Here is a 72089-nt window from a genome sequence, read left to right as displayed (position 1 = left end):
CAAGAAGTAGAAGATCCACACTAGTCTCAAGATTACCAATAGTAACCACACACGAACGATAAACATGATTTACTACAACAAAGTGTCCCACCGGTGTAGATACACATACAGAAGCACTCAGAGAATCACAAGGCACAATCAAATATGAAGCAAAATAGGAGGTCACATAAGAATAAGTAGATCCTGGATCAAATAGAACTGAAGCATCTCTATGGTAAACTGGAATAATACCTGTGATCACACCATCAAATGTCTCGGCCTAAGGTCTAGTTGAAAAAGCATAAAATCGGGGCTGGGCCCCACCACTCTGAACTCCGTCTCTAGGACGGCGTCTAATGGCTTGACCTCCACCTCTAATGGTCTGACCTCTACCTCTAGCTGCCTGACCCTTACCTCTAGCTGGCTGAGCAGGCGGTGGATGGCACGAGAATCCTGCCGAGATCTGTTACTCGCCAACCAAGGGCAATACCTCCTGATGTGACCAATATTCCCACACTCATAACACCCATCTTGATGCCGTGGCTGCTGAAGCTGAAGATGACCCAAATGGGCCGGATAACCGATGTAGTAACTCTGGAGTGGTGGTGCACTGATAGGAGCTGAATGTGCACTGAATGTTGGCTGCCCATAGTAAGGCATAATAGGACCGTGACTCCCTGAAGCACCGTGAGATGCATGAAGTGTTGAATGAAACGGTCTGGGAGGATGACCCCTACCAAATTTACCCCTGCCTCCAGATGAGGCACCACTGAAACCACCAAACTGATGAGGCCTCTTATCAGTCCTCTTTCCTCTCTCCTGTGCAAGAACTATCCCGATCCTCCTCACGACATTAGCAACCACCTGAAAAGAAATCTCACTTCCGGTGTCCTTGGCCATCTGAAGCCTGATAGGGTGAGTGAGTCCCTCAATAAACCTCCTCACTCTCCCTCCCTCAGTAGATAGTAAAAGGAGAGCATGATGGGCCAAATTCACAAAACGGGACTCATACTGAGTAACAGTCATACTGCCCTGCTGTAGACGCTCAAATTGCTTGCGGAATTTCTCTCTTAGTGTGATAGGAAGGAACTTCTCTAGAAATAGCTGAGAGAACTACTCCCAAGTAAGTGCAGGCGATCCAACTGGTCTGGTCAATGTATAATCTCTCCACCATCTCTTGGCGGAACCCATCATCTGAAATACAACAAAATCAACCCCATTGGTCTCAACTATACCCATGTCCCGCAGCAGCTCGTGGCAGCGTTCAAGATAATCCTGTGGGTCCTCAGAAGGTGTACCACTGAAGTGAACTAGAAAGAGCTTACTAAACTTATCCAATCTCAATAAGGCCTCAAAATACATGGCGGGGCTATCACCGTTCTGTGCCCCAACAACTGGATGAACTACCCCAATTGGCAAGGTTGCTGGAGCCTGATTCTGGGGAGCCATCTACTACGGAGCGGGAGTAGTGGGAGTTTGTGCTCCTCCCCCAGCCTGTGAGACGGCTGGTGCCACTTGAAATGTACCATTCTGGGCCACGCCCTCCATAAGACTTACCAAACGGACTAGAGCATCCTAAAGTATGGGAGTGGCTATGAATCTTTCCAGGACCTGAACTGGACCAACTGGTAGTTTTTGAACTGGAACCTCCTCCTGAAGGTCCACCTGAGGTTATACAAGGTGCAGCTGCTCGAGCTCTGGACTGAGCTCTACCTCGACCTCTGCCTCGGCCTCTAGCATGACCTCGGCCTCGACCTCTACCCCCGGCTATAGAGGTATTACGTGTTCTCACCATCTGCGAGAGAATAAGTGTAGAATGGTTCAATCATCGATAATAGAATAAAATCGCATGACAGAATAAGAAAAAAGTAATATTGTTCCTAAACTTCATAGCCTTTGAGAGATAAGTACAGACGTCTCTGTACTGATCCTTCAGACTCTACTAAGCTTGTTCATGACTCGTGAGACCTATGTAACCTAGTGCTCTGATACCAATTGTCACGACCCGAAATTCCCACCTTCGTACCGTGATGGCGCCTAACATTTCACTTGCTAGGAAAGCCAATATTAGAATAATATTATCCATTTTTAAAATAATTTTTAAATTTATTAATAACAAAGAACAAATGCGAAAGTAAAGTCTAAAAGTAGTGAATAATCCATAAAAATAACGGTGTCTAAATACCATCCCAGAATTGGTGTCACAAGTGCATGAACTTCTAGAATAATACAAATAAAGGTCTGAATAAAATAAAGCTGTCTAGAAATAAACGCACAGCTAAAGTAAAATAGACAGGGACTTCAGAATTGCGGACGCCATGCAGTTATACCTCAAGTCTCCTCCGAGTAGCTGGAATCCGAGCAAATCTATGGCACGCCACAAAGTGTAGTATCAGTATACGCGACCCCATGTAATGGTAAGTGCTGATCCTACCTTCGACAAAGTAGTGACGAGGCTAAGGCGGGTCACTTACATTACTTGTACGCAATATTAATAACAACAACAATAATAGAAATAAATCAGATAACTCATTTATAATAATTGAAGCCAACTCAACAGTCATAACCAAATATCATTTCCATCAATTTCTGTTGCAGCGTACATCCCGCTCTCATAATATATTCATATTTAATTCTGTTGCGGCGTGCAACCCGTTGCTCCAATATATTCATTTTAATCAAGTATATTGCGGCGTGCAACCCGAGCCTCCAATATATTCATTTGTGTGTATATATATATATATGTTGACTTTTGAATAAGTATGTTGCAGCGTGCAACCCGATCCTCCAATATATTCATTTGCCAATTCTTATAAAAGAAATTACCCCAATGAATGCAACAATTAATATAAAGTTTTTCGGACAACAAGGAAACAATAATAAAGATTTAGTTATGAAATAAACAATGACAAATAGCAATTTATTAAGGAACTCAGGGAGAAAATAGGCAGTTTAATGTTAAATATGTTAAATGTCAAGTATCAATTAATACACATAATTCAAGTAGCATGTAACAATTATTGTAGGAATTCAAAAATTAATATTTGTCAAAGAATAGGAAAGAAACAATTATTATAACAATTAATTCATGATTAAAACAATTTATGATTTTACAAGTAATTATGCAAACAATTAATTCGACGACGTATAGACACTCATCACCTCACCTGTACATCGTTCACATGCATTTCACATAACAAATAGTTTAAGGGTTCTATTCCCTGAAGTCAAGGTTAACCATGACACTTACCTCACTTTGCAAATTCCAATAAATTATTCGACCACAGCTTTTCCCTTTGAATTTGTCTCCAAAAGTATCAAATCTATTCACAAATAATTTGATATATTCAATACGAATCATAGGAATTTATTTCATATGAATTTAGTAATTTTCCGGGTAAAAATCCAAAATGTATTTTAATATTCGACAGTGGGACCCACATTTCAAATACTTGAAAAACTCACAAAATCTGAACACCCGTTCCGCTACCAGTTCAACTATACAAAATACTATCCAATTCTGATGTTAAATGGACCTTCAAATCTTAAATTTTTTTTTTTGGAAGATTTTATAAAAATCTGATTTTTCTCCTAAAATTTTACGGATTCATGATATAAATGAGTATGGAATAATAAAATATAATCAATATAGGATAGGGAACACTTACCCCTATGTTTTCCCATGAAAATCGCCCAAGAATCACCTTACCCGAGCTCAATAATTGGAAATGGTTGAAAATTGGTCGAAACCCCATTTCCAAAACTTAAGTTTTGTTTTTCATATTTTTATTCATCGCGATCGTGGAAATTCGTTCGCGATCGCATAGAACAAAATTTGCCCAGGTTTGTTTAACACTACATGATCGCGTATAAGTCCATGCGATCGCAGAGAACAATTTCTCAGCCTTACGTGATCGCGTACCGGTTTACGCGACCGCGTAGCACAATTTTGATGCTTCAGCTTCTGCCTCATTCCTTCTTCACGATCGCAGCTTTGTGCTCACGTTTGCAGTGCACTGGGAGCTAGCCTTTTGCGTTCGCATGCCTATATTCGAGAACGCGAAGATTAAAACTCACTGCTCAAAAAGTCTCTCTTCGCGATCGCAGGAATGGCTTCGCGATCCCTATGCACAATGCACGAGAGGACAACAGAAGGTCAAAAACCAGATTTTCTAAGTTCAAAATTATCCCGTAGCCTATCAAAAACTCACCCGAGCCCTCGGGGCTCCAAATAAAATATGCACACAAGTCTTAAAACATTATATGAACTTGTTCGCGCAATCAAATCATTAAAATTAGACCTAGAACTACGAATCAGACACCAAATCAAAGAAAATATTTCAAGAAACCTTAAAACTTGTATTTTTACAACCAGACATCTGAATCACGTCAAATCAACTCTGATTCTCAACGAATTCGGCAGACAAGTCATAAATATTATAGTGGACCTATACTGGATTCCGGAACTAAAATACGGACCCGGTGTCAATAAATCCAGCATCAGTAACTTCTTAAATATTATTAAGCATTCATCTTTGAATTTGTCTCCTAAAGCGTCAAATCTATTCACAAACAATTCGATATATTCAATACGAATCACAAGAATTAATTTCAAATGAATTTACTAATTTTTTGAGTAAAAATCCAAAATTTATTTTAATATTCGACAGCGGGACCCACATTTCAAATACCGAAAAAACTCACGAAATCCTAAAACTAGATTTTAAGTTCAAAATCATCCCGTAGTCTATCCGAAACTCACCCGAGACCTCGGGACTCCAAATCAAACGTGCACACAAGTCCTAAAACATCATACGAACTTGCTCGCGCGATCAAATCGTCAAAATTACACCTAGAACTACGAATCGGACACCAAATCAAAGGAAATTTTTCAAGAAACTTTAAAACTTGTATTTTTACAACCGGGCGTCCGAATCACGTTAAATCAACTCTAATTCTCAACAAATTCGGCAGACAAGTCATAAATATTATAGTGGACCTATACCGGATTCCGGAACCAAAATTCGGCCCCGGTGTCAATAAATCCAACATCAGTAACTTCTTAAAAATTATTAAGCTTTCATCTTTTAATTTTACATCAAAATTCCATATCTCGGGCTAGGGACCTCGAAATTCGATTCCAGGTATACGCCCAAGTCCCAAATCATGATACGGACCTACCGGAACTGTCAAAACACTGATTCGAGTCCCTTTGCTCAAATGTTGGCCAAGGTCAACTCAATTGAGTTTTAAAGCTCTATTTCACATTTTAATCCATTTTTTATACGAAAACTTTCCGAAAAATTATACGGACTGCGCACGCAAGTCGAGGAATAATAAATAATACTTTTTGTGGTCTTAAAATACATAATTAATTATTAAATTTAAAGATAACATCTTGGGTCATCACAACTGCCTCATCTATGTTATATTGTAGTTACGTGACTTGTCGGGGTGCTTGGTTTCGGGGTAGGGAAAGTTTCATAGTTAAATGTGACATAGGTCGTTTGGAAATGGACTGTTCCAAAAGCTCTGAATGGTGATTTTAGACTTAGGAGCGCGATATGATGTAGATTTGGAGGCTTGTAGGTCATTTCGGCGTGATTTAGCGAAGTTAGGAAAATTAATATTCGGAAGGTTTGGAAAGTTTGACCGAAAGTTTACTTTGATGATAGCGGGGTCCGATCTCGATTCCGGATGTTGGAATAGGTTTGTAATGTCGTTTATGACTTGTGTGCAAAATGTGAAGTCAATCGGAGTTGTTTTGGAATGAATCGGCATTAGTTTTGGAATTCAGAAGTTCATAAGTTCCTAGGCTTGAATCGATGCACAATTTGTGATTCTAGTGTTGTTTGATGTGATTTGATGCTTCGAGCGTGTTCGTATGATGTTTTAGGACTTGTTGGTTTGCTTGGTTGAGGTCTTGGGGGCCTCGGGTGTAATTCAGATCACGTTCAGCGCATTTCGGAACATTGAAGATTGTTGGATCTGGTGCTTCTGGTTTCCATATACGCGATAGCAAGTGCAAAAATGTGACCGCGAAGATTAATGTGGCACTAGAGGGAGTTTGATCTATACGATCGCGAGGTGGTGTATGCGATCGAAGAAGGTTGGTTTAAAGTGAATCGCGAAGGCATGTAGGAGGTCGCGTTAGCGAAGAAGGAATGACGAGGGTGGGGCTGAGGCAGTTTAATCTACGCGATCGCGTGGCCTACGATGCGATCACGAAGTTGAGGCAACTTGTTAATTACGCTCGCGGTTGCTTTCACGTGATCGCGGAGAGTAAATTTCAGCTGGGCAGAATTGTGTTACGCGATCGCGAAGGGATTTTCGTGATCGCGATGTGTAAATCATTGGGCAATAGACTTAAGTTTTAAAATCGAGGGTTTATTTAATATTTCACACCTTGGACTTAGAAAGCTCGGTTTGAGGTGAAATATCAAGGAATTTTCAGAAGAGAACATTGGGGTAAGAATTTCTAACTCGATTTTAGTTAAATTACTCGAATCTATCATTATTTTTATCATGTAATTAGGGATTGGAGTTGGAAATCTTGGGAAAAGTGGTAGAACTTCTTAGACTAAGTTTTTTAGTTTTGAATGGCGAAATGGGGTCGGATTTGAATAATTCTTGTATGGTTGGACTCGATATCAAATGAGTGTTCGGATTTTGTAATTTTGGTCGGGTTCCAAGATGCGGGCCTAGGTTTGACTTTTGGGTTGAATTTTTAATTCTTCGCAATGATCGTAATTTTTATTATTTTAATTAGTTTCCTATAGTTGCTAGATTCAAGTCGTTCGCAGTTGGATAACCGAGGGAAAGGCCTTCTAGTTAATTGATTTAGCGTGGTTTGAGGTAAGTGGATTGCCTAACCTTGTGTGGGGGAATTACCCCTTAGCATTTGGTGTTGTGATAATTGTGCTATCTGAAAGCCGCGTATGCAATGTGACGAGTGTGTACACGGGCTAAATGTGGAAATTGCCAATTTTTAGCTTTGTAGATTCCTTTCTAGCTTTAATTGAGATACTTTAACATGTCATAGTCATTATATTTGGTCTAATTTCACATGTCTACTTGTCCTGTCTTTCAGTTGCTAATTTCTCTACATGTTTAGTTAATGTTCTTGTTTCCTTATTCCAAATTCATTATTTAACTGTTGAATTCTTACTTGAAATTGCTATTTCTTGGAATATCTTATTGTTGAAATTGGTATTAAGTTGCAAAGGTCGTGATTCCTATTGAGGCAAAGTGTTAAATTGTGAAATATAATTATATTGAGTTATTCTTTGAGTTATTATTGTGTAGACTTTGGGTACATTGTGGTTGAGCCGTGGGCTCCTTATTGTGAAAAACTGTTATTGTTTGGTTTCTCTGGTAACCTATGATATTGGGCACTTGAGGTGCGATTTTTGATACGTTGTCATATTTATACGCATGCGGTTCTACTAAGCTTTCTCGTGAATCATGAGACCTAGGCAACCTGGTGCTCTGATACCAACTGTCACGACCTAAAATTTCCCACCAACGGGACCGTGATGGCGCCTAACATTTCACTTGCTAGGCAAGCCAACGTTAGAGAATCATTAACCAATTCCTTATTTCCATTCAGTAATTAACAATAATTAACTAAGATGAAATATAATAAGTGCAGAATATCATAAATCTGTATTAACTACTACCACCCGGATCTAAAGTCACATTTCACAAGCATTCTAGAATTTGATATAAGTAATAGTCAGAAAGAAATACAACTGTCTGAATGAAAGAAACAGTGGAACAGAAAAGATAGACGGGGAATTCAAGGTCTATGAACGCCGACAGATCTACCTTGAGTCTCCAGATAGCGGACCAATAGCAGAATCTCGATCAACCCGAGCCGGTATCAAAATCTGCACAGAAAGTGCAGAGTGCAGCATCAATACAACCGACCCCATGTACTGATAAGTGTCGAGCCTAACCTCGATGAAGTAGTGATAAGGATAAGGCAAGGTACCTACAAATCAACCTGTACAATTTAACAGTGTTTAGGCAAACAATTGAAATGAAGAACTAAACAAGAAATGTCGGGAGGGGAATATACTGAGGGGAATACAAGATAAAGAACTACAACAAAGTGATCATCGAAGCAGTCAATATACCATGAATCAACAGGAATAGTGAGTACAGAAAGAAAAACTTCACGGCATCACCCTTCATTCTTTTACTCTCAATCTGTCCAAAAAATAAATAGAAACAGCACGACATCACCCTTCGTGCATTAACTCTCAAATCACCCAAGACATCACCCTTCGTGCATTAATACTCACAATATAGCACGGCATCACCCTTCGTGCATTAACACTCACAATATGGCACGGCATCACCCTTCGTGTATTAACACTCACAATATGGCACGGCATCACCCTTCGTGCATTAACACTCTCCCTTACCATAATACAATGCATAAATATCAACATGGAGATAGAATAACAAATACAAACCTTACCTCAACATTTGGTTCCATAACATCAATCTCAACTTTGAAATAAAAACTCAATTATCACCAGGAAATCCGTAAACATGATAAGAACGATAAATTGAACAACACTAGTATAACATATCGCAATTAGGCATAAGAATGAGACAATATAAGAAAAATTGAGAAACATGAAAAACAGGTAAATTTGGCTGCGCATAAGTACTCATCACCTCACATATACGCCGCTCACATGAATTTCACTTAGCAAGTAATCTAGGGTTCCTAATTCTCTCAAGTCAGGGTTAGACACAACACTTACCTCGCTCCGAAGGCCACTTAATTCAATCACAACCTTTCCTTTGGAAATCACCTCCAAACCACTCATATCTATTCAAAATGACTCAATAATATCAAATATTGCTAAAGGAATAAATTATATTGCATAAATTAAATTTCCTAAATTTCCCTCCAAAAAGTCAAAAATGGACCCCGGGCCTACTTGGTCAAAACCCGAGGTTCGAACCAAAATCCATATACCCATTCACCCCCGAGCCCGAACATATAATTGGTTTGGGAATCCGACCTCAAATTGAGGTCTAAATCCCCAAATTTTCGAAATCCCTAGTTTCTACCTAAAACCCCTAATTCTACCATGAAAACCTTGCATTTTAGGTGGAAATCTTGTAAGATATAGTTAAAGATTGAAAGAGACCAGTTTAGAATCACTTACCTATGATTTGGGGAAGAGATGGGCTTTGAAAAATCGCCTCTTGTGTTTTAGGTCTTGAAAATTTGGGAAATGAATGAAAATTCCCGCCCAAAAGTCATTTTGTTCAGCTGCAGACGTCACATTTGCGACCAGAGCTTCGTAAATGCGAAGCTCGTAATTGCGAAGAGGCTATCGCAATTGTGAAGCCTTCACAATCCTTCTGCCCTTCGCAAATGCGAGGAAAGTATCGCAACTGCGATCACTGACCTCGCAAATGCGGACAAAAGATCACATTTGCGATCCATACCCCTCCTAGACTCCTTTCGCAAATGCGAAGAAAAGTTCGCAATTGCGAATACAGGCTGGCCCAGCTTCTCTTCGCATTTGCGATGAGAAGTTCGCAAATGCAACCTCAACAATGATCGCAAATGCCAACCCTGACCTCACATTTGCGAGGTCTGAGGCCTGCAACACAGCTGAAGCACACCAGCTATTTTTCTAAGTCCAAATCACTCTGTAGCCTATCCAAAACTTAACCGAGCCCTCGGGGCTCCAAACCCAACATGCACGCAAGTCTAAAAATATCATACAAACTTGCTCGCGCGATCAAATTGCCAAAATAATACCTAGAACTACGAATTTAGTACCAAATCAAATTAAATTCTCAAGAACACTCTAAAATTTCTATTTTCTCAACTGGACGTCCGAATCACGTCAAATCAACTCTGTTTCTCACCAAATTTCACAGACAAGTCTTAAATATCATAATGAACCTGTACAAGGCTATGGAACCAAAATACGGACCCGATACTAACAATGCCTAATATCTATCAATTCTTAAAAACAAATAATTTCCAGACTTTTAATTTTTATCAAAAACTTCATAACTCAAGCTAGGAACCTCCGAATTCAATTCCGAGCATACGCCTAGGTCCCATAATTTGATACGGACCTACCGGGACCATCAAAATATAGATCCGGGTCCGTTTACCAAAAATGTTCACCGAAGTCAACTAAAATCATCTTTTAAGCCAAAAATTCTTATTTTCATTATTTTTCAACATAAAAGCTTTCCGGAAACCTGCCTGGACTGCGCACGCAAATCGAGGAGGGTAAAAATGAGATTTTTAAGGCTTAAGAGCGCAAATTCGAGTTCTAAAATATAAGATGACCTTTTGGGTCATCACAAACTACTAGAAGTCATGGGGTGTGATAAGGTGGGCTAAAACGCGGGATGCTATTTCGGGAAAAATGATTTTTAAAACTAAATGTAAAGGCTCCCGCAATGATATAAGAAAAGTTTGTGATTTATTTTTGTGATTTGAGACTACGAGGTGGTACCTCGGTAGTGACTCTTTTTTACATTTCCCCATTCTTTTGTACTTGTCTTTGATCGTTGTTTCCTTAACATACTATTAATTTTCCTTATCCATATTGAACTAATTGTTTAGTTATGTGTAGCAAATCTTGTTGTATTATTCGTTGTTTCAATTTCATTACTGTCTTTATTACACTGTCTACATTTGTTCAGTCTTTTATTATTTCTAGTAGGGTCCTGACGAGACCTCGTCACTACTCTATCGAGGTTTGACTTGGCACTTACTGGGTACCGCTGTAGTGTACTCATGATACTATTCTGCATATCTTTTTGTGTAGATTCAGGTACTTCTTACCAGCCCAGGCAATTAGATGGGAGTCTAATACGGAGACTTCAAAGTATACATGCTGGCGTCCGTAGGCCTTGGAGTCCCCCTCTCTCTAGATCTCTTATTTCATTATCCTTCATATCTAGACATAATGTATGGGATTATCCAATATTCATACTTAGATCTTGCGAATTGTATTACGTCAGGTCTCGAGATTTGTGTTTGATGAGTTGTAACGTTGTTTTTATATAGCTGTTGCATATGAGACTTATATCTATTATTATTTCAATTATTCCGCATGTTGTTGGGCTTACATAGTCTTAAAGACTAAGTGATGTCACGATGTCCTATTGAAGGAAATTAGGGTCGTGACAAGTTGATATCAGAGCTCTAGGTTCATAGGTGTTATGAGTCACAAGCAGGTTTAGTAGAGTCTCACGGATTAGTACAGAGATGTCTGTACTTATCTTCGGGAGGATATGGAACTGTTAGGAAAAGATTCACTTCTTTGATTCCGTATCGTGCGAAATTGTTGACTTCAGGATTCTAAATTTCTGTCTTTCTATTCTCTCACAGATGGTGATGACACATATAGCTGGATCGGATGACCAGACACTCGCACCCCCTATTAGAGCCACGAGAGGCTAGGGCCTGGGTAGAGGCCAAGGACATCCACGTGGTGCAGCCCGAGCTTCTACAGAGTAACCACCAGTAGCTCCAGTTGGAGAGCAGGCACCTGTGATGTCTGTTACTACCGCAGCATTTCTGGAGACCCTCACTCAGTTTCTGAGCATGTTTGCACTCTGGCTCAAGAACGGTTAATCCTGCTTGCTCCTGCCACATCTCAGGCTGGGAAAGATGAACAGACTCCTGCCGCCCATACCCTAGAGCAGGGGGTCCGGGTTGACCAGGTCCCAGAGGTCATACCAGTACAACCGATTGTCTAGTTCAACCCGAGGTTAGGGTAGCATCTTCTGAGGGGGAGCAGCTCAGGATCGAGAGGTACAAGAAGTACCACCCTCTTACTTTTAGCAATTTAGCGTCAGAGGATGCCCAGTGTTTTGTTGAGGAGTGCCACCGTATCCTCCGTACCATTGTGGAGCCTAGTGGGGTTGCTTTCACTACATTCCATCTTAAGGGATCGACTTATCAATGGTGGCAAGCATATGTGTTGGGTAGTCCGGCTGAGGCGACTAGACTCACCTGAGATCAGTTCTCAGATATGTTCTTGAGGGAGTTTGTTCCCTAGAGTCTCAGGGATGCATGGCGCGTATTATTTGAGCAATTGCGCCAGGGTTCTATGATCGTATAGGAGTATGAAGTCCGGTTCAGTGACTTGTCCAGGCATGCACCAGCCTTGGTTGCTACTGTTAGAGAGTGAGTTTGTCAATTTATCGAGAGGTTCAACCCTGGTATCAGATTTAGCATGGTGCGAGATCTAGATATGGAGATCGCATGCCACCAGGTAGTAGAGATTGCTAGGATAATAGAGGGTATGAGGATTCGGGATAGAAAGGAGAGGGAGGCCAAGAGGCCTCGAGATTCTGACACATATAATGGTTCCCATGCCCTAGTTGCTGCCCATCATGGCATGGGCTATGTGAGCCACCCTATTAATTCAGCACTTCCAGCTTCCATCGGTATTCCGGCTACTCTTAGGCCCTAGGTTCCCCATTATGCAAATCTAATGTCTAGTGCACCTCCTGCACGGGGTGCTTTCAGCGGTCAGTCCAGCCGATCAGGCTCGAGCCAATCACAACAGCCACGTCCTTCCGAGAGCTTTTTTTTTTATTGTGGTGAAACTCGTCATATGGTGAGGGATTGCCCCAGACTCAGTAGGGGTGCACCTCCATACACTACTCAGGCTCCGCGTAATCCACCGGGGCCTCAGGCCATGGTTACCGCACTAGTTGCCACTCCACCTGCACAACTAGCTAGAGGTGGAGGTCGGGCAGGTAGAGGTTGCCATAGAAGGGGAGGCAAGCCACATATTATCCTCTTCCTGCTAGGACGGAGGGAGTCGTATCCGACTCAGTTATCACATGTATTATTCGGTTTGTCATAGATATACATGGATATTATTATTGCTCATTATGGTAGATTTTGATGTTATTTTGGGCATGGACTGGTTGTCGCCCTATCATGCTATACTTGACCGTCACGCCAAGACTGTGACACTGGCTATGCCAGGTTTAACATGGTTAGAGTGGAGAGGTACTTCAGAATATATTCCTAGTAGGTTTATCTCATTTCTAAAAGTGTAGCGGATGCTTGAGAAGGGATGTGATGCGTATCTAGCATATGTGAGAGATGTCATTATTGATAGTCCTATCGTTGAGTCAGTTTTGGTAGTGAGGATCTATCCGAATGTACTCTCGGAGGATCTTCCAGGCACGCCGCCCTATAGGGATATCGATTTTGGTATTAATTTATTACCGGGCACTCAACCCATTTCTATTCCACCATATCATATGGTCTCACTAGAGTTATTGCAGGAGTTTGTAACTAAAGGAGTAGTTGCAGGAGTTTCTTAATAAGGATTTCATTCAGCCCAGTGTATCACCTTGGGGTGCTCCAGTCTTGTTTGTAAAGAAAAATAATGGTTCTATGCGCATGTGCATCGATTGTCGTTAGTTGAACAAGGTTACAGTAAAGAACATGTATCCATTACCACACATTGATGACCTATTTAATCAGTTACACGGTGCCAGAATGTTCTTCGAGATTGACTTGTGTTCAAGCTATCATCCATTGAACATTCAGGAGCCAGATATCCCGAAGAGTGCCTTTAGGACTTGGTATGGTCATTACGAGTTCCCTGTGATGTCTTTTGGCCTGACCAACGCCCAGCAGCATTCATGCACTTGATGAGAAGTGTTATCCGGCCATATCTTGACTCATTCGTCATTGTGTTTATTGACGATATTCTTCTGTACTCCCGGAGATGGGAGGATCATGAGCAACCCCAGAGGACTATGCTTCAAACCTTGAGAAAAAAGAAGCTGTATGCAAAATTTTCAAAGTGTGAATTCTGGCTTGATCCAGTGGCATTTTGGGTCATGTAGTGTCGAGTGAGGGGATCAAGGTAGATCCAAAGAAGATTGAAGCAGTGCAGAGTTGGCCTAAACCATCTTCAGCTATTGAGATCCATAGTTTTCTTGATTTGACAAGGTATTATTGTTGATTCGTAGAGGGTTTCTCATCTATTGTTGCACCTATGACAAGAATGATCCAGAAGGGTGCTCCGTTCAGGTGGACCGATGAGAGTGAGGAGAGCTTTCAAAAGCTCAAGACAACTTTGACTACAACCCCTATGTTGGTGTTGCCTTCGGGGTCTTATACTATGCACTGTGATGCATCGCGTATTGGTCTCGGCACGATATTGATGTAGAACGGTAGGGTGATTACCTGCGTCTAGATAGATGAAGGTGTATGAGAAGAACTATCATGTCCATGACCTTGAATTAGGAGCTATTGTTCATGCCTTAAAGATCTGGGGGCACTATTTGTACAGTGTCCCTTGTGAGGTCTATACCGACCACCGGAGTCTCCAACATCTGTTCAAACAGAAGAATCTTAACTTGTGGCAGCGGAGGTGGTTAGAGTTGATTAAAAACTATGATTTCACCATTCTATATCATCCAGTAAAGGCTAATGTGGTGGACGATGCCTGGAGTCGCAAGGCGGAGAGCTTGGGTAGTTTAGCATATCTACCGGTAGCAGAGAGGATATTAGCCTTGGATGTTCATGCATTGTCGAACAAGTTTTTTAGATTGGATGTTTCAGAGTCGAGCCGAGTTTTGGCTCGTGTGGTTTCTTGGTCTTCGCGTATCAGAGAGCGTCAATATAACGGCCCCCATCTGGTTGCCCTCAAGGACATGGTTCAGCACGGGGATGCCAAGGAGGTCACTATTAGGAATAATGGTGTATCGCGGATGCAGAGCAGGTTATGTGTGCCCAATGTGGATAGTTTGCGTAAGTTGATTCTCTAAGAGGCTCACAGTTGGCGGTACTCCATTCATCCGGGTGCCGCAAAGATGTATCAGGACTTGAGGTAGCACTATTGGTGGAAGAGAATGAAGAAGGACTAAGTAGAATATGTAGCTCGGTGCCTAAACTGTCAGCAAGTGAAGTATGAGCATCAGCGGCCAGGTGGATTGTTTTAGAGGTTAGAGATTCCAGAGTGGAAATATGAGCGAATTACTTTGGATTTTGTTGTTGGGCTCTCACAGACTCAGAGGAAGTTCGATAAAATATGGGTAATTGTGGATAGATTGACCAAGTAAGATCATTTCATTCCAGTGGTGACTACTTATTCTTCAGAACAGCTGGCTCAGGCCTATATTCGCGAGATTGTCAGGCTTCATAGTATGCCGGTATCTATCATCTCTGACCGGGGTACGCAGTTTACATCGCATTTCTGGAGAGCCGTACAACACGAGTTAGGCACGCGAGTGAAGTTGAGTACAACATTGCACCCTCAGACGGACAGACAGTCTGAGCGCACTATTCAGATATTGGAGGATATGCTTCGTGTGTGTGTGATGGAGTTTGGGGGTTCTTGGAATCAGTTCTTGCCACATGCGGAGTTTGCCTGCAACAACAGCTACCAGTCAAGCATTCAGATGGCTCTGTATGAGGCCTTTTATGGTAGATAGTGTCGGTCTTCGGTGGGTTGGTCTGATCCGGGTGAGGCTAGGCTATTGGGTACAAACTTGATTTAGGATGCTTTGGAAAAAGTTAAATTGATTCAGGATCGACTTCGTACAACCCAATCTAGACAAAAGAGTTATGCAGATCGGAAGATTCGCGATGTTGCTTTCATGGTTAGGGAGCGAGTCTTGCTCCAGGTTTCGCCCATGAAGGGTGTTATGAGGTTTTGGAAGAAGGGCAAGTTGAGCCCTAGGTATATCGTACCTTTTGAGATTCCTGAGAGGGTTGTAGAGGTGGCCTACATGCTTGCACTACCATCTAGTCTAGTTGTAGTTCATCCAGTATTCCATATTTCTATGCTCCGGAAGTATCACGAACCATTTCATGTGTTGGATTTAAGCTCAGTCCAATTGGACAAGGATCTGCCTTATGTTGAGGAGCCGGTGGCCATTTTGGATAGGCATGTTCGAAAGTGGAGGTCGAAGAACATTGCTTCAGTGAAGGTTCAGTGGAGAGGTCAACAATTCGAGGAGGCGACGTGGGAGACTGAGCATGATATGTGTAGGCGTTATTCTCATCTTTTCACCACTTCAGGTATGTCTCTATACTCATTCGAGGATGATTGTTTGTTTTAAGAGGAGGACGATGTAACGACCCGGCCGGTCATTTTGAGTTTATTATCCCCGATCCCCTATTTATTGTCTCCTCTGTGTTATATTGTAGTTACATGACTTATTGGCGTGCTTGATTTTGGTGTTGGGAATGTTTCGGAGTTAAATTGGACACATAGTCCCTAAGTTGGAGGTTTAAGTTGTTAGAGTTGACCGTAGTTTGACTTTGGAGGATTCAAATCCGGAATGGAGTTTTGACGGTTCCAATAGCTCTGTATGTTGATTTTAGACTTATGAGCGCGATCAGATGTGGATTTGGAGGCCTATAGTCATTTCGGCGTGATTTGGCGAAGTTGGGAAAATTAAGGTTTGGGAAGTTTGACCGAAAGTTAACTTTATTGATATCGGGGTCGGATCCCGATTTCGGAAGTTGAAATAAGTCTGTAATGTCATTTATGACTTGTGTGCAAAATTAGAAGTCAATCGGAGTTGCTTTGGTATGAATCGACATTAGTTTTGGAATTCGGAAGTTCATAAGTTCCTAGGCTTGAATCGATGCGCGATTTGTGATTCTAATGTTGTTTGATGCGATTTGACTCTTCGAATATGTTCGTATGATTTTTTAGGACTTGTTGGTATGCTTGGTAGAGGTCCCAAGGGTAGTATTTGAATAATTCTTGTATGGTTGGACTCGATATCGAATGAGCGTTTGGATTTTATAATTTTGGTCGGGTTGGGAGACGTAGGCTCGGGTTTGACTTTTTGGTTGACTTTTTAATTCTTCGCGAAGATCATAATTTTCATTGTTTGAATTAGTTTCCTGTAGTTATATTTATAGAATGAAATTGTTTTGGCTAGATTCGAGCCGTTTAGAGTTGGATAATCGAGGGAAATGACTTCTAGTTGATTGATTTAGTGTGGTTTGAAGTAAATGGCTTGCCTAACCTTGTGTGGGAGAATTAACCCTTCGTATTTGGTGTTGTTGTGACAATTGTGATATGTGAAAGCCATGTATGCAAGGTGACGAGTGTATACATAGGCTAAATGTGAAAATTGCCGATTTTTAGCTGTGTAGATTCCTTTCATGCTTTAATTGAGATACTTTAACATGTCATAGTCATCATATTTGGTCTAATTTCACATGTCTACTTATCTTATCTCTTACTTGCTAATTTCTCTACATGTTTAGTTGAAACGCTTGTTTCCTTATTCCGTATTCATTATTTAACTGTTGAATTCTTACTTAAAATTGCTATTTCTTGGAATATCTTGTTGTTGAAATTGGTATTGAGTTGCAAAAGGCGTGATTCCTATTGAGGCAAAGTGTTAAGTTGTGACATATCACTCTATTGAGTTATTCTTTCGGTTATTATTGTGGAGACTTTGTGTACATTGTGGTTGAGTCGTGGACTTCGTATTGTGAAATACTGTTATTGTTTGGTTTCTCGCAATTTGTGATATTGGGCACTTGAGGTGCGATTTGTGATACGTTGTGATATTGATACGCATGCGTTGATATGAGGTCTGGGTGTTGAAACGCATGAGGTGAGATAATTTTGGCTTGATACGCGTGGCTAGTAGGGGAACTACTAGAAGCCATGCAGTGTGATAAGGTGGGCTAAAACGCGGGATGCTATTTCGAGACAAAATGATTTTCAAAACTAAATGTAAAGGCTCCCGCGGTGATATATTGAAAGATTGTGATTTATTTTTGTGATTTGATACTATGAGACGGTACCTCGGTAGTGACTCTTGTTTACATTTCCCCATTCTTTTGTACTTGTCTTTGATCGTTGTTTCCTTAACATACTATTAATTTTCCTTCTCCGTGTTGCACTATTTGCTTAGTTCTGTGTAGCTAATCTTGTTGTATTATTCGTTGTTTCAATTTCATTACTGTCTTTATTACACTGTCTACATTTGTTATGTCTTTTATTATTTCCAGTAGGGTCCTAACGTGACCTCGTCCCTACTCTATCGAGGTTTGGCTTGGCACTTACTGGGTACCGTTGCGGTATACTAATGCTACTATTCTGCACATCTTTTTGTACAGATTCAGGTACTTCTTACCATCCCAGGCATTAGATGGGATTCAAATGCGGAGACTTCAAGGTATACATGCCGGCGTCCGCAGGCCTTGGAGTCCCCCTCTCTCTAGATCTCTTATTTCATTATCCTTCATATCTAGACATAATGTATAGGATTATCCAATATTCATACTTAGAGCTTGTGACTTGTATTACGTCAGGTCTCGAGAATTGTGTATGCTGAGTTGTAATGTTGTTTTTATATAGCTGTTGAGTTTGAGACTTATATCTATTGTTATTTCAATTATTCCGCATGTTGTTGGGCTTACCTAGTCTTAGAAACTAGGTGTCGTCACGATGTCCTATGGAGTGAAATTAGGGTCATGGAAGGGTTGGGGGGGGGGGAGAGGAGCAAGGAAACATGGGGACTTGGGGGAAGGGGTGAGGAGAGTAGCATAAAAACATCTACTCTCTAACCAAACACTAAAAAATAATTTCCGAAAAACGTTTTTCACTCACCAATTAAACAAAGAAAAATAAGTAATAAAACCAATTATTTTCATGAAAACATTTTCTAGGAAAATATTTTCCATGGAAAACATTTTCCTTCATACCAAACACACCCTCTGTGTTGCAAGGTGTTATTTTGTTTTAATAAAATGGCAGCCCGATGCACTAAGCTCCAACTATGAGTAGGGTCAAGGGAAGGGCCGGACCATATGGATCTATTGTACACAGTCTTACTCTGCATTTATACAAGAGGTTATTTTCACGGCTATAACCCATGACCGCCTGGTCACATGACGACAACTTTCCCAGCTACGCCAAGGCTCCTCTTCACGTTACTCTTTTTAGATTTCTAAATTTCTCATTTGTGCCATGTTCTGTATCATGTCATGTGTATGTGTGATGTTGGAAATATTTTTATATGATTCGATATTCATTTGCTCGCATATTTACTGCTTTTTAGTTATATTTAATATTGAATACGCTCATATTAGCTTGATTATTGAGTTTTATACTTTTTGGGTGTGTTTACCCATAAAATCGGATAACCATTAAATTTGTAAGTAGTTTTAAGAATATGTAATTTCACTTGGCACAAACTGAGAAATATAAGAATTAATGTTAGAAATTAACTGTAAAATAAAACAAACCAATGTAACGCGCAACTTCGGCCCTCGAGCTAGGTGGCCCTCGAACGATCTGAGTATATTATTGAAAAGTAAGAACTGAATAACTGAATAAAAGAGCTTAAGAGAGAAAACGTAATATATTGCTTTGTTATGAGTATCCTTCCAAAATGATTGGATTCGTCTTTATATAGTATAGGATTTCTACATATGGTACAATTCTAAATACAGAAGGAAATCTTCTGATTGGCTAATCAATCGATGTTGACTCGATATATGCCGAGCTCTCCGCCACGATCCTCGCCCGGTCACGGATTATTTGACTTTCTGTTATTCGACCTAGTAGGCTTCCTTCGATCTCGCTAGATCCCTATCCTTCTCGGTCTCGACCTTAGCTGGTCTCGATCTCGATCGGTCCCTGAATCACGAGCTAGGCAATATTTATTTATGTAACGATCCAATATAACTTAGGATTGAATCTTAGTCTGCCACCCCGGTCTTGATTAACCCAACAAAATCGGGCAAGCACGATTTTGATCGAATACAGATAGTCCCCTCATTGTTTGGAGAGTAATAACAAAGAAATGATTTGAGCCTTCGATCATGACATAATCATCGTGACATAAGCACTAGAAGTGACAGAAACATCTCGTTGGTATAGTTTCCCAGGTATTTAATGCGCGTCAATCGACGGTCGGCCACTACTAGTTTTGAACCGTCGTTGTGAAAACGATAAATAGCCTGTTTCTTCATCACTCTAAACTTTTATTTACGAAACTTTTCCATTCATATCTTTATAGTTTTTTGCCTTCTCCAAAGCTCCCTATTTCCAGGTTTTCAAATTCCGTTGCTTGTTCTTCTTCAAACACCAAATACTTCAATCTCCATTCTCCTTCATTCACAAAAACTAAATGGCAAAAACGTCTAAAACCGTTTAGCAGAAAGAGGTTGCTTCCTCATCTCGGCCGGACGGACAGAAACTAGTAGTGGAGCCACGCATTGTGGAACTTATTCTCGGGGTGTATGTTATTGATTCCGATTTTAAAGTCAAGAAAACCTCATCGATTGCTGGTCGATGCGCGCCGGTATTGAGATAAATATGTTCGATACCTAAAAGCCTTCTTGATCTGGTGAATAAAGATTGCAATTGGGAAAATAAAGAAGTTGTGATACCGGCACCGGAGGAAGCGATCACTACCCATGTGGAAGGGTACCTGAGTGTTTACACTTATCCTTTTACGTTGGATCACCTCAATCCGGTCATCGTCGATTATTTCAAGAAATAATAGGTGACCCTCGGCCAAATTCACCCTTCTTTTCTGGAGGTTCGTGATACTGCTCCGTTTCTTTGTGAGAAAAATCGACGGGCTTCCCTTCACCCTCGACCACCTCATAAGATTATATAGCCCTCTACCAAGGTGGGCTGATAAAGCTTCAACGCCGGGCCACCAAGGCGTTCACATCGAGTATAGATTAAGACAAAGATCGGGGCTGGATGGGCCGGTTTGTTTGGGTGAAGACCTCGGACCTAATCCCAGCTGAGAGTATGCCATTTCCTGAGAAATAGAATATGAAACGTAAGTATGATCCCATTTTTAGTTTTTGTCATTTTTACTTCTTCATCTTTTCTTATTAGTGTTTTTCTCGACACAGTCGTTGCTTGGATGCCAGGTGCAGTTTCCCACCTCGAGAACTGTGTCGGGTGCCTGATCTCGACGTCAACGTACGCCGAGCGCGTGTGGCGCGATTTGTCAAAGGGTCGGTAGGAGGCGCGTACTCATGGTAAGCCTTCTTCTTGGCTTGCCGTTAAAGATTCTTTTCAAACATGGGTTTACTTACTTTCTCCTTTTGTAGGTCTTAGAAAGGATGCGGCTTTGAGACCCCCGTATGGTAATGAAGAAGCCTTGCCGCCTATCCCAAAACCGGTGAAGGTGATTAAGAGAAAAAGGGCCTTGGACTCCGAGGGTCAAAAACCCAAGAAAAGAAAATCCCATAAACCCAAGGGGACCATAATCCCACTGACTATGGAGTCGGTCAAAAGACTAAAGGATGAAGAAGAAGAAGAACAAGAAGGTGATTCTGGGCAGGTGGCTCATGCTCGAGCTAGCACCGATACTCAGAAGACTTCGGAACTGGTGGAAGTCGATACTGCTCCATCTAGGTTCGATGAGGTCGAAGGGGGGACTTCGGCCCAATTTCCCGAACCGAAGATACTTTACCTCGGGGTGAAGAGACCATTGAAGAGGCGGTGGATGCCGATGCAGAAACTAGGCTTGAGGTTCGTCGAGAGGGAGGCGGTGCCCTAAACAACGTACTTGGGGTAATAGAGATCGGGGATTCCCCCTCGTTTCCTTCATTTTCCCAGTCGATGATACATGACGCTCAGGTCGTGGAGATTTGTCACAGGGAGGGGGCCCACGAGGAGGAAGATCCTTTCGGTGGTTATTTTGCCGGGGTAGAAGATGTCACCGGTCTAAGTGACTTGGAGGCCCCGAATAAGAGCTATGGCGAGGAGTGACTTAGAGGCCCCGAATAAGTTCATTTTCTCTTTGTTAATTTTTATACTTGTATTTTTCTTTCCTTGTATAATTCTTTCTTTCTATTTTTGTAGGTCTCCGTGCTTCATCACGAGGTGTTTCTCCGATCCCGAGGGGAGTTGAGCCGGTACGAAGCTGAAATCCGAGGGCTTTCTGAGGAGAGAGATGCCTTCAAGCTTCTCAGCGAGCAGAGAGAAGGAGACGCAAAAGGACTTCGAGATGAGCTAGAAGTATCTCGGAGAGAACAAACCGATTTGTCTGAGCAGGTAAAAAGAATCTTTGAAGCTAATGACACTAACTCGGGCATGATGGCTAATAGTTCGATACCACAGGTCCAGCAAAAGCTCGATGTCATCAGGCAACTTCGTGTTGAAGTGGACACCTTTAAAGTGGAAGCTGAGGAAAGAAAAATGAACATGGACCGCCTTGCCTCAGAAAAGGAGGTTGCCCGAACTCAAGTGGCCTCGGCCGAGAACCAACTCTAAAGCTTGAAAGAGAAGCAAGCCAATAAAATTGAGGAATTCCAGTCTCGATTACGCTTAGCAACTTCTGATTGAGAGAGGTTGGTTATAGAACTTGCAGCGGCCAAATCGGAGGTTGCCGAGGGTGCTCAAGCTCTAGCAAACTAGGTTGCCGAGCATGCTAAATGCCAGTCTCGGAGGGAGACTCTCGAGGATATCCATGCTCGTAAAACCCAAGAAAATACCGAGATCGAGAATGCTAAGGAGCTTGAAGCCGAAGACAGAATGTTGGCCTTTCCTGATGATGATGATACCAGGAGTATGAGCGGATCTGAAAGCGAAGGAGGCCTCGAGGGCGGAGATACTGCTCCCGGAGATGACTAAGTCCTTTAGTATTATTTTGTATTTCTTTTAAGACTGTTTCAGTCTTTTGTAGAGAAATTTGATCGAGCCATGTTGCCTTTGTAAATGATTTTTGACGTATATATATATAAAAACTTTCTTCCTTTCTGCCTTATAAAATTATGAAGTTGTATTCTAAGGTCCGAGGTTTAGACAATTTGATTGAAATAGAACAAGTATAGCCCTTAGACTTTACAATCGAGTGAGTGCTTTCTCGAACTCGAAGTAATGTGACCCTTAGGTTTTTTTTATTTGTGCGAGGATGGTCTCTCAAACTCAAAGGAAAAACAACCTTTAGGCTTTTGTATTAGGCCGATATAGCCTTTGTAAAAATATTGTTTGTCGGTTTCTCCCTTTTTCTACTTGAAAATATTTTTTATCATTTGTATTTGCAAAACTTGTAATGCCTTATCATGCAATAAGGAACTGTTTGGGAGTTCGAATAATTTTGTACTCATTAGAGTTTTCGAGGCTTGATATTATCGAAGCCTTTTATGATTTTGCCAGGGGTAGCCCTTTTAACTGGTTTGTGAGGGAATTTGAAGGTCTATTCTGTTAAGGAATTCGGACGTCTCCGAACCGTGTTAATTCGGCCATAGCCTTTTTAGTTCGGGATTTTCCCCTTGGGCTTATTTTTCCATTTTACTTCGAGCTTGTCCGAAGTGTCTGTCCCCGAGTGGAGTGGCCTTGGCCTATAATAATCGAGGGTTGCTTAAAAGGTCTTATGATCTCGGAGTTTTAATGATTCAATCTCATTTATTTTTTGGACGGCAGTCCCCGAGCTTGGGGGTAATTATCCGAACTCTGGTCATGGTCGGCCCTTAAGCATGTTTACATAATAGATCGAGAGTATGAAATTGTAAAGTAGAAATTTTTTTCTAAGGCATGAGATATCGGAAAAGAAATATAATTCTCTTTATAAATGATTATATATGTGTATATGTTCTGTGTCAAGGCTCGAGCAACTATTGAATTGTTCGAAGTTATCACGATCAATGGTTGCCTCATTAAACACCTCGTCGGAAAACCCATTTTGGACAAAACCGTTCTAAGGGAAAAAGAGTGCAACGTGTGCTTTTAGACCTAAAGGCTTCGTGTCGAAGAATCCATCATTGTTTCTGGTCGAACACCTGCAAGGGTTAGCTTAAAATATAAATGAAAATTAAAGGGGTCGTACCTTAGCAGTAGTATCATTTTAGGTGCGATACATTCGAATTGCTCGGTAGTTGTTTGCCATTCATCGTGCCGAGCTCGTAAGATCCTTTTCCGATAATTTTGAGATCCTTGTATGGTCTTTCCCATTTCGGACCCAGTTTCCCTTTATTCAGATTACAGATGTTGAGGGTAACTTTTCTTAGCACCAAGTCCACGATGTTAAAATGTCAAAGATTGACTCTTCGATTGTAGTACCTTTCGATCTGCTATTTTTGACCGGCCAATAGGACGAGAGCGGCTTCGCGTATTTCGTCCAATAATTCTAGGCTTGTATTCATGGTCTCGTTATTTGACTCCTCTGTTGCATATCAAAACCTGATGCTAGGTTCTCCGACATCGATCGGGATCAGAGCATCAGCACCATAAACTAACGAGAATGGTGTTGCTCCGATGCTGGATTTCGATGTTGTGCGGTATGCCCATAGAACCTCGGGTAGTATTTCTGTCCATTTTCCTTTGGCGTCAGTCAATCTTTTCTTAAGATTTTGTATGATGGTTTTGTTGGTCGATTCGGCTTGTCCATTCTCGTTGGGATGATAAGGTGTTGATAGGATCCATTTGATCTTGTGATCCTCAAGAAATTTAGTTACTTTGCTACCGATGAATTATTTTCCATTATCACATACAATTTTGGAGGGAATCTCGAATCAACATATGATGTGGTCCCAAATGAATTCTATGACTTCCTTTTCTCTGACTTTCTCGAAAGCTTGTGCTTCAACCCATTTAGAGAAATAATTAGTCATAAACAAAATAAATTGAACTTTACATAGGGCTGACGGGGGAGGGCCAACGATGTCCATTCCCTATTTCATGAAGGGCCATGGGGACAGGATTGAGTGGAGTAGTTCCCTGGGCTGATGAATCATGAGTGCATGCCTTTAGTATTTGTCGCATTTTCGAACGAACTCCCTTGTATCCTTCCCCATATCATTCCAATACTACCCAACTCTGATTACTTTATGGACCAGTGATTCAGCACTGGAATGATTTCCAACAGTGCCCTCATGAACTTCCCGTAAGATGTAGTTGGTATCTCCCGGTCCCAAACATATTGCCAACGGTCCATCGAATGTCTTTCTAAACAGTGTTCCGTCTTTGGACAAAGTGAATCGCGCTGCCTTTGTACGCAGAGATCTCGACTCTTTTGGATTTGATGGAATCTTCCCATTCTTTAAGTACTCTATGTACATGTTTCTCTAATCCCAGGTTAAACTTGTGGAGTTTATCTCGGTGTGACCTTCTTCGATTACTGATTTCATGAGTTGTACGACAGTCCCCGAGTTTAGTTCATCGTCTTCGACTAATGAACCTAAGTCTGCAAAAGCGTCGGCCTCACTGTTCTGTTCTCGAGGTATATGTTGCAAGGTCCATTCCCTAAACCGATGTAGAGTCACCTGAAATATATCCAAGTACCTTTGCATTTAGTCTTCTCGGACTTCAAAAGTTTCGTTCACTTGGTTTACCCCGAGGAGGGAATCACACTTAGCCTCTATGACCTCCGCCCCCAAGCTTCTAGCTAGTTCGAGACCTGCAATCATGGCCTCATGTTTAGCCTCATTTTTAGTCAATTTTGTAGTTCTGATGGACTATCTAACTACATTACATGTGGGTGATTTTAGTACGATGCCTAATCCGGACCACTTCGGGTTCGAAGCACCGTCCGTAAAGAGGGTCCAGACTCCCGAAGATGTACCCGATTTTATCAGTAGTTCTTTTTCAACCTCGGGTATGAGGGCCGGCGTAAAGTCAGCCACGAAGTCTGCCAAGATTTGAGACTTGATGGTGTTTCGGGGTCGATACTCAATATCGTACCCACGGATTTCTACGGCCCGTTTGGCCAATCGACCTGACAGCTAGGGTTTGTGCAAAATATTTCGAAGAGGATAAGTTTTTACAACACATATTGGATGACATTAGAAATATGGTTTTAGTTTCCTAGAGGCTCTTATTAAAGCAATCGCTAATTTTTCTAAGTGTGGATATCTAGTTTCGGCCACACCTAAGGTCCGACTAACATAATAGGCAAGGAATTGAGTACCTTCTTCTTCTCGGACCAGGACTCTGCTTACCGCTATCTCCGAGACTGCCAAGTATAGGTAAAGTTGTTCATCCACTTTCGGGGTGTGAAGCAGCGGCCGGCTTGATAAATACCACTTTAGTTCCTCCAAGGCCTGCTGGCATTCCGGAGTCCATGAAAAATTGCTCGTCTTCTTAAGCAGCGAGAAGAATCGGTGGCTCCTATTTGAGGATCATGAAATGAATCGTCCTAGGGCGGCTATCTGCCCCGTTAGCCTCTGCACGGCCTTTACATTATCCACTACTGTGATATCCTCAATAGCTTTGATTTTATCGGGGTTGATCTCGATTCCCCGATTGGACACCATAAAACCAAAAAACTTGCCCGAGTCAACCATGATGCACACTTTTCGGGGTTGAGCTTCATATTGTACTTTCTTAGTATATCGAAAGTATCAAAAGTCTCCTGCAAATGCCTTAAATGGCCCTCTGCTCGCAGGGACTTAACTAACATATCATCAATATAAACTTCCATTGATTTTCCTATTTGTTCTTTGAACATTCGGTTTACTAGGCGTTGATAAGTTGCACCATCATTTTTTAGACCGAATGGCATTACATTATATCACTAGGTATCGTACTTAGTGATAAACGAGGTCTTTTGCTGATCCTCCGGGTTCATCTGTATCTGGTTGTGCGTGGAGTAGGCATCGAGAAAACTGAGAGTCTCGTGGCCGGCCGTGGCATCGATCATACGATCAATATTAGGCAAAGGAAAAGAATCCTTGGGGCATGCTTTATTCAAGTCTTTATAATCTATACACATTCTAAGTTTGTTTCCCTTCTTAGGGAATACCACTACGTTTGCTAACCATTCAGGATACTTTACTTCCCGAATGGATCCTATTTTGAAAAGTTTGGTTACCTCGTCCTTGATGAAGCCATGTTTGACCTCGGACTGGGGCCTTTTGTTTGCTTCACCGGGCAGAATTTAGGATCCAGGCTCAGTTTGTGAGGGGTAATTTCTGGTGGGATCCCTGTCATATCGAGGTGGGACCAAGAAAAGCAATCCATGTTAGTTTTAAGGAAATGAATAAGTTTTTTCTTGAGCTCTGGGTTAGCCCCGTGCCCTGGTATACCTTTTGTTCGGGCTGATGCTGGCTCAATGTGACTTGTTCTAGCTCTTCGACCGTCGATTTGGTGGCGTCAGAGTCATCGGGAATTATGAAGGATCGAGGGATACAGTAGTTGTCATCCTCGTCGATCCCTTGATTCTGTAATTGGGTCGAGGCCGATGTCTGTGGTTGCTATTTTGCCTCCTGCTTTCCCTTCGAATCTGATCCCTTCATTGAAGAGAGCGCCGATACCGGTATCACTTCATCGACTGCAAACATCTCCTTGGCAGCGGGTTGTTCTCCGTACACTATTTTGACTCCCTTCATAGTCGGGAACTTCAGAACCTGGTGAAGGGTCGAGTGTACTGTCCTCATGTTATGGATCCATGACCTTCTGAGCAGGGCGTTGTACCTCATGTCACCCTCGATCACATGGAACTTTGTTTCTTGGATGGTCCCGGCCACATTTACTGGCAAAGTAATTTCACCTTTGGTGGTTTCTCTTGCCATGTTGAAGCCGTTATGTACTCGGGCTGCGGGCACAATTTGATCTTGTAGGTCGTGCTGTTTTATGACCCTCAATTGAATAATATTGGCCGAGCTACCTGGATCAATCAAAACACGTTTAACTTGAATTTTATTCATAAGGACAGATATTACCAGTGCATCGTTGTGAGATTGTAAGATCCCCTCCGCATCCTCGTCATTGAAAGATAGGGTTCCTTCCAGTACGTAGTCTCGAGTCTCTTTTTCCCTCATGCTCGACACCTTAGTGCGTTTGAATACGGGCCTCTGAGAAGTATCGACCCCTCCAACAATCATGTGGATCACGTGCTGCGACTCTTCTTTCTTATTATGTCTATTTGAATCTCTGTTCTTTAAATGGTTTTTAGCGCGATCGCTTAAGAATTCTCGAAGATGCCCTTCGTTGAATAAACGGGCTACCTCCTCCCTCATCTGTTTGCAATCTAATGTTTTACGATCATGGGTGCCATGATATTTGCACATTTGATTAGGATTTCTCTAGGCTAGATCAGTCTATAGAAGTCGTGGCCACCTGGTGTCTTTGATGCGCCCAATGGCCGATACAATAGCTGATGCATCAATGTTGAAGTTCTATTCTGATAGTCGTGGTGCTTCTTTGGGTTCGACATTTCTCTCGAAACTTCTTTTACTCATGAGCCGTCGAGAGCCCTGTCCTCGATCATTTCTTCTATCAATTCGACCGAGGTTGCGTCTAGGCCCGTTGTTTCTCCGATCTCCAACGTGTGGCTGATATTGATCTTTGTTTGACCGTGGTTCCCGGTCAATATCCTTTTTAACTCTGTCGATGGTCCTGTTTGGATATAGGGACCCGGAAGGAGTCCCCAACTGGTCATCTGCGACCCTAATCTTTGATTGGTACCGATTATTTATGTCGGCCCAGGTTACAGCTAGATATTCGATCAAGTTCTGCTTCAACTGTTGCGAGGCTACCGAATTTCGTATGTTTAGGCCTTGAGTGAAATCCTGAACAGCCCAATCATCGGCGACTAGCGGAAGATCCATGCGCTCCATTTGGAACCAAGATACGAACTCTCTGAGCATCTCGTTGTCTTTCTGTTTTACTTTGAAAAGGTCTGATTTTCTAGTCTCGACCTTTATCGCTCCGGCGTGTGCTTTGACGAAGGAATCCGCGAGCATGGAAAAAGAATCAATGTAGTTAGGTGGCAATTTATGGTACCATATCATCGCCCACTTTGATAAAGTTTCTCCGAATTTCTTCAGCAGTACAGACTCAATCTCATCGTCCTATAGATCGTTCCCCTTTATTGCGCATGTGTAAGAAGTGACATGCTCGTTGGGGTCGGTAGTTCCATTATACTTGGGAATTTTTGGCATGTGGAATTTCTTTGGAATAGTCTTAGGAGTCGCGCTCCGGAGGAAGGGCTTTTGTACGAACTTATGTGAATCCAAACACTTCAAAATCGGTGGTGCCCCCGGAATTTGATCAACTCGGGAGTTATATGTTCCATTTTTTTGTCATTCGCTTCAATCTTCTTCTCCCCCGATTCAATTCGCTTTGTCAGCTCCTCAAACATTTTCAAGATAGAGGGGTCGGTCCCTGACTAATTCATATTTGACCTCCCCGGCACTGGTTCGGCCCTGTGAACAAATTCCTGTGATGGCTCGGGTTCGACCCTACTTGGTACGTGATTCTGATTTTGAAGTTGTGATATTGCAACTTGTTGAGCCTGCAGCATTTCAAATATTATTCGAAGGCGGATTCCACCTTCTTTGTCACCCTATGCGTTCTGACTGGCTGATCGAACGTCTCTGCGGATGCTATTTTTGGGGTCGATGCCCAGATTTGCATTTAGGGCAATATGGGAACTGACGTCATCCTGGAGAAGGTTCAACTCCTTCTGTTTCATCAAGTACCTCAAGCTCTTATGATCCGTAAAGATCTGGCACTTCCCCCCATACAAGTAATGTCACCATATCTGAAAAGCGAAGATAATGGTTACAAGCTCTAGGAAAGAAAGTGGTCGTGAGGTTACAAAGGTTGTGACTGAGTCTTGGTTGATTAGTTTGCCTTTTCTTGGTCTGGATGGGGTCTGCAACTGGTACTCCCTCAAGATCAACTGGAAGCACTTCATTTCCTGGGGCGGCTACATTGTCATTTTCTCCGTGAGAACCTAGACCATTGTCGATGTGTGTGTGTGTACTGCTTGAGAGTTTGACATGCTGATCCTGGAATCAAAAACGCTTACAAGAACAAGTGTAAAACAGTGTGTGTTATGAAAATTAGCACCAGACAATCACTATTATCCTTGGCCCCACGGTGGACGCTAAACTGTTTACCCTTAAAATCGGATAACAATTAAATTTGTAAGTAATTTTAAGGATATATGATTTCACTTGGCACAAACTGAGAAATATAAGAATTGAAGTTAGATATTAACTGTGAAATGAAACAAACCAATGTAACACGCCACTTCGGCCCTCGATCTAGGTCGCCCTCGAACCAACTGAGTATATTATTAAAAAGTAAGAACTGAACAACTAAATAAAAGAGTTTAAGAGAGAAAAAATAATATATTGCTTTGTATGAGTGTCCTTCAAAAATAATTGGAACCCTCTTTATATAGTAGAAGAGTTTTACATATGGTACAATTCTAAATATAGAAGGAAATCTTTCGATTGGCTAATCAACCTGTCTTGACTCGATATATGCCGAGATCTCCGCCACGATCCTCGTCCGATCACGGATTCCTCGGCTTTCTATTATTCGACCTAGCAGGCTTCCTTCGATTTTGCTAGATCCCTATCCTTCTCGGTCTCGACCTTAGCTTGTCTCGATCTCGATCGGTCCCTGAATCACGCGCTAGGCAATATTTACTCATGTAACGATCCAATATAACTTGAGATTGAACCTCGGTCTGCCACCCCGATCTTGATTAACCGTACAAAATCGGGCAAGCACAATTTTGACTATATACAAGGTATTAATATATAATGTAGGTACATTGAAGATGAATTTGAGAGTTAAAAAGGCGAATCTGGAGAAGCAATATTTATATTAAGCATTCAAAGAAGTTCATTGTGTTCTACTTATTGGAATTGAAAATATCTTCTTTTAATGGATTAACGACTACATGAAACAAAATAAAGAAAGAAAGATAAAAGCACTACCTGGGAGAGGATGCAAAGTAACGTGGGAAGAAGTGAAAAGCAAATGAACGAGTTGAAAAGTTAGGCAAGGAATGAATTGAAGCAGCGAAACAGAATTTGAAGGCAAACGTTACTGGGTGCGGGGGGTTTTCCTACTTCGTTCGGGACAAGATTATTTCGGCCCTATACAGTCCCAACTCATATAAAAAGGGTCCTAAATGTATTTTGGAGGAAAAATGAGTTTTAGCACAGAGTCTCCGTGGAGGCCGAAATTCATTAGATTTCATCTTTCTTCCGCCAAACTTAGTAATTTTTATGTTTCTTTGTATGATTTATTATTTGGCTACTATGTCTATATGGAGCTAAACTTCATATTCTAGGGTTGTCGTTCTTTCATGACTATTGTTATTCGGATAGTGATTTTTCTTTTTTGATTTATCATATTAATTTATTTATTCAATCATGCGCTTAATTATTTAAGTTTGATCACTAATTGAATACTATCTACGAATCTAGAGTTGAACTCGAAAGTGGAATTCTAGATTGCACATATGATTGAATAGAGCAAGTTCTTGACCCTGGGCATCGGGGAACGGATTCGCGGTTAGGATAGACATATACCTAATTGCCTTGGTTGGTTGATGTACATGAATTATAAATGTGTTCATGTTAGTTCTAATTCCATAGACATATAGGCGTTATGTTAGCTTGAATAGGCGAGTGATGTTCGGCATATTTCGATATGTGTTGCTATTACTTTGCCCATATTTTAACCGCTTCTTATTGTTATTTGATCTTCAAAATGCCCAACATGATTTAATTATTGGTTTTATGACTAATTAAGTTATGTGTGACGATTTAAGGTGTTTGGAGTGCAAAAATATGAAGAAAAGGTGGTCTAGCCAGAGGAAAAAGGGTTGGATGAGTCGCATCCAACCTAGAAAAAAAAAACATCATCTTTCGTGCATCCTTAGCAGTGAAGTCGGCCCATAGCGTCCGCCATAGCATCCGTAACTGGGAAGTAGAAGAGAATGGTGGATGCGTCGCATCCACCCTCGCATGCAAAACTTGGAAGTAGAAGAGAAGGTGGATCCGTCGCGTCCACCCTCACATGCAAAGTTAAGAAATGGAGGACGAGGTGGATGCGTCGCATCCACCTTAGCATCAACCCCTGAAGCCGATTTGGACTAGGGTTAGGAGAACTCTAGCCCACGACTTTTGGACGCAATATATAAGCTTAAAAAATGTTTTTTTAGGGGCGGATAGATTGGAGAAGGAAAAGAAGCTATATCCAAGTTCTAAAACCACGGAATTCGTCTTGAGTTCTTATTCTCTCTTTCTTTTATTGATTCTTATGCACTCTTATGAAATTTTGGATGATTGCCTGAATATGAGTGGCTAAGAACCCTATTGTTCTAGGGTCATGGGTATACATGAATGTTGATGTTTGAAGTTTAATTTGACGACGTTGGGTTTATCATATTGGGTTGTTTATTTAATTCTGTTTTTAATTATTTTGCTGAGTAGCTAACAGTGAAATACTATCTACGAATCTAGAGTTGAACTCGAAAGTGGGAACCCTAGATTGCATATAGAAGTAAATAGAGTAAATTCTCAAACCCGGACATCGGGGAACGGATTCGCGATTAGGATAGACATATACCTAATTGCCTTACTCGGTTGCAATACAGGAATTGTAAATGCGTTCTTGTTAAACTTAATTCCATAGACGTATAGGTATTAAGTTAACTTGAATAGGCGAGTAAGAACTCGACAGATTCTTACGAGTGAAATTAAACCTGTGAATCAACAATTCAGATAAATCATTTAGTTATTTTAAACTAAGAATGCAACATGAATGTTAGATGACCCGTGAACCTGGAATATTATATCCTATTGATTGTTATTCAAAACTATTTAAGTGTTGTGTTTAATTCTTAGCAAATTATTATTTGATAGTCTTTAGGTAGTAATTTAGAAAATTATATATTTTGTCAGAAATATTTTGAATCAATAAGCTATTCGAGTTTGAATTAGTCAAAAGTTAATCATAAGTCTTCGTGGGAACGATACTTTATTCACTACTTTATTACTTGACGACCACGTATACTTGCGTGAGTGTGTTTGGACCCGACAAGTTTTTGGCGCCGTTGCCGGGGACTTAGAAATTAGCTACGTGACTAAGTTAAGCTTTTATTAGATATTTGTTCAAGTTTTAATTTTCAGTTTGCCTTGTTTGTGTCAACGCAGGATCTTCTCTCGAATGCAGAGGAGTAGAAGTGCAAACAACCTCATTCCTCTTGATCCAGAAATCGAACGAACACTACATAGAGTGAGAAGGGAACTCGAAGCTAGAACGAGAATAGAAAGAGAGTTGGACATCGTAGTTCAACCACAGCCAATAGAGATGGCAGGCAATGAAGAGCGTCCGGTGATTGAAGCCGCAAGGCCCAATCTTGCGAATATGACTCAGGCTATTGTGAAGCCTGATATCACTGGGCATTTTGAACTCAAACAGTACATGGTACAGCTGATTCAGTCCATAGGACAATATGTGGGTCTATCTCATGAGGACCCGCAGAGGCATATTCAGAACTTCTTGGAAATTACGGATACTTACAATTATCCGAACGTTTCCAAGGACTATGTCAGGCTGACACTATTTCCTTTTTCACTATTGGGGGAAGCTAAGGAATTGTTGCAAAAGGAGCCCGCGAACTCTATCCACACTTGGGATGATCTAGCAAGGAAATTCCTGATCAAGTTTTTCCCAACTAAGAAGACAAAGTCACTGAGGAGCCAAATTCTTGGGTTCCAACAACGGGATGGCGAGACACTTCGTCAAGATTGGGAAAGATACAAGAAGCTACTCAGAGACTGCCCGCATCATTGTCAAACTGATGAGGTATTGGGTCACACTTTTGTTGATGGGTTAGATGAAGCATCAAAGATGAATCTTGACTCAGCTTGTGGGGGTAGTTGCATGGCAAGGCCGTATAGTGAAATACAACTCTTGCTAAATAACTTCACTGCTAATGACCATAATTCCACCCTTCTCTTCTACTTCCCAGTTACGGATGCTATGGCGGATGCTATGGGCCGACTTCATCTTTCGTGCATCCTTAGCAATGAAGTCGGCCCATAGCTTCACTGCTAAGGATGCACGAAAGATGATTTTTTTTTCTAGGTTGGATGCGACGCATCCAACCCTTCTTCCTCTGGCTAGACCACCTTTTCTTCATATTTTTGCACTCCAAACACCTTAAATCGTCACACATAACTTAATTAGTCATAAAACCAATAATTAAACCATGTTGGGCATTTTAAAGATCAAATAACAACAAGAAGCGGTTAAAATATGTGCAAAGTAACAGCAACACATATCGAAATATGCCGAACATCACTACCCCACACTTAAACCTTTGTTCGTCCTCGAACAAACCATCCTATAGTAGACGAAACAAAATTAAGCTCTTATCATTCAAAGTACACTGCACCTATGACCATGGTTATTTGCAACAATTAGGCTCTAGACTATGCATCACATATCCTTCCCTTTGCTTATGCCCTTCTTCAAAAATATTCAAACAAGTCAACATGCTCATAACAATCCTAGCCTCAAAAATCGACTCATTGTCACAATGTACTCGTGGCTTGAACACCCAACATCCTAGAGAAGTCTAATAATGTTACCTATCCCTTTTGAAACCATGTGCCCTCACAAAAATAAAGAAAGTAAAATCAATCCACACATTCAAATCTCATGCTCATATATCAACGAAAATCGCTCACTCTCACAAAAGAAGTCACATGCATGTAATTGGTACCATAAGCTTGCCCTTAATGTAAATCTCTACTAATGTAAGCTCGCTCGATCTAAAATCAATTAGGACTTTTTCATGGTTGTAATGTGGGCTAAGGAATGGGTAGGATATATTTTAGGAATAGTGATTTAACCTCCTAAGCACTTTAACACATCACCAAATAACTTAAGCGCAAATTCTTCAACCCCACTTCAATTTCACAAATAATATCACCCTCAACAATATTTCCTCTTTCTTTAAGCACTACTTTAATTCATACCCACTAACAAGAACAAGACAATAATTTATTCATCTATATTTATTCCAAATTATTTATATATAATTTTTTTTTTTATTTCCGCTAGTGGTGTATTATTTTACAAAACAAGTGTACCTTTCTTCCTTTCATTGGTTCCACTCAAAGGCCACTCCACACTTAGTTCCTTCTTACTTCTTTTAGCGCTCATCTAACAATTAAAGTGTTTTAAGAGGTAAAAGGGATCAAAACAATGTCAATTCCAAATAAAAAGGGTATAGGCTTGTAATGTGGGTACCAAATAAAAGTCAATAGGCTCAAATTGGTTAACTAGGGATAATTTTTATTTATGATAAGCAATAAGCTCAAAAAAAATCAAAGAAAGCCTAAAATCATTTTTCAAACCGAGCATCACCTAAATCTTCGCTTCAAAGAATTTTTTTTTATTTTTTTATTACCTTCAAGAATAAACTGAGAGTTACTCCATATAGATGAATTTACTGCTATTATATGCCATTAATCCAGTGAATATTTTAGTACATTCATCCATACAACAAAATATGAATAGCCCCCACCCCACACTTAGGACTGTGCGTTGTCCCCAATGCACACAAACAAGGTAAAGTACGGTGAGAAGAACTCCCTCAAGTCAAGGTGGAGGGCTCATCCGCAGTCTGTGGAAGAGCATCTGCATCCATATAGCATTCATCAGGACCCCCTCCGGCCTTTCAACATCATCCTCACGCATAGGGAGAGCTGTCATTGTCCTATCATCAACAACTGGAGCTGATTCTGTAGCAGGTGTTACAGCGACCTCAGTAGGCCTGTTGTGTGGAGCCTCAGTGACTATAGGAGGAACAGGAGTGGATGGTCCGGCAGTGGATGATGCAATCAGCTGTGAGATGTCTGTACCTGCACATTGAACCAGAGCTCTGAGGAGTAATGCTATCTCCTTCATCATCGTGGCCTGCTCGGTCTGAACTCGGCTTAGATCCGCACGAGTCTGTCTCAACTCATCCCTGGTGGCACTCAACTCGACACGAGTCGCTATCAGCTCAGCCCTGTTCTCTTGTATATCTGCTTGCATCTGCTCAAATAATTGTTGAATGGTGAGCTTAGAAGACCTTCCCTTGTTCGGCTCTAGAACATGAGTGACATCGTATGGTCCTGGAGCTTTAGCCTCAATGTCGTCATTCTCCTTGTCCCATAGTACTCCCATCTCTGTCAAGAAAGCCGATAGGGTATTAGCAAAGAACAGCCTCCACTTGTAATTCATCCTGGTGCGCTGCATTTGATCATGCATGATGGCTCCTAAGTTGAGCGGTATCCCCTCTAATAAAGCATATAATACTAGTGCGCGGTGACGAGGGACATCAGTTTTGTGTTGGCATGGCATCAGGCGGTTACATATGAAATTTAGAGCCACACGTGCTAAAGCACTCATGAATTCCTTGGCTATAGAATGGTACTCCATACTCCCATGCTTCCACTCTGCATCCTTCCTGGTAGGGCATAGGACAGACTTAATGTGTGCATAATCTGGTGTTTTGCATATGGAGTCAAACCTATCTGTAAGTGTGTGTGGAACCCCTAAGAAGTTATTCAGAGCTTCAGCTGACACATTAATATCTACCCCTCTTACTCGCACAATGTTGCCCCTGGCGTGACGCCAATTGGCGTAAAGCTCTCTAACAATGGTGAGGTTGGCTTTGCCGTGACCTTTCAAGATGGGTCCCCATTGTTGCACCTCTCGATTTGATTTTAGAAACTCTGAGTACTTTTTCTTAAGTGTTCCGATGTTGATCGGCTTTTTCAGAATATACTTCTTTGAAACCAGTATCTTCTTATAGGCTCGGAATGCCTTCTCATTAACAAAGTTTTTCTCCCAAGCAACTCGGTCTATGGGTTCACCCTCATCTTCATCACTCATGTCGACATGTAGGAGGTCATTATCCGAATCGGATTCGGACTCAGATTCTGTAGTAATCTTCTCCTTCCCTTTATCAGTCGGATCACTCTTTTTGGAGGCTTTTCTTTGGTATGTCATAGGCTCTCTTATCTCTATTCCTTTGCTTGGTGTAATACCCTTCTTCACTATCCGCCTGACTAATGTTTCCTCTTCCTCTTGCTCTGAATCATCACTTAACTGCCTAGGCAGCAGTTCCATTTCCTTCTCCGTCCGCTTCCTTTTTTTCTGTGGATTTGGGCCGCCTGCTGCCCTTCCGGTAGGCTTTTTGGGCGGTTGCTTGTTACCATCTTTGTCTTGTTGCTTGGACGGTTTACTCGTTGCTGTCATTTTACGAATCTAAGTACCTGCAATGCAAAGAAATCAACAATTAGCATATGAAACAGCGAAGTTCAGCTTTAAAGCAGTTGCAACAGCTTGCACTTCCAATTATTCGTAAAGTCATGCCATTCAATACTTCATGGAATTATAGCTCATGGCTTTCAGCAAGTATATGATAACTCTTTTCAATTTTACAAATAAGTATTGCGCTATATAGATATCGTTATGCTCAACATGAGGTCTATCCTAGCGACGCTCACTAACCACGGTCAATTTCACATAGCACCTCACTCGACCCCACACCTATTCTCAAGCATATACCAATGTTGCTCGGTTACTAAGACTTCACCGACGCCTAAATTTTCCTCATGGACAATTCGTCGAACATGTGATATGCAACAAGTGTGCCTAGTTCATTCTATCAGTTGGGTAATGCGACTACCCTCCCAAAATTTGACGAGATGAAGGGAATTATAGTTTATCATCTCGCAACCATTACAACTACCAAGAACGACAGCCCTAAACCCCAGGCTTTTTCAGTTCCTTTCTTAATTACATGTGTGATATTTGAAATTGCAAAACCTACTTGTTGCTACCATTGAGAGAGGGAATAGAGAAGAATTAGGAGAGAAGCAAAAGAAAGAACGAAGAAGATGATGCGTACCTGTCGCGTTTGTATGCTTCGCAAGTTGAATTAAAGAGATTTGTATGCGTTTGTATGCGTCGCAAGTTCGATTAACGAATTTGTTTGCGTTTGTATGCCTGACTTTTTTTTTCTTAAGATGTGTTAAAATATATAGTACTTACCTGTGCGTGCGAGCTTAGACACGACGCATCCCCTCTTCTTCCTTCAAAATTTGTTGGACGCGACACGGACGCGATAGGCAGACTTCATTGACTTGAGCAATTGGCCCGTCAATCTTTTTCATGCTGAGGGGGATGCGACGCATCCGCCTCGTTTTCCCATATCTGGACAATTTTTTTTTTCTTTTTTAAATTTTCTTTTATTTTATACATACAAGATCTAATTCCTACAAAACAATGAACTAACTAACTTGGGTGGCCTCCCAAGAAGCGCCTGATTTAACGTCGCGGCACGACGCAACATGTTCTTCATGCCTCCACCAAATCCATCGTGTTCTTGTGATGTGCAATGTCACCACCCCAATAGTGTTTTACTCTTTGGCCATTTACCAAGAATGTCGCATTGGACCCCTTATCACACAATTCTATCGCACCATGAGGTTTCACACTAACCACTTCAAACGGACCCGACCATCGAGATTTAAGCTTTCCTGGAAAAAGCTTTAGCCTTGAATTAAACAGTAGAACTTCTTGACCTGGTTCAAACTCACGATGTTGGATATGCTTATCATGCCATCTTTTGGTCTTTTCTTTATACAATTTGGCATTTTCATACGCATGCAATCGAAACTCATCAAGCTCATTGAGTTGTAGCAATCTCTTCTCACCGGCCAAGTCCATCTCCATATTTAGCTTTTTAATCGCCCAATATGCTTTGTGTTCAAGCTCGACGGGCAGATGGCAGGCCTTCCCATAAACCAACCTGTACGGAGAAGTACCTTTTGGGGATGATAGGCAGTGCGATATGCCCATAATGCGTCATCCAGCTTCCCGGCCCAGTCCTTTCTATTCATACTTACTGTCTTTTCCAAAATCTGCTTTACCTCTCTGTTGGAAACTTCTACTTGACCACTCGTTTGGGGATGATAGGCAGTGGAAACTTTGTGCTTAACTCCGTATTTTGCAAGAATATTATTCAGCAATTTGTTACAAAAGTGAGCTCCCCCGTCGCTTATCAACACTCTTGGAGTCCCAAAACGTGTGAAGATGTGCTTCTTTACAAAGCTTACCACTACCTTTGCGTCATTAGTAGGAAGAGCAATGGCCTCCACCCACTTAGAAACATAGTCGACCGCCACCAAGATGTATCTGTGCTCGTTAGAATATGGGAATGGTCCCATGAAATCAATCCCCCAAACATCAAAAAGTTCTACTGCCAGAATATTTTGCAAGGGCATCTCGTGCTTCCTCGTGATAGTTCCGGTTCTTTGGCATCTATCACAATTTTTAACGAAGGCATGTGCATCCTTAAACAATTTTGGCCAATAAAAACCTGATTGTAGCACTTTTTGGGCGGTTCTATCCCCGCCGTGATGACCTCCATATGGCGAAGCATGGCAGTCATGCAGTATAGCCTTCATCTCTTCCTCAGGAACACACCTTCTCACCAACTGATCTGCACACTGCCTATATAAGAATGGCTCATCCCACATGTAGAACCTTACATCATGTAAGAATCTTCTTCTATTGTCAGGTGTCCATTCTAGTGGCGTCACCCCACTTGCAATAAAATTCACATAATCTGCATACCATGGGGCTTCACCTGAGGTGACTGCTAATATTTGCTCATCCGGAAATGTTTCTTTGATTGACCCTCCTTCAGCTACATGGTCCCGACTTTCTAATCTGGACAAATGATCGGCCACTTGATTTTCTGTCCCTTTTCGATCTCGGATCTCTAAGTCAAATTCTTGCAAGAGGAGGACCCAACGAATCAGCCTCGGCTTGGCGTCTTTCTTTTCAAATAAGTATCTAATAGCTGAATGATCTGCGTAGACGATGACTTTGGTTCCCACTAGATAGGATCTGAACTTGTCAAACGCCCACACCACTGCAAGCAACTCCTTTTCAGTAACTGTATAATTCATCTGAGCTGGATTCATAGTTTTGCTCGCATAATAAATGGAGTGAAAGATTTTATCCCTCCTTTGCCCCAACACCGCTCCGATTGCTATGTCACTTGCATCGCACATCAACTCAAATGGTTGTGCCCAATCGGGGCCAATGATAATTGGTGCAGTCACCAATCTTCCCTTCAGCTCCTCAAATGCTTTCAGACATGCATTATCAAACTTGAAGGTAACATCTTTCTCTAGAAGCCTGCACAAAGGAGAAGAAATTTTCGAAAAATCTTTAATGAAACGACGATAAAAACCTGCATGACCCAAGAAACTGCGAATGCCTTTAATGGATGTCGGTGGGGGCAATTTTTCAATCGTCTCCACCTTTGCTTTATCCACCTGTAGACCATCTTTTGAAACCTTGTGCCCCAAAACTATACCTTCACGTACCATGAAATGGCACTTTTCCCAGTTTAGCACCAAGTTCGTCTCTTCACACCTAGCAAGCACTTTATCAAGGTTCATCAAACGACTATCAAAAGAACATCCAAACACAGAAAAATCGTCCATGAATACTTCTACAAATCTTTCAACCATGTCAGTAAAAATAGCCATCATACACCTTTGAAAAGTCGCAGGTGCATTACAAAGACCGAAGGGCATTCTCTTGAACGCATACGTGCCATAAGGACATGTAAATGTAGTTTTCTCTTGGTCTTCTGGGGCTATAGCAATCTGATTATACCCCGAATAACCGTCCAGGAAACAGTAGTATTCCTGGCCAGCTAATCTATCAAGCATTTGGTCAATAAAGGGAAGGGGAAAGTGGTCTTTCCGGGTGGCATTGTTCAGTTTTCTATAATCTATGCAAATTCTCCATCCAGTGATAGTTCTTGTAGGAATTAAGTCATTATTTTCATTAACTACTACGGTTATCCCCCCTTTCTTCGGCACACATTGAACGGGGCTTACCCATTTACTATCAGAGATTGGAAATACAATACCTGCATCAAGCCACTTAATCACTTCTTTTCTTACCACTTCTTTCATGATTGGATTTAATCGGCGTTGGTGCTCTACACTTGGCTTGTGTCCGTCCTCCATGAGGATTTTGTGCATGCAGAAAGCTGGACTAATGCCTTTAATGTCAGACATTGTCCACCCAATTGCTCGCTTGTGCTCACGTAGCACCCTTAATAGCTTTTCTTCCTGTAGTTTAGACAAGTGAGAAGAAATAATAACAGGTAAAGTGTCAGAACTTCCCAAATAAGCATATTGAAGGTGAGGGGGTAGGGGTTTAAGTTCCAATTTTGGAGATTCTTCAATTGACGGCTTTGATGGGGGGCCACTTGGCCTATTCAGGGGCTCAAACGGGATTATTCCTTGCATGTAAGCACATGATGCATCTAGGATATGCATCATCTCCTCAACCTCATCATCCATCTCCAAGCTATCAAACATCATGATTGCTTTTTCTAGAGAATCGTCTAGATATACACTCGTGTCAAGAAGTTTCTCATCCACCTCCACAACAGATATCATAGAGAGCTCCTCATAGTGGCGGGGAAGTTGGATTGCTTTGTAGACATTGAAGACTGCTTCCTCGTTGTCCACCCTCATAATCATTTTCCCTTCTCTCACTTTAATTATTGCATCACCAGTAGCCAAGAGAGGTCGTCCCAATATGATTAGAACTTGTTCATCAGCCTCGAAGTCTAGAATAATGAAGTCAGCTGGGAAGATAAATTTTCCAATTTGCAGCAGCACATCTTCAATCACTCCTTCGGGGTAGGCTATGGACCTATCAGCTAATTGCAACATCACAGTGGTTGGTCTCGGAGCTCCCAGACCCAATTGCTTAAACAAGGATAAAGGCATCAGATTTATGCTTGCACCCAAATCACAAAGAGCACGTCCCACGTCAATATTACCGATTCGCACTGGAATGGTGAAGCTGCCAGGATTCTTAAGCTTTTGGGGAAGCTTGTTTTGGACCCTTGATGTGCACTCCTCAGTAAGTGCAACCGTCTCGAACTCAGTCAATTTCCTCTTGTGAGCCACTATGTCTTTTATGTACTTAGCATACTTTGGAATTTCACGAAGTACATCCACTAATGGAATATTTAATTGAACCTGACTCAATATAGAGAGAAATTTGTTGAACATGCGATCGTCATTCTTTTTCTGCAATCTTTGGGGAAAAGGTGGTGGTGGCCTTGTAACCTCCATTTGCTCTGAACTTGCATCATTTTCCTTTGACTCTTGTATTGCCTTAGGTGTCAGCTCCCCCTCAGGTATAGGTTTTTCCTTTATCTTCTTTGGCACTTCCTCTAGTTCCCTCCTGTTTCAAAGTGTAACTGCATTAACTTGAGGGTTCTTCTCTGTATCACTGGGAAGTGAGCCTGTAGGTCTAGTATTTTGGTTTGCTGCTAACTGCCCCATTTGCCTCTCAAGATTTCTGAAATCGGTCCTGAGCTGTTGATTGTCTAGCAACAACTTTTTCAGCAAGTCATTCGTACTTTCTTCCATTTGTTGGGGTGGCTTCTGAGGTTGAGTAAAATTTCCTTGAGGCCTATACTGATTCTGATTCTGTTGATTTCCGCCCCATGAGAAGTTAGGATGATTCCTCCAGTTTGGGTTGTAAGTGTTCCCATATTGTGCATGTTGATTCATAGAACCTCTGTTTTGTTGCCCCACATAGTATATAGATTCAGGATTCGTGGGGCACATGTCAATCATATGACTGTCTCCGCATAGTTCGCAACAAATAGACATCTGATGTACATGTTGCATTTGTTGTGTTGTCATTCTATTCATCTGATCTGCCAATTTTGCTATATCGGCTCTCATGGCGGAAAAGTCATCAAGCTCAATCAACCCGGCTGCCTTCTGTTTAATTCCCCTTCTTGAATCCCCCTCTCCTTGCCAATTATGGTCATTAGCAGTGAAGTTATTTAGCAAGAGTTGTATTTCACTATACGGCCTTGCCATGCAACTACCCCCACAAGCTGAATCAAGATTCATCTTTGATGCTTCATCTAACCCATCAACAAAAGTGTGACCCAATACCTCATCAGTTTGACAATGATGCGGGCAGTCTCTGAGTAGCTTTTTGTATCTTTCCCAAGCTTGACGAAGTGTCTCGCCATCCCGTTGTTGGAACCCAAGAATTTGGCTCCTCAGCGACTTTGTCTTCTTAGTTGGGAAAAACTTGATCAGGAATTTCCTTGCTAGATCATCCCAAGTGTGGATAGAGTTCGCGGGCTCCTTTTGCAACCATTCCTTAGCTTCCCCCAACAGTGAAAAAGGAAATAGTGTCAGCCTGACATAGTCCTTGGAAACGTTCGGATAATTGTAAGTGTCCGTAATTTCCAAGAAGTTCTGAATATGCCTCTGCTGGTCCTCATGAGATAGACCCACATATTGTCCTGTGGACTGAATCAGCTGTACCATGTACTATTTGAGTTCAAAATGCCCAGTGATATCAGGCTTCACAATAGCCTGAGTCATATTCGCAAGATTGGGCCTTGCGGCTTCAATCACCGGACGCTCTTCATTGCCTGCCATCTCTATTGGCTGTGGTTGAACTACGATGTCCAACTCTCTTTCTATTCTCGTTCTAGCTTCGAGTTCCCTTCTCACTCTATGTAGTGTTCGTTCGATTTCTGGATCAAGAGAAATGAGGTTGTTTGCACTTCTACTCCTCTGCATCCGAGAGAAGATCTTGCGTTGATACAAATAAGGCAAACTGAAAATTAAAACTTGAACAAATATCTAATAAAAGCTTAACTTAGTCACGTAGCTAATTTCTAAGTCCCCGGCAACGGCGCCAAAAACTTGTCGGGTCCAAACACACTCACGCAAGTATACGTGGTCGTCAAGTAATAAAGTAGTGAATAAAGTATCGTTCCCACGAAGACTTATGATTAACTTTTGACTAATTCAAACTCGAATAGCTTATTGATTCAAAATATTTCTGACAAAATATATAATTTTCTAAATTACTACCTAAAGACTATCAAATAATAATTTGCTAAGAATTAAACACAACACTTAAATAGTTTTGAATAACAATCAATAGGATATAATATTCCAGGGTCACGGGTCATCTAACATTCATGTTGCATTCTTAGTTTAAAATAACTAAATGATTTATCTGAATTGTTGATTCACATGGTTAATTTCACTCGTAAGAATCTGTCGAGTTCTTACTCGCCTATTCAAGTTAACTTATTATCTATATGTCTATGGAATTAAGTTTAACAAGAACGCATTTACAATTCCTGTATTGCAACCGAGTAAGGCAATTAGGTATATGTCTATCCTAATCGCGAATCCGTTCCCCGATGTCCGGGTTTGAGAATTTACTCTATTTACTTCTATATGCAATCTAGGGTTCCCACTTTCGAGTTCAACTCTAGATTCGTAGATAGTATTTCACTGTTAGCTACTCAGCAAAATAATTAAAAATAGAATTAAATAAACAACCCAATATGATAAATCCAACGTCGTCAAATTAAACTTCAAACATCAACATTCATGTATACCCATGACCCTAGAACAATAGGGTTCTTAGCCACTCATATTCAGGCAATCATCCAAAATTTCATAAGAGTGCATAAGAATCAATAAAAGAAAGAGAGAATAAGAACTCAAGACGAATTCCGTGGTTTTAGAACTTGGTTATAGCTTCTTTTCCTTCTCCAATCTATCCGCCCCTAAAAAAAACGTTTTTTAAGCTTATATATTGCGTCCAAAAGTCGTGGGCTAGAGTTCTCCTAACCCTAGTCCAAATCGGCTTCAGGGGTTGATGCTAAGGTAGATGCGACGCATCCACCTCGTCCTCCATTTCTTAACTTTGCATGTGAGGGTGGACGCGACGCATCCACCTTCTCTTCTACTTCCCAGTTTTGCATGCGAGGGTGGATGCGACGCATCCACCCTTCTCTTCTACTTCCCAGTTACGAATGCTATGGCGGACGCTATGGGCCGACTTCACTGCTAAGGATGCACGAAAGATGATGTTTTTTTTTCTAGGTTGGATGCGACGCATCCAACCCTTCTTCCTCTGGCTAGACCACCTTTTCTTCATATTTTTGCACTCCAAACACCTTAAATCGTCACACATAACTTAATTAGTCATAAAACCAATAATTAAACCATGTTGGGCATTTTAAAGATCAAATAACAACAAGAAGCGGTTAAAATATGGGCAAAGTAACAGCAACACATATCGAAATATGCCGAACATCACTGGCGAGTAAGAACTCGACAGATTCTTATGAGCAATATTAATCCTGTCAACTAATAAACAAGATAAATTAATTAGTTAATTTAATTGAAGAATACAATAAGATTGTTAGATAGTCGTAACCCTATATCGTTTTCATCGCACTGATAACATAAAAATCTGCTATTCTGTTGTTCAAAGTTCACTATTTATTTTTCTTTATTTTAATTAGTTAGAATCAAATACTTCTCGCTTTAATTCTTGTTGAGATAATTAGGATAGTCTAATTTAGTTAATAATTAATCACAAGTCCTCGTGGGGTTCGACATTCGACTTTTAGTCACTTTATTACTTGACGATCACGTATACTTGCGTGTGTGTTTGGCCGCAACAATGTGAGAATGCTTAAATCGCATAAACTCATGACCAAAAACGATATTTTAATTATTAGAAATCTACTTCAAAACAAGGTTTTCAGAAGAAATTAACTTCTCAAATATCCATTAAATGGTTGCACTCAACCAATTATGAAATTGTCTTAATGTTTTAATACTAATTTAGTTGGATTTTACAATCAAGTGGATGTGAATGGTTATGCTACCTACAAATGGAAGATTGTCAGCAGAAAAAAGAAGAAGAAGAAGTTTAGCTTTAGATTGATGAAAAGATATATACATAAAGAAAGAAAAGGCATACACTAATTGTAGTGAATTTATTTGATGCACCTTAAGATTGCAACACAGAGAAATTTTATATTGTACTTAATCACATGCATCTATGTCAAAGGACAGCGTATTTTCTGAAGTATCAAAAGTTAAGCCTACACCTTGGAGTTGATACATGCCTAATACTGACTGGTCTCTATTCCATCCAATAAAAGCCAAGCAGTAGAGCCCACGATAGTTCACAACAACTCGTTCTTGTACGAGAAACAACATCGTACTGGAGTTTACGCTGCCAAAGTACAACTTCACAGCAGAAAAGTATAAATCACGACCAATTGGATCTTCTTTATCGCAAGTATCAAAAGGTCCGATTGAATTTTCAACCATAGGAATATCTTGTACTTCACCTCTAAATATGTAGCGAAATATGACATAAAAATCATGAGGAAAATAGGTAAAAGTTGTTCCTGTATCCATGAAAATTCCACCCGTCATATCTTGCTTAAAATTCCACCACGAGGGATTTACCTGAACTTCCCTATCATTAATAAAAATTTTATAAAGGTTCACAAAATAAAAAGAAGGGTACCTATAATTTGGTAACAATTTTTCGTCGAGATATTTGCATTTGCACCATTTTTGGATTCAAGAACTGAAGCTAAATGACTTGCTCTAGCTTGAGATCGAGCGATTCTACTTTCAAGCAACGAGTCATAGTCTTTGAAATTTGATTTTTCAAATACATCACGACGGTAAATAGTAAAAGTATAGGATGGCATTGGAGGATCTTGGAGCTTAAATGGATCTATATACGGTCGAAATAAATTCCGGCCTTCCTACGTTCGATCGAGTTCGAGTGGCAAGAAACCGGAGTGGGATTTTGAGAGTGAGCTCCGAAGACAGTACAAACGAGCCTCGAGTCCGAAGGCTGCTCGAGGAGTCGGCTCGATAATCTTATCGAGCCCGTGACCAAATCGATCCGCAAGGCATTGCTTCGAGGTCGGAAATACGCCACGCCCATCCCGAAGGTCGAACTCAAGCCAAGACCGAAGGGCTCCACCCAGTAACGAGTTCGAGCCAGTATCGAGTTCACAGACAAGAGCCGTTACAACCGCACCAAGAGAGAGAATCTTGGCGGGAATCGAGGAAGAGACAAATCATCATGGGTCCTCCACTATATGCTTTATTTTATTATTTTTTGTTATAAATAAAGTAATGACCCTCTATTATAAAACAAGGGATCCTTGTAAGCTATGGACATACTGAAGAGACCGGAACAAAAGATCTTTTTTCATATACAAAAATATCTCCTTGTGCTTGTTTTACTTCATCTTACTCATCTTTCTGTTCATTATTCTCATTGTCATAGTCAAGAATACTCGTATTGCTATATTTGTATTAAAGGGTATCACGTATCCTTAGAACCATACATAAATTTAACGTTATCTGATTTTTCGGGTAAACAAGATCAAGAGACATAAATCTTTCTCTAGCTTGCATAATATAAGTGGAGTTAAGGGGTGATAGAGATTTTGCATTGCCCAAAACTACAAACAGAATAGAGAAAATAATTGATATCAAAAGGTAAAAATGGAGGAAGTTTTCCATTGGTATAGAACTTCAGTATATCAAGTGAATTTTGCTCATTGCTTGAATTGTTTTTCAATATGGCCACCACTTATTACAATCATGTAATTAATTCTCCGGTGTGAATTTCTCCTAACCTATTCAATTTATTGCAAAATGAGTAGAAACATCAAATATTAACCTATTAATTTTATTGCAAAATAGGAAGAAACAACAAAGTTAACTATAGAGATCTGATTCTCTTTGAGAAGCCAAAATGTGAACAACTAGGAAGAGATAAGTTCTCAATTTAGCCAAATATTAAATTTTTTTGCCCTTTTGCCTTTTCTATAACTACTAAGAGGATCAAAGTTTGACACATTTTGATTTTTTTTTTAAATGAAAGAAAATATTTGATTTTGCTAGAAAACCATTCCTAAACAGAGCATTGATAAATCTCGTGAAATCTCGAAGGATATATTCTATTTAAAAAGTTTATTTATTTGGATGAAGTTATATATACTAACAGTGGAATATTTTTTCTAAACAGTAAATTTAATCTATAAAAGCAACTAATTATCTTGGCAATTTATTAATTTATATTTATTAAAATATATAACTTAATTACCTAGCAAGTGACGCTACTAGAAATTCGGCAAAAACCGACCAAGGTTGACCGATCAACTTTGGTCGGTCAAAAAACCGACCAAAGTTGGTCGGTTTTTCAAAATATTTTTTTTAATTTTTTTTTTACGAAACCGATCAACTTTGGTCGGTTTTCTTTGGCGCAAAAATGCGGAAAACTATTTTTGAGTCCCGCGACATTTATGTTTCAAGAAACCGACCAACTTTGGTCGGTTTTTCAATTAAAATAAATAAAAATTAATATTAAAAAAACCGACCAAAATTGGTCGGTTAATTCGGCGGGTCAATTAAAAAAAACCGACCAACTTTGGTCGGTAATTTTACTTTTTAATAAAACCGACCAACTTTGGTCGGTTATTTTCGTGCGAAAATATAATTAAAGAGTATAAATCAAATAAAAGACAGTCTTAAAACAAAATGTACCAATGGTCTAGTGGTAGAATAGTATCTTGCCACAGTACAGACCCCAGTTTGATTCCCAGATGGTGAATCATTTTATTACATAATTAAAAAACCGACCAACTTTGGTCGGAAAAAACCGACCAACTTTGGTCGGTTTTTTTTGCAATATTTTTTTTTTGAATTTAATTGACCGACCAAAGTTGGTCGGTAATTTCCGACCAACTTTGGTCGGTATTCCTTTCCGACCACAAAAATACCGTCCACACGTAAATGGTCGCGTTTTGGTCGGTTTTTGGCCATTACCGACCAACGTTGGTCGATTTTTTTGGTCGATTTTTACCGGATTTCTAGTAGTGTGACTTGATTGTGTAAATAAATTACTACAAGAAATTGCGATTTGTGGCGACTCTTTTAATCACCGATAATGTAAGGGCTTTCATTGCGACTTTAAAAAGTCTGCCCAACGTTTAGTGGCGGCAATAATTTAGTCGCCACTATATGTATTAAATTTCTTTTCCCATTTTGACTGAAAAAGTTTGTGGCCGCTAATCGCAACCAAAAGTATTTCAAAATTGATGGATAAATTAAGGAAATTTTTACATGGTATAACTAAATTATACACTATATTTATCATAAATAAATACACTTTAAATTAATTATTGGGTAATTCAAATCATTTTAATTTTCATTTTACATCTGAATTGCTGTGAAAATATTTTCGCCAAGGCTTGGATTAATGTGAATGTGCATCCACTTCTTTTGCATTATTATTAATGTTTCATTTTTCGCTTTTGTAGCGACTATAAAGCAAATAAATGCACCACTAAATAGATTTTAGGTATATAAAACACTACTTTCAGTAGCGAGTACCTGGGGTCGCCACAGTAAGTCGTTACTGAAAAATAGGCCGCTAGTGAAAAAGAGCACCTTGTATCAATACTTTTGCTAGCGACAACGGTTGTCGCCACGAAAGTTGTCCTAAAAACTTTATTTCGTGTGGTGCTCTAGCAATAACAAACATTAAAGTGTGTTATTGAAGCCAATTAGATTGATCTCTAAAGTATTACTTTTCTCTAGAAAATTAGCTAATCCAAACTATTTTTATGTTTATTATTATTATTATTATTATTACTTTCCACAAAAAGTTAATAAATGTACCAAAAAATAGATTTTAGGCACATGTACATATAGTACTGCTTTTAATGTTGACTTTAGCGCCACAGAATGAAACATTATTGGATAGAGGATTTGAAATGAAATGCATATGGATTCACAAAAAAAAAAAGAAAAAAAGAAAAGAAAGGTTAAATATGCAAACATAAAAGAAAAATACAAACTAGTAGTAGTAGATTTGGTAAATTTAGATTGCAAGACAGAGAAATTTTATAGATACTCAATTACATGCATCTATATCAAAGGACAAAGTGTTTGCTGAAGTATCAAAAGTTAATCCTACACCTTGAAGTTGATTACTTCCTAATATTGCGAAGGATCTATCCCATCCCGAAAAAGCCAGACAATATTGTCCACGAAAGTGCAGAATAACTCGTTCTTTTGCTAGTAACAACATGGTACTCGGGCTTACGCTACCAAAGTACAACTTCACAACAGGAAAGTTAAGTCCACGACCACTCGGATCCTCTTTATAGCAAGTGTCTAAAGATCCTGCTGGAGTATCAACCATAGGAATATCTCGTACTTCTTCTCTAAATACATAACGAAATATAGTGTAAAACTCCTGAGGAAAGTAGGAAATAGTTGTTCCTGTATCCACAAAGATCCCACCGGTCAAATCTTTTTTAAAGTTCCACCATGATGGGCTCAGTTCAACTTCCCTATCATTAATGAAAACTTTATAAAGATTGACAAAATAAAACGAAGGATACTTGATATTTGGTACTAGTTTTGCTGATGTTGCTCTTGGCCATTTGGTTGTATGGAAGTTAAGTGTAGATCCTGTTGCTGAATAAAATCCAGGGAGACACATGGACATTAAATCCGCTCCAAATTGTGTTGGTAAAGAATATCCACCCATGATTTTTCTACGCCCAAGGCCAGCAATTCCAGAATATTCACCACTAAAAGTAGTTCCACTTGTTTGATCTTTGCTACATCCAAATATAATCCTAACTGGTCTTTGGTCTAAAACAAAAGTAATCACATCATCTCCCATAAAACCTTTTGTTCTTGATCCATCCGCGTATTTAAAATCATAGGTACAACTATGATCACTAATACACTTAAAACTTAGGTCCAGATCTTCTAAACATCTTTCTCCATGTAGAAAGCAATCTATCTTTCGGAATACTTTCGACTCTGTGGAAACATATAAAGGCTGAAGTTTTTGTTTGTAACACTTATTTGGCTCACATGGTCCACATTGCCACCAAACTAAATCACTTCCGGTGTCTATTAGCAAGAAATTTCTAACTTCTTGACTGCCAAGCCTAAAAGATGCAACATACTCACCATTTACGAAGTATGTACTTGTTGATTTTGGAACCTTTTCGCGGTCAATCTTGCTCCCTTGCGCGTTGTGTTGCCTTGCCAGAGTTTCATTTTCACCAATTCCATTGCCATTTTCAATAATCGATGCCAATGAACTTGCTCTAGCATGACTTCGAGCAAGTCTATTTTCAAGTAATGAGTCGTAGTCCTTGAACTTTGATTTTTCAAATACATCGCGATGGTAAATAGTAAAAGTATAGGATGGCATTGGTGGATCTGGAAGCTTAGTCGGATCAAGAGACATAAATCTTTCTTTAGCTTGCTTAATATAGGTGGAGTTAAGGGGTGAAAAAGATTTTTCATTGCCCAACACTACAAGCAGAATTGAGAAAATAATTGACATCAAAAGGTGAATATAGAGGAAGTTCTCCATTGGTTTAGAACTTAGTGTAGGAAGTTATTTTTCTAATTGCTTGATTTTATGCGGAATATATATGTCTACCTCTGCTTACAATCATCAATTTCATTTCAAAATTGTAGACAGTTGAGGAAGGAATTAGTTCTCAATAAAGCTAATATTAGATTTTTTGCCCTTTTTTTCCCTTTTCCATAATTGCAAAAAGGATCAGATTTTGACTACTATTTAATTTTTTGCAAATGAAACAATTATTTTCATTTTTCACGATCATTGTTCCTAAATAGAGAGCATAAAATCTCATAACATAGTCTGGAGTCTATGCTATTAAGGAACTTTATTAATGTAGTATCATCATTTTACTATAACTTGCAAGTTTTCGTTGGATCTAATTTATTATATATCATATTTTACCTCTATAGTAGCCTGTTACTTATAGGATCAATAACCATCATTACTCCGATATGTTATTTGAAAAATTACGTCCCTAACAACCTTACTCAAATGTCGATTTACAGTATTAATTACTATTTTATGGTAACAGAAAAGTAATCTATTAAATATATTTTATTGAAGAAACAATATTAATAAATTTTGTAAGTTCCGAGGAAGTTGGGACACATAAGCTCTTTTGAAATTTCAAATTAATGAACTTGAAGATCTGAAAAAATGCTATTATAGGTGTATAACAGTATAATAACCAATTGCTCAAATGCTACTATAGGTGTATAACAGTATAATAACCAATTCCTATAATATGCAGAAAAAACATGTTGGCCTAAGTAAGTTTTGATGATTGACAAAGGAGCACATAAATGAATCAGGTCCATACACAGTGTATACAGGCACAGACAGATTCAAACACAAGGCATGTCCGTGAAGGAGATAAGCATAAGTGGTTATATCTGATATCTCCTGAACAAAAATGTTGCATAATTGTTAAGGAGTAGGACTCCTTACTTGAAGACAACTCTATCCTAGATAAGATATGAGTTAGAAGTTGAAGATAACTAGAACTCTTCCACCATGGAAGAGTATAGCATTAGAACTATAGTTGTGTAACTACCCGACCGGTCATTTTGAGTATTATAGCCATGTTCTCCCATTTATTGCTTATTCTGTGTTTGTTTGTCGTTACGTGACTTTCCGAGGTGGTTGGTTCGGTTCGGGGGATGTTTTAGAATGAATTGGGATACTTGGTCCCAAGGTAAAGCCTAAGTTGAAAGAATTGAACGGATATTGACTTATGTATAAATGACTCCGGAATTAAGTTTTGATGGTTCTGATAGCCTTGTATGATGAATTTGGATTAGGAGTGTGTCCGGATGTTGATTTTGAGGTCCATAGATGATTTCGGCTTGAATTGGCGAAAGTTAGAAAAGTTGAAGTTTGGAGAGTTGAGAAGTTTGACCGAGAGTTGACTTTATTGTTACCGGGCTTAGATTTTAGTTTCGGAAGTTGGAATAGGTCTGTTGTATCATTTATGACTTGTGTGCAAAATTTAAGGTCAATCGGAGTTGGTTTCATATGTTTCAGCATTTGTTTTAGAAGTTAAAAGTTCACAAGTTCATTTGGCTTGAATCGATATGCGATTCATGGTTTTAGTTTCATTTGATGTTATTTTAGGCTTCGAGCGAGTTCGTATGATATTTTAGGACTTGTTGGTATGTTTAGTTGAGGTCTTGGGGGCCTCGGGTGGATTTCGGATGGTTAACGGATTGAAATTGGACTTAGACGAGTTATTGATCTGCTGTTAAGTCGCGATCTCACCCGCGGAAGATTGGTCACAGGGGCGCGACCACAGAAGAAAGCCTGGGGTCACAGGCACGGTCTTCTGGTGTTGGTCAGTAGTCGCAGGTGCGAGGATGTTTTCCGCATATGCGAACCCGCATATGCGATGAGTCTCCGCAAATGCGGAGTTTGGTAAATGTAGCTGGACACGCAGGAGCGGAATGGAATCCGCAGGCCCAGATGCGCAGGAGCGATGAGCAGATGATAGAAGCAGTCTTGCAGGCACGATGGTTTTGCCGCACTGGGGAGTCCGTAGGTGCGAAGATGCCTGGGCAGAAGATAAAATCGAGGGTCTTGAGTTTTTTTCCTCATGTTTGGACTTTGCAAGCTCAGGTAGTGGAGACTTTTGAAAGGGGTTTCACTAAATTTCAAGAGGTAAGCCACTTTTGATCATTTTTATTCATTAATATTGATTACCCATTGAATTTCTCACCTAGATTATGTGTTTTTAAGGTGGAATTAGGGAAATTTTGGACTAGGGACTAGAGAGTAAGATTTCGAGATTTGAGTGTCGATTTGTGGTCGGAATTGGGAAGTTTTGGTATAGTTAGACTCGTTATCAATGGGTTTTCGGATTTTGTAAATTTTATTGGATTCCAAGACGTGGGCCCTGGGTTGACTTTTGGGTCGACTTTTTGACTTTTGTTAAAGAACCTAGATTTATCATATGGAATTGATTCCTATAGCTTGTATTGATTGTATTAAGTTGTTTGCCTAGATTCGCATCGTTCGTAGGCTGATTTGGGAGGCAAGGGCTTGTTGGAGTAGAGGTTTGCATGGTTTGAGGTAAGTAACACTTCTAAACTTGATACTAAGGGTAAGAATCCCTGAACTATGTATTATGTTGTTGGTGTTGAGGTGATGCACATGCTAGTGACGGGCGTGTGGGCGTGCACCGTAGTAATTGTGAGTCGATTGATTCCGTCGAACTGTGTAATTATCTAATCTTATTATAATTAATGTATTCTCCACGTGTTAGAAAAATTGAGCTGTGATTCATATTAAAAATTATGTTTAGGCTATATACTGGTACAGTTGAGACCCACAGAGGTCATTTCTGTTGTTGAATTATTTGGTTAGTTTGCAATTATGTACTGAGCCACATCTATCATTTGCATATCATATCTCAGTCTCCGTTGCCATTTATTGTTACATCATATTATCATTGTTTGGGCTGATTGTCATGAGATTTGTGGGTCCGAGAGACTGGAGAGATTGATGACTGAGTGAGGCAGAGGGCATGATTGTGAGTAATATTTATGGGACCGGGCTGCATGCCACAACAGGCTATATTGATTCATGCCATTATTTGGCTTATATTAGCGTTTGGGAAGGATCTGCCCCTACAGAGTCTGACATACCAGCAGTGAGCATAGGTACTGATGAGTGGGAGTGCCGAATGATTGATAGTGCTGAGTGATTGAGAGTGCTGAGTGATTGGGAGCACCGAGTGATTGAGCGTGCCGAGTGAGGATGAATACTCCGAGTGTATGAGTATGACTTTATCATTATGTTGCGTTATAGTTGACATGCACACTTGACATGTAGATATCGAGATGTGACATTCCTCATATTAGTCATACTTGGCATATTCTATCTGTTTTGTGCTCAAACAGTTAAAAACTAGAAAGCATGTCTACATTTTTGTACTGTCTAAAAATTGATTATTGGATTTCTCTCTGTGATATTACTGTTATTATCTGGATTTGGACAGTACCTATCTGAGCTCGTCACTTCTTTCAACCAAGGTTAGTCCTGTAAGTTATTGAGTATATTGGGTCGGTTGTACTCATACTATACTCTGTACTTCGTGTGCAGATCTAGGTACTTCTGGACACGGTGGTTGCAAGATTTGGAACTTCATCTGCTTGAAGACTTCAGGTAGCTTCTTTGGCGTCCACAAACTTCACTCTCCTTATTTTCCTTTTATTTAGCACTTTTCTATCTTTCCAGACACTTGTATTTGACATTTTGACTATATAGTCATTTAGATGCTCATGTATTGAGTGACGCCTATATTTTGGGGTATTTTGTATTGAGTCGCGGTATTTTCTTATCGGTTATTTATGAGAATTTGTTACTGTTAAACCTGTTCCATTATCTTTTTAACTAAAAATACATAGTTAGTGGTGATTGTTGGCTTGCCTAGTATTGTGATAGGCGCCATCACGACATATGAGATTTTGGATCATGACAAGTTGGTATCAGAGCCTAGGTTATATAGGTCTCACGAGTCATGAGCAGGTTTAGTAGAGTCTCACGGATCGGTACGAAATCGTCTGTACTTATCTTCGAGAGGCTACCGAACCATTAGGAAAACTTCATTTTCTTGTATTCTTGTCATGCAGATTTATTGATTCCGGAAACTAAACTTCTATTATTCTATTCTCTCACAGATAGTGAGGACACGTGTTACCGGATCGGGGGGACGACCACTAGTACCGCCAGCTAGTGCCAAGAAAGGTCGGGGCCGTAGTAGAGGCCGAGGTGTAACTCATACAACAGCCAGAGTAACACCTGTGGAGCTTCCAGTTGCTCCACCTCAGGAGTAGATCCTAGATGTGGTTGAGCCAGTGGGACCAACTCAGGCCCCAGCTGTGCCCATTGTGATTCCAGGACTTCAGGAGGCTTTGGCCTAGATATTGACTGTATGCACTAGCCTTTCTCAGGCGGTTTCAGGTAAGGCCGCACCAGCCACTTCTTAGGCCGGGGGAGGTGCTTAGGATCTGGCCGCCCGTACTCCACAGTAGGTGGTGCATGGACTTCAGACACCGGGGATGCTACTAGCCTAGCCGATTATCGTTGCTCAGGGCCAGGTGGGTCCCCTATGAGTGACGAGGAGCAGAAGAGGCTAGAGAGGTTTGGGAGGCTCAAGCCTCCATATTTCAGTGGGGCTGAGTCTAAGGATGCTCAGGATTTCTTAGACAGGTGCCAGTGAATTCTTCCCATGGGAGGTATTTTGGAGACTATTGGGGTCTCATTTACTACTTTTCAACTGTCGGGGGCAACTATCAGATGGTGGGAGGCTTATGAGTTGAGCAGGCCAGTCGACACTGGACCACTTACGTGGCACAAGTTCTTCGTTCTCTTCTTGGAGAAGTTTGTGCCACAAACCCGTCGGGAGGAGTTGCGTAGGCAGTTTGAGCAGCTACACCAAGAGGGTATGTCTGTGACCCAGTATGATATGAGATTTTCAGAGTTGGCTCATCATGCGATCTGGTTGGTTCCCACAGAGAAGGAGAGGATTAGGAGGTTCATTGATGGCCTCAACTATGGATTGCGTGTTGTCATGACTCGAGGGATTGAATCAGGTGCCAGGTTTGACGAGGTGGTTGATATTGCTAGCCGGATAGAGCAGGTTTGTTGTCAGGAGCGTGAGGAGAGGGAGGCCAAGAGGCCTCATGGTTCGAGTGGTTTTAGTGGCATTTCTTCTAGAGGGCAGTCCCATCACAATAGGGGTCGTCCTTATAGGCCCGCTCAGATGACTCGTCTGGTTCATCATGGTGAATCAGCTTACCATGGTTCATACAATGCTCATCCAGGTCAGTCATCTCTCAGTGCCCTCCCAAATCAAAGTTCATCTCGTGCCCCATCAGTTCAGGGTTTATCTGTGATAGGTTGTTCTAGTAATTATTCTAGTTCTCGGGGTCCGATTCAGTCTTCACCACCATCGGGGAGTTGCTTCGAGTGCGGGGAGTTTGTACATATGTGAAGGCAGTGTCCCCATAATTTTGGAGGTCCAGTTTAGTAGAGGGTTCAGGTTATGACTTCATGTATCTACGCGGGTGGGCGATTATATTGTTGTGGACCGTATGTATCGATCATTTGTGGTGACCATTGGGGGATTGGAGACAAGAGTTGATCTCTTATTGCTTAGTATGGTTGATTTTGATGTGATTCTAGGTATGAATTGGTTGTCCCCATGGCATGCTATTCTGAATTGTCATGCTAAGACTGTGACGTTGGCGATGCCGTGGTTACCCGGGATCGAGTGGATAGGTTCTTTAGACTATGTTCTCAGTAGGGTGATTTCCTATCTGAAGGCCCAATGGATGGTTGGGAAAGGGTGCTTGTCATATTTGACTTTTGTGAGGGATGTTGGTGCTGATACTCCTACTATTGATTTTGTTTCGTTAGTGCGAGACTTTCCGGATCTGAAGATAGAGGCGGTTCAGAGTTGGCACAGACCGTCTTCATCTACTGAGATTCAAAGTTTTCTCGGCTTAGCCGAATATTATCGTCCCTTCGTGGAGGGTTTCTCGTCCATTGCAGCACATTTGACCAAGTTGACCTAGAAGGGTGCTTCATTCAGGTGGTCGGATGAGTGTGAGGAGAGCTTTCAGAAGCTCAAGACTGCCTTGACCACAGCTCCAGTTCTAGTTCTGCCTTCAACATCGGGTTCTTATACAATGTTTGTGATACTTCTCGGATTGGTAATGGGTGTGTCTTGATGTAGGAGGGTAGAGTGATTGCTAATAATTCATGCCAGTTGAAGCCTCTTAAGAAGAACTACCCGTCCATGATTGGGAGTTGTCGGCCACCACTCATGCATTGAATAATTGGAGGCACTATCTTTATGGAGTGTCTTGTGAGATATTTACAGATCATCGGAGTCTTCAGCACTTGTTCAAACAAAAGGATCTAAATTTGAGGCAGCAGAGATGGTTGGAGCTGCTAAAGGACAATTATTACCATTTTGTATCATCCCGGGAAGGCCAATGTGGTGGCCGATGCCTTGAGTAGGTAGGCAGCGAGTATGGGTAGCCTTGCATTTATTCCTATTGGTGAGAGTCTTCTTGCATCAGATGTTCAGGCCTTGGCCAATCAGTTCGTGACGTTAGATGTTTCGGAGCCTAGTCGGGTTCTAGCTTGCGTAGTTTCTCAGTCTTCCTTATTTTATTGCATCAGAGAGTTTCAGCAGGACGGCCCCCATTTGCTTTTCCTTAAGGACATGGTTGAGCACGGTGATGCCAAGGAAGTTTCTATTGGGGATTATGGGGTGTTACGGATGCAGGGTCGGATTTGTGTGCCCAATGTGGATGGGCTACGTGAGTTGATTCTTGCGGAGGCCCACAGTTCACAGTATTCCATTCATCCAGGTGCCGCGAAGATGTTTCAGGACTAGAGGCAGCACTATTGATAGAGGATAATGAAGAAAGATATAGTGGAGTTTGTAGCTCGGTGCCTGAATTGTCATCAGGTGAAGTATGAGCACTAGATACCGGGGTGGTTTGCTTCAGAGGCTTGAGATTCCTGAGTGGAAATGGGAGCGTATCACCATGGACTTCATAGTTCGGCTCCTGTGGACTTTGAAGAAATTTGATGTTATTTGGGTGATTGTGGACCGATTGACTAATTTCGCATATTTCACTTTATTTAGGACTACCTATTATTCGGAGCAGTTGGTTGAGATCTATATCTGCGAGATTGATCGCCTTCACGGTGTGCCGGTGTTTATCATTTCAGATGGGGGCATGCAGTTCACATCGCATTTTTGGAGAGCAGTGCAGTGAGAGTTAGGAATACGTGTTCAGTTGAGTTTATCATTCCACCCTCAGACTAACGGACAGTCCGAGTGCACCATTTAGATATTTGAAGATATGTTACGCTCTTATGTCATGGATTTTGGGGGTTCTTGGGATCAGTTTCTGCCTCTTGTAGACTTTTCCCACAACAACAGCTACCAATCGAGTATCCAGATGGCTCTGTATGAGGCCTTGTATGGTAGAGGGTGTCGGTCTCTAGTTGTTTGGTTTGAGCAGGATGAGGGTAGGCTAGGCTATTGGGTACTGACTTGGTTCAGGATGCTTTGGAAAAGGTTAAGTTGATTCAGGATCGGCTTCGCATAATACAGTTTGGACAGAAGAGTTACACCAATCGAAATGATTGGCTTCGCGTGGTAGAGGACAAGGTATTCCTCAGAGTTTTTCCCATGAAGTATTTTATGAGGTTCAGGAATAATGGAAAGTTGAGTCCTCGATATATTGGCCCTTTTGAGGTGCTTGAAAGGATTGGAGAGGTGGTTTACAAGCTTGCATTACCGCCTAGTCTATCGAGTGTTCATCCAGTGTTTCATGTTTCCATGCTCCGAAAGTATGTCGGCCATCCGTCTCATGTTTTGGACTTCAGCACGGTTAAGTTAGATGGTGATTTTTGTTATGATGTGGAACCAGTGGCCCTTTTGGATTGGAAGGTTTGAAATTTGAGGCCAAAGAATATAGCTTTAGTGAAGGTGCAATGGATAGGTCAACCAGTTGGGGAGGCTACTTGGGAGACCGAGTGGGAGATACGGAGCATATATCCAAACCTATTTGAGACTCCATGTATGATTCTAGACTCGTTCGAGGACGAACGTTTGTTTAAGAAGGGGAGAATGTAATGACTCGGTCGGTTGTTTTGAGTATTATAGCCTTGTTATCCCATTTATTACTTATGCTATGTTTGTTTGTTGTTATGTGACTTGCCGGGGTGCTTGGTTTGGTTCTGGGGATGTTTCAGAATGAATTGAGATACTTAGTCCCAAAGTTGGAAGCCTAAGTTGAAAGAGCTGACTGGATGTTCACTTATGTGTAAATGACTCTGAAATGGAGTTTTGATAGTTTCGATAGCTATGTATGGTGAATTTAGACTTAGAAGTGTGTCCGTATGTTTATTTGGAGGTCCGTAGATGATTTCAGCTTGAATTGGTGAATGTTGGAAAAGTTGAAGTTTGGAGAGTTGAGAAGTTTGACCGAGAGTTGACTTTCTTGTTACCGGGCTAATATTTTGGTTCTGGAAGTTGGAATAGGTCCGTTGTATCATTTATGACTTGTGTGCAAAATTTGAGGTCAATCAGGGTTGGTTTGGTATGTTTCGGCATTTGTTTTAGAAGTTAGAAGTTCACAAGTTCATTAGGCTTGAATCGATGTGTGATTTGTGGTTTTAGTGTTGTTTGATGTGATTTGAGGCTTCAAGAGAGTTCGTATGATGTTTTAGGACTTGTTGGTATGTTTGTTGGAGGTCTCGGGGACTTCGGGTGGTTTTCGGATGGTTAACGAATTGAAATTGGACTTAGAGGAGTTGTTAATCTGTTGCTGGTCTGGTGCGATCACAATGGCGGAGGATTGGTCGTAAGTGCGCGATCGCATAAGCGAGCCTGGGGTTGCAGGTTCGGTATTGTGGGTGTTGGGTAGTGATTGCATGTGCGAGGAAGTTTTCCGCATCTGCGAGCCTAAGATGTGGGCCTGGGGTTGACTTTTGGGTCAACTTCTTAACTTTTGTTAAGGAACCTAGCTAAATCATATGGTATTGATTACTATAGCTTGTATTGATTGTATTAAGTTGTTTGTGGCTAGATTTGAGTTGTTCGGAGGTCGATTTGCGAGGCAAGGGCTTGTTGGAGTAAAGGTTTGCGTGATTTGAGGTAAGTAACACTTCTAAGCTTGATATTGAGGGTATGAATCCCCGAACTACGTATTATGTGGTTGGTGTTGAGGTTATGCACATACAAGTTGACGGGCGTGTGGGCGTGCACCGTAGTAATTGTGAATCGGTTGATTCCGTGGAACTATGTAGTTTTCTAATCTTGTTATTATTCATGTATTCTCCAAATATTAGAGAAATTAAGCTATGATTCATATTAGAAATCATGTTTAGGATATATACTGGTACAGTTGGGACCCATATAGGTCATTTCTCTTGTTGAATTATTTGCTTAATTTGCAATTATGTACTCAGTCACATCTATCATTTGCATATCATATCTCAGTCTCCATTTCCATTTTTTGTTACATCATATTATCATTGTTTGGATTGATTGTCATGAGATTTGTGAGCCCGAGAGACTGGAGAGATTGATGACTGAGTGAGGCTGAGGACCTGATTTTGAGTGATATTGATGGGATCAGGCTGCATGCCGCAGCAGGCTTTATTGATTCATGCCATGATTTGGCTTATATTAGTGCTTGGGCAAGATCCGCCCCTTGGAGTCTGACATACCAGCAGTGAGCGCAGGTACTGATGAGTGCGAGTGTTGATTGACTCAAAGTGTTGAGTGTTTGAGAGTGTTAAGTGATTGGGGGCGCCGAGTGATTGAGCGTGCCAAGTGAGGATGAATACTTCGAGAGTATGAGTATGACTTTGTCACTGTGTTGCATTATAGTTGACATGCATACTTGACATGTAGATATCGAGATGTGACATTCCTCATATTAGTCATACTTGGCATATTCTATCTGTATTGTGCTCAAACTGTTAAAAACTAGAAAGCATGTCTACATTTATGTACTGTCGATAAATTGATTATTGGATTTCTCTCTGAGTTATTACTGTTATTATCTGGATTTGGACTGTACCTATCGGAGCTCGTCACTTCTTTCAACCAAGGTTAGTCCTGTAAGTTATTGAGTATATTGGGTTGGTTGTACTCATACTACACTCTGTACTTCGTGTGCAGATCTAGGTACTTCTGGACACGTTGGTTGCAAGATTTGGAACTTCATCTGCTTGGAGACTTCAGGTAGCTTCATTGGCGTCCACAAACTTCACTCTTCTTATTTTCCTTTTATTTAGCACTTTTCTATCATTCCAAACACTTGTATTTGACATTTTGACTATATAGTCATTTAGATGCTCATGTATTGAGTGACGCCTAGATTTTGGGGTATTTTGTATTGAGTCGCGGTATTTTCTTATCGGTTATTTATGAGAATTTGTTACTGTTAAACCTGTTCCATTATCTTTTTAACTAAAAATACGTAGCTAGTGGTGATTGTTGGCTTGCCTAGTATTGTGATAGGCGCCATCATGACATATGAGATTTTGGATCGTGACAAGTTGGTATCAGAGCCTAGGTTACATAGGTCTCACGAGTCATGAGCAGGTTTAGTAGAGTCTCGCGGATCGGTACGAAGTTGTCTGTACTTATCTTCGAGAGGCTATCGAACCATTAGGAAAACTTTATTTTCTTGTATTCTTGTCGTGCAGATTTATTGATTCCAGAAACTAAACTTCTATTATTCTATTCTCTCACAGATAGTGAGGACATGTGTTACCGGATCGGGGGGACGACCACTAGTACCGCCAGCTAGTGCCAAGAAAGGTCGGAGCCGTAGTAGAGGCCGAGGTGTAACTCGTACAACAGCCAGAGTAACACCTGTGGAGCTTCCAGTTGCTCCACCTCAGGAGTAGATCCTAGATGTGGTTGAGCCAGTGGGACCAGCTCAGGCCCCAGCTGTGCCCATTGTGATTCCAGGCCTTCAGGAGGCTTTGGCCTAGATATTGACTGTATGCACTAGCCTTTCTCAGGCGGTTTCAGGTAAGGCCGCACCAGCCACTTCTTAGGCCAGGGGAGGTGCTTAGACTCTAGCCGCCCGTACTCCACAGTAGGTGGTGCATGGACTTCAGACACCGGGGATGCTACTAGCCTAGCCGATTATCGTTGCTCAGGGCTAGGTGGGTCCCCTATGAGTGACGAGGAGCAGAAGAGGCTAGAGAGGTTTAGGAGGCTCAAGCCTCCATCTTTCAGTGGGGCTGAGTCTAAGGATGCTCAGGATTTCTTAGACAGGTGCCAGTGAATTCTTCCCATGGGAGGTATTTTGGAGACTATTGGGGTCTCATTTACTACTTTTCAACTGTCGGGGGCAACCATCAGATGGTGGGAGGCTTATGAGTTGAGCAGGCCAGTCGACACTGGACCACTTATGTGGCACAAGTTCTTCGTTCTCTTCTTGGAGAAGTTTGTGCCACAAACCCGTCGGGAGGAGCTGCGTAGGCAGTTTGAGCAGCTACGCTATGAGGGTATGTCTGTGACCCAGTATGATATGAGATTTTTAGAGTTGGCTCATCATGCAATCTGGTTGGTTCCCACAGAGAAGGAGAGGATTAGGAGGTTCATTGATGGCCTCAACTATGGATTGCGTGTTGTCATGACTCGAGGGATTGAATCAGGTGCCAGGTTTGACGAGGTGGTTGATATTGCTAGCCGGATAGAGCAGGTTTGTTGTCAGGAGCGTGAGGAGAGGGAGGCCAAGAGGCCTCATGGTTCGAGTGGTTTTAGTGGCATTTCTTCTAGAGGGCAGTCCCATCACAATAGGGGTCATCCTTATAGGCCCGCTCAGATGACTCGTCTGGTTCATCATGGTGAATCAGCTTGCCATGGTTCATACAATGCTCATCCAGGTCAGTCATCTCTCAGTGCCCTCCCAAATCAAAGTTCATCTCGTGCCCCATCAATTCAGGGTTTATCTGTGATGGGTTGTTCTAGTAGTTATTCTACCATCGGGGAGTTGCTTCGAGTGCGGGGAGTTGCTTCGAGTGCGGGGAGTTTGTACATATGTGAAGGCAGTGTCCCCATCATTTTAGAGGTCCAGTTTAGTAGAGGGTTCAGGTTATGACTTCATGTATCTACGCGGGTGGGCGATTATATTGTTGTGGACCGTATGTATCGATCATTTGTGGTGACCATTGGGGGATTGGAGACAAGAGTTGATCTCTTATTGCTTAGTATGGTTGATTTTGATGTGATTCTAGGTATGAATTGGTTGTCCCCATGGCATGCTATTCTGAATTGTCATGCTAAGACTGTGACGTTGGCGATGCCGTGGTTACCCGGGATCGAGTGGATAGGTTCTTTAGACTATGTTCTCAGTAGGGTGATTTCCTATCTGAAGCCCCAATGGATGGTTGGGAAAGGGTGCTTGTCATATTTGACTTTTGTGAGGGATGTTGGTGCTGATACTCCTACTATTGATTTTGTTCCGGTAGTGCGAGACTTTCCGGATCTGAAGATAGAGGCGGTTCAGAGTTGGCACAGACCGTCTTCATCTACTGAGATTCAAAGTTTTCTCGGCTTAGCCAGATATTATCGTCCCTTCGTGGAGGGTTTCTCGTCCATTGCAGCACATTTGACCAAGTTGACCTAGAAGGGTGCTTCATTCAGGTGGTCGGATGAGTGTGAGGAGAGCTTTCAGAAGCTCAAGACTGCCTTGACCACGGCTCCAGTTCTAGTTCTGCCTTCAACATCGGGTTCTTATACAATGTTTGTGATACTTCTCGGATTGGTATTGGGTGTGTCTTGATGTAGGAGGGTAGAGTGATTGCTAATAATTCATGCCAGTTGAAGCCTCTTAAGAAGAACTACCCGTCCATGATTGGGAGTTGTCGGCCACCACTCATGCATTGAATAATTGGAGGCACTATCTTTATGGAGTGTCTTGTGAGATATTTACAGATCATCGGAGTCTTCAGCACTTGTTCAAACAAAAGGATCTAAATTTGAGGCAGCAGAGATGGTTGGAGCTGCTAAAGGACAATTATTACCATTTTGTATCATCCCGGGAAGGCCAATGTGGTGGCCGATGCCTTGAGTAGGTAGGCAGTGAGTATGGGTAGCCTTGCATTTATTCCTATTGGTGAGTGTCTTCTTGCATCAGATGTTCAGGCCTTGGCCAATCAGTTCGTGACGTTAGATGTTTCGGAGCCTAGTCGGGTTCTAGCTTGCGTAGTTTCTCAGTCTTCCTTATTTTATTGCATCAGAGAGTTTCAGCAGGACGACCCCCATTTGCTTTTCCTTAAGGACACGGTTGAGCACGGTGATGCCAAGGAAGTTTCTATTGGGGATTATGGGGTGTTACGGATGCAGGGTTGGATTTGTGTGCCCAATGTGGATGGGCTACGTGAGTTGATCCTTGCGGAGGCCCACAGTTTGCAGTATTCCATTGCCGTGAAAATGTTTCAGGACTAGAGCAGCACTATTGATAGAGGATAATGAAGAAAGATATAGTGGAGTTTGTAGCTCGGTGCCTGAATTGTCATCAAGTGAAGTATGAGCACTAGATACCGGGGTGGTTTGCTTCAGAGGCTTGAGATTCCTGAGTGGAAATAGGAGCGTATCACCATGGACTTCATAGTTCGGCTCCCGTGGACTTTGAAGAAATTTGATGCTATTTGGGTGATTGTGGACCGATTGACTAATTCCGCATATTTCACTTTATTTAGGACTACCTATTATTCGGAGCAGTTGGTTGAGATCTATATCTGCGAGATTGATAGCCTTCACAGTGTGTCGGTGTTTATCATTTCAGATCGGGGCATGTAGTTCACATCGCATTTTTAGAGAGCAGTGCAGTGAGAGTTAGGAATACGTGTTCAGTTGAGTTTATCATTCCACCCTCAGACTAACGGACAGTTCGAGTGCACCATTTAGATATTTGAAGATATGTTACGCTCTTATGTCATGGATTTTGGGGGTTCTTTGGATCAGTTTCTACCTCTTGTAGACTTTTCCTACAACAACAGCTACTAATCGAGTATCCAGATGGCTATGTATGAGGCCTTGTATGGTAGAGGGTATCAGTCTCTAGTTGTTTGGTTTGAGCAGGATGAGGGTAGGCTAGGCTATTGGGTACTGACTTGGTTCAGGATGCTTTGGAAAAGGTTAAGTTGATTCAGGATCGGCTTCGCATAATATAGTTTGGACAGAAGAGTTACACCAATCGAAATGATCGGCTTCGCGTGGTAGAGGACAAGGTATTCCTCAGAGTTTTTCCCATGAAGTATTTTATGAGGTTCAGGAATAATGGCAAGTTGAGTCCTCGATATATTGGCCCTTTTGAGGTGCTTGAAAGGATTGGAGAGGTGGTTTACAAGCTTGCATTACTGCCTAGTCTATCGAGTGTTCATCCAGTGTTTCATGTTTCCATGCTCCGAAAGTATGTCGGCCATCCGTCTCATGTTTTGGACTTCAGCACGGTTAAGTTAGATGGTGATTTTTGTTATGATGTGGAACCAGTGGCCCTTTTGGATTGGAAGGTTTGAAATTTGAGGCCAAAGAATATAGCTTTAGTGAAGGTGCAATGGATAGGTCAACCAGTTGGGGAGGCTACTTGGGAGACCGAGTGGGAGATACGGAGCATATATCCAAACCTATTTGAGACTCCATGTATGATTCTAGACTCGTTCGAGGACGAACGTTTGTTTAAGAAGGGGAGAATGTAATGACTCGGTCGGTTTTTTTGAGTATTATAGCCTTGTTCTCCCATTTATTTCTTATTCTATGTATGTTTGTTGTTATGTGACTTGCCGAGGTGCTTGGTTTGGTTCTGGGGATGTTTCAGAATGAATTGAGATATTTAGTCCCAAAGTTGGAAGCCTAAGTTGAAAGAGTTGACTGGATGTTCACTTATGTCTAAATGACTCTAAAACGGAGTTTTGATGGTTTCGATAGCTATGTATGGTGAATTTAGACTTAGGAGTGTGTCCGTATGTTTATTTGGAGGTCCGTAGATGATTTCAGCTTGAATTGGTGAATGTTGGAAAAGTTGAAGTTTGGAGAGTTGAGAAGTTTGACCGAGAGTTGACTTTCTTGTTACCGGGCTAATATTTTGGTTCTGGAAGTTGGAATAGGTCCGTTGTATTATTTATGACTTGTGTGCAAAATTTGAGGTCAATCGGGGTTGGTTTGGTATGTTTCGGCATTTGTTTTAGAAGTTAGAAGTTCACAAGTTCATTAGGCTTGAATCGATGTGTGATTTGTGGTTTTAGTGTTGTTTGATGTGATTTGAGGCTTCAAGAGAGTTCGTATGATGTTTTAGAACTTATTGGTATGTTTGTTGGAGGTCTCGGGGACCTCGGGTGGTTTTCGGATGGTTAACGGATTGAAATTGGACTTAGAGGAGTTGTTAATCTGCTGCTGGTCTGGTGCGATCACAATGGCGAAGGATTAGTCGTAAGTGCGCGATCGCATAAGCGAGCCTGGGGTTGCAGGTTCGGTCTTGTGGGTGTTGGGTAGTGATTGCATGTGCGAGGAAGTTTTCCGCATCTGCGAGCCCAAGATGTGGGCCCGAAGTTGATTTTTTGGGCTGACTTTTTGACTTTTGTTAAAGAACCTAGCTTTATCATATGGAATTGATTCCTATAGCTTGTATTGATTGTATTAAGTTGTTTGTGGCTAGATTTGAGTTGTTCGGAGGTTGATTTGCGAGGCAAGGGCTTGTTGGAGTAAAGGTTTGCGTGATTTGAGTGAAGTAACACTTCTAAGCTTGATATTGAGGGTATGAATCCCCGAACTACGTATTACGTGGTTGGTGTTGAGGTTACGCACATACAAGTTGACGGGCATGTGGGCGTGCACCGTAGTAATTGTGAATCGGTTGATTCCGTGGAACTATGTAGTTTTCTAATCTTGTTATTATTCATGTATTCTCCAAATATTAGAGAAATTAAGCTATGATTCATATTAGAAATCATGTTTAGGATATATACTGGTACAGTTGGGACCCATATAGGTCATTTCTCTTGTTGAATTATTTGCTTAATTTGCAATTATGTACTCAGTCACATCTATCATTTGCATATCATATCTCAGTCTCCATTTCCATTTTTTGTTACATCATATTATCATTGTTTGGATTGATTGTCATGAGATTTGTGAGCCCGAGAGACTGGAGAGATTGATGACTGAGTGAGGCTGAGGACCTGATTTTGAGTGATATTGATGGGATCAGGCTGCATGCCGCAGCAGGCTTTATTGATTCATGCCATGATTTGGCTTATATTAGTGCTTGGGCAAGATCCGCCCCTTCGGAGTCTGACATACCAGCAGTGAGCGCAGGTACCGATGAGTGCGAGTGTTGATTGACTCAAAGTGTTGAGTGTTTGAGAGTGTTAAGTGATTGGGGGCGCCGAGTGATTGAGCGTGCCAAGTGAGGATGAATACTTCGAGAGTATGAGTATGACTTTATCACTGTGTTGCATTATAGTTGACATGCATACTTGACATGTAGATATCGAGATGTGACATTCCTCATATTAGTCATACTTGGCATATTCTATCTGTATTGTGCTCAAACTGTTAAAAACTAGAAAGCATGTCTACATTTATGTACTGTCGATAAATTGATTATTGGATTTCTCTCTGAGTTATTACTGTTATTATCTAGATTTGGACTGTACCTATCGGAGCTCGTCACTACTTTCAACCCAAGGTTAGTCCTGTTACTTATTGAATATATTGGGTTAGTTGTACTTATACTACACTCTACACTTGGTGTACAGATCCAGGTACTTCTGGACACGGCGGTTGCTAGATTTGGAGCTTCACCTACTTGGAGACTTTTGAGGTAGATTTTTTGGGATTTTGTATTGAGTCGCGGTATTTTCTTATTGGTTATTTATGAGAATTTGTTACTGTTAAACCTGTTTCATTATCTTTTTAACTAAAAATATGTGGTTAGTGGTGATTGTCGGCTCGCCTTGTATTGTGATATGCGCCATCACGACATGTGAGATTTTGGGTCGTCACAAGTTGATCTTATTCTACTAACTCTATATATTTCAGGATGTTCTCTTTTATAGGTACGCACAAACGCTGAAGTTAAACAACAGTTGAGAGCAAAATAGGGCATTTTGTGAACAATTCATGTGTGTCTCAAGTGTGCAAACCTGAAGCTACATGAACCATATAGTAGAACCAGTTCCAAGTATTTGTCTTTTATTCTAGTTGTAGCAGGGCTTTTGATTTGTACCTCTCAGCTTTCTCTAGAAGAATCTGTACTAGGTACTCTGAGTGTATTGTTCAAGTTAGAGTTTACTTGAAGTTGTCGCAACAGGCTGAGGCTGGTTTCCACAAAGGGTTAGAGGTAATCTTTAGGTTTATAAGAGTTTTGTAAACGTTGTTTTTGGCTCAGTGATTTAGTTGAGTGTTGGGAAACATCCTACTGGGAAGTAGGTCGTGGCTTTTTCACCTTTTGAGTCAGGTGTTTTCCACGTAAAATATTTGTATTCTTTACTTTCAGCATTCATTATTCTGCAAATGTGCACGCAAACTCATTGAAGGACTAGGTCCTTCTATTATTTCTGCACGCGAAAAATTGGACACCACACAAATCACCCCCCTGTTTTGTGGAATTGAAGTATAAAACATCTATTGGTATGTCTCCACTCATTAATGGCCAGTACTACTCTTGGTGGAAGTCAAGAACGAGAGATCACATACAGGGAGAGGACTTTGAGCTATGGTACATTGCCACTGATGGTCCACTGGCTACTTTGAAGAAAAATGCTTAAGGAATAGATGTGCCAAAGACAAGAGCTGTGATGACCGAAAAGGTCATCTTATATTTTAGAACACGAATCTGCGCTCTTAAGCCTTAAAATCTTATTTTTACCCTCCTCGATTTGCGTGTGCAGTCCGAGGGTGCTTCCGAAACACTTTTATGTTGAAAATTAATGAAAATAAGAATTGTTTCCTTAAAAGTTGATTTTAGTTGACTTCAGTCAACATTTTTGGTAAACAAGACCGGATCTGTGTTTTGACGGTCCCGGTGGGTCCGTATCGAATTATGGGACCTGGGCATATGCCCGGAATCGAATTCGGAGTTCCCTAGCTCGAGTTATGAATATTTGAAGAAAACTAAAAGTCTGAAAATTAATTATTTTTAAGAATTGGTTGATGTTTGGCGTTGTTGATACCGGGTCCGTATTTTGGTTACGGAGCCCGGTATAGGTCCAATATAATATTTATGACTTATCTGTGAAATTTGGTGAGAAACGGAGTTGGTTTGACGTGATTCGGACGTCCGGTGGTGAAGATAGAAATTTTAAAGTGTCCTTGAGAATTTTATTTGATTTGGTGCTAAATTCGTAGTTCTAGGTGTTATTTTGGCGATTTGATTACGATAGCAAGTTCATATGATATTTTTAGACTTGTGTGCATGTTTGGTTTTGATCCCCGAGGGCTCGGGTGAGTTTCGTATAGGCCACGTGATGTTTTAGACTTAGAAAATCTGGTGTTCTATGCTGTATCTAGTATCTGATATGTTGTGCTTCGCGATCGCGAAGGGAAACCTGGTCTTGGGAGGATTTTACTCTACAAACGCGAGACCATGGTCGCAAACGCATAGCATTGGGGGGAGTTTCTCTACGCGAACGCCATCTATCGAACATGAACTCATAGCTTTAGCTAGGCTGGGCAGGGGACCTGGGAAACTCTATGTGAACGCGAGCCTTGTCTCGCGAACGTGAAGGTAAGGGGAGCTAAACCTTCACGAACGCGTAAAGCCTCCTGCGATCGCATAAGTCCTTAGGAGGCTGCTCTTCGCGAACGTGACAATGTTCATGCGATCGCGATGAACATTATCGCCCAGCACTTAAAACAGAATCAAAAATGGGATTTAGCCATTATTTTACATTTTCAAGAACCAAACGGGCTAGAGGCGATTTTCAAGAGATATGTTCTTCCCCAAAGTGTTGGTAAGTGATTCTAAACCATTTTATTTCCATTACCCATTACATTTCATGAATTTTCAACCTAAACTCTAGAGTTTTCATGGTAGAATTAGGGGTTTGAGTAGAAACTAGGGATTTCGGAAATTTGGGGATTTAGACCTCAATTTGAGGTCGGATTCCAAAACCAATTATATATCTGGGCTTGGGGGTGAATGGGTAAATAGATTTTGGTCCGAACCTCGGGTTTTTGACCAAGCGGGCATGGGGTCGATTTTCGACTTTTTGGAGAAAGATTTTGGAAATTTAATTTATGCAATCTAATTTATTCCTTTAGCAATATTTGATATTATTGAGTCATTTTTGAATAGATACGAGTGGTTTAGAGGTGAATTCTAGAGAAAAAGCTGTGATTGAGAATTATGTGGCCTTCGGAGCAAGGTGTGTTGTGTCTAACTTTGACTTGAGGGAATTAGGAACCTCAGACTATTTGTTATGTGAAATTCATGTGAGCGGCGTATATGTGAGGTGACGATTACTTATGCACCGCCAATTTTTTTTGTTTTCCCTGTTTCTCCCATTTTTCTTATATTGTCTCTTTCCTATGCATAATTACTACGTGTTTATACTAGTGTTATTAAATTGATCATTCTTATCACGTTTACGGATTTTCTGGTGATAGTCGAGAATTTATTTCAAAGTTGAGATTGATATTGTGGAACCATATGTTGAAGTAAGGCTTGTACTTGTTATTCTATTTCCCTGTTGTTATTTATGCATTGCATTATGGTAAGAGAGAGTGTTAACGCACGAAGGGTGATGTCGTGCCATATTGTGAGTGTAAAAGCACGAAGGGTGATGCCGTATCATATTATGAGTGTTAATGCACGAAGGGTGATGCCATGCCATATCGTGAGTGTAAAAGCACGAAGGGTGATGTCGTGCCATATTGTAAGTGTTAATGCACAAAGGGTGATGTCGTGCCATGATATGAGAGTTAATGCACGAAGGGTGATGCCGTGCATTTTTCCTTTACTATATTTATTGTTTCTGTTGATTTATAGTATATTGGTTGTTCCAGTTATCATTCTGCTGTAGTTCCTTATCTCGTATTTCCCCCAGCATGTTTCCCCCTCCCGATGTTTCCTGTCTAGCTCTTCATTACTGTTATTTGTATATACACTGTTAAATTGTACAGGTTGATTTTTAGCTACCTTGCCTTAGCCTCATCACTACTTCATCAAGGTTAGGCTCGACACTGAGGTCGGTTGTACTAATACTGCACACTGCACTTTCTTTGCAGATTTTGGTACCGGCTCGGGTTGATCGAGATATTTCTATTGGACCGCTATCCGGAGACTCAAGGTAGATCTGTCGGCATTCACGGACCTTGAAGTCCCCATCTATCCTTTTTGTTCTATTGTTTATTTCATTCAGAGAGTTGTATTGCTTTCAGACTATTACTTGTAGTGAATTCTAGAATGCTCGTGAATTGTGACTTCATGTCCGGGTGGTAGAAATTAATGCAGTTTTTATATTATTCCGCACTCACTATATTTCATCTTAAATAATTGTTGTTATTTACTTAATGGAATAAGGATTGGTTTAATGATTCTCTAACGTTAGCTTGCCTAGTAAGTGAAATGTTAGGCACCATCACGGTCCCGATGGTAGAAATTCTGGGTCGTGAAAAGTTGGTATCAAAGCACTAGGTTGCCTAGGTCTCACGATTCACGAGTAAGCTTAGTAGAGTCTGGAGGATCGGTACGGAGACGTGTATGCTTATCTTAAAGAGTCTATGAAGTTTAAGAACAAATTTCACTTTTACTCTTCTCTGTCGTACGATTTTGTTTTCTCAATACTGATTGAACTCTTCCACTCTTATTCTCTCACAGATGGCCAGAACACATACCGCTTCCTCAGCTGAGCAGCAGCCAAAGCCCCCAGTGGCAGCTCCTACGCAGGGCAGAGGTGCTGAGGCCGTGCCAAAGGCCGAGGCAGGGGCAGGGCTTAGCCCAGAGCTCGAGCAGCCGCCCCAGCAGTGGAGCCTCAGAT

The 72089-nt window shown here is 41.1% G+C and overlaps 2 protein-coding genes across 2 annotated transcripts; both read right to left on the bottom strand.

Moving 5' to 3' along the window:
* Positions 1 to 45661: 45661 nt before the first annotated feature.
* On the bottom strand, positions 45662 to 46060 carry LOC107827718 (aspartic proteinase nepenthesin-1-like). Its single transcript, XM_016654901.2, has one exon. It carries the CDS (start codon positions 46058 to 46060, stop codon positions 45662 to 45664), a length of 399 nt encoding a protein of 132 aa, XP_016510387.2.
* Positions 46061 to 49571: 3511 nt separating this feature from the next.
* Positions 49572 to 51059, bottom strand: LOC107827719 (aspartic proteinase nepenthesin-2-like). The gene has a single exon (XM_016654902.2). It carries the CDS (start codon positions 51057 to 51059, stop codon positions 49572 to 49574), a length of 1488 nt encoding a protein of 495 aa, XP_016510388.2.
* Between the last annotated feature and the right edge of the window lie 21030 nt (positions 51060 to 72089).

The sequence above is a fragment of the Nicotiana tabacum genome, chromosome 18, assembly GCF_000715075.1.
Source record: "Nicotiana tabacum cultivar K326 chromosome 18, ASM71507v2, whole genome shotgun sequence".
NCBI classification, from domain to species: domain Eukaryota; kingdom Viridiplantae; phylum Streptophyta; class Magnoliopsida; order Solanales; family Solanaceae; genus Nicotiana; species Nicotiana tabacum.
Note: the sequence above shows the minus strand (reverse complement) of the source record. Positions and strands in the feature narration are given on the sequence as shown.

What these genes read in the sequence shown, in the direction of transcription:
- LOC107827718 (XM_016654901.2), bottom strand. Translation starts at nt 46,060, where the DNA reads ATGACGGGTGGAATTTTCATGGATACAGGAACAACTTTTACCTATTTT.
- LOC107827719 (XM_016654902.2), bottom strand. Translation starts at nt 51,059, where the DNA reads ATGGAGAACTTCCTCTATATTCACCTTTTGATGTCAATTATTTTCTCA.